Genomic DNA, 61,470 nt, shown 5'->3' with positions numbered 1-61,470 from the left:
GAATACTGAAAAACCATATCTGCATTGTACCACAGCATATTCTACATTGTCAGAGAGCTTGGTGGCTGGTACAGAGAGCACCACAGAGCTTTTGAGCTCAGCCCAGTATCCACAAGAATATTCACTCTGTGAACTCCTTGATACTTATCCATTGGTTGGCTATGAGATTGGATCAGTCCACATTGTGACTTTAAAAAGGCATATAGAATTAAAAGGTGTTCATATAAGTGTAATAGCTTTAGTAGCATGTATTTCATTAAATAAATTCTTTTTTTATGTCTGATCTTTATAACTTTGAGTATTGGGTATGGATAGCTTTATGAAAACTAAACTGAAAGGATTCTTTCTGAATGTCTGATATGTAATTCTTTTTTGCCTACAGAGTCCTATCGTCCTAAAGACTATTTTGGCTGACGGAACCTGTCGAAGGCTCACTCTCTAATGGAGCGCCTGAATCAACTGAGGATCTCATTGTTGAAGTCAAGTCTTCAGGGCAGTTTCAGACTTCAGTTTATGGATTCCTTGTTTGGGAATGAGTTTTTTAACCTTACCTCAGTTTCAGAAGTAGCAGACAAAGGGACTCTTAAAGCTATTGACATGCCAAAGCCCACCACATGGACATAAAAAAGAGTAACAGAGTTGGTGAAACTCAAGATGGAAAAGATTTTTTCATACAGAAGACATGAAGTTGTTCGTGATGCACCAATGATGGAGGCTTTCATGGCAAGATGGCCTGCTCTAATTGATTTCCATGAGGTAAGGTTTGCCTCATATACGGTGTTCTTGTGGTATTAACCTAAAATGGTTAAGGCACAGTTGTTATTTGACAGCCCATTTCTTCAGCATGAGTGATTGCGGCCTTCTTCCAGGTATTAAACCTTTGAAGCTCATTCCTCTGTGCTCATGTTTTCAGATCAACGCTGAGTTTAAGAGAATTGCCACCATCCCCCCTCAGACAAAGTTCCTGGCTCAGCTGGCTCTCCACTTGGACAACCTGGTGAAGTTGGTCAACAGAAGAGGAGAGCTTGGACTAATACTGAAAAGAATTGTGGCATAAATGGATAATGTAAGTGATAAAGCCTCAACATTCACTTAACATGATCCTCTTTGGATGAAACTTTACAATTGTGGAAGATTTCAAATGTTTTCCCATGATAAATTCTCTCATTTTGTATTTTTACATCTGCTTGTTTTTTTAACCTTCACTTTGTCAACTTATTATTAATTGCCAGTAAACCTATTATTAATTTGTGTGCCTTTACTTTAAAAACATTCATGTAAAGTACACTAGTAAAACTTAAATGAAGGACAAGGGCTGAATGAAGATGCTATATACATACATTTCATTTCAGTGTGAAGATGTTGATGCTGAGTGTGTTAAGGGAGTGTGTATCTACATGGGTGAAGGCGCTGGCATGCTTATCCAGGAGTATGTGGTATGTACTTGTCTTTTTTTTCTTTTCTTTTTTTTGGATTTTCCACAGTGTGTCATATTACTTACTTGGCATGAAATGACTAACATGGCTTCTTTTTTACAGGGCATGGAAGAACGTGCCATCAGTGAGACTGTTGAAGACACCACTGTTTGAGCTTCAGCAGATAAACAAGAGTTGTCCTTGCAGGCATCAGGGTGGCGAAGAATTTGGATAATGTAGCATTTGCTGTGATAATGCTATTTGGACTCATGTATGCATTAAACCTTGCCTACCCTGCTGACCTTCGCTACAACTTTGATGTTTTCCAGAAGGTTTTCATGGAACTGGATGGAGCTAAACTCTCTAAAGTTCTTGCTTTAAAAAAACCATCTGTTTCATTGAGAAGTCAAAGACTGCACTTCTGCAATTCTTTGCAGTTTTTCATTTTGTGTTCAGTAACGTTATACTGCTTATGTTTTTATTGCTTTCCCCTCATGTGACTGCAATGCAGGATGATTTTTCCTTTTGGTATCATGTTGTAAGAAATTTTTACTGACGATTTTTAACAATATGTTCTAAATCAACCTTAATGTCCTGCTTACATGTTTAAAATGAATATTAAAATTCATGTAGGTGTTTGGTATTAGTTGTGTAACAATGTCATTTAAGGCTCAACTTAGTTGAAATCTTATACAGGTAAATACTTGTACAGAAGCTGAAACTGTTGTCAAATAATACACAAGTTATATTTGTGTAAATCTATTTATTCATAAAAGCATGTTGCTTTTTTTCAGGTAGTCTTAATTTAGTTTACATTTTCAATTGTGTAATTAATACAAATGTTATATGTAAGAGATGACAGGATCATCTATAAGCACTTTCTTTTATTTGCTGCTAAGGTCACTTTTTTGTGAAACATTTGCAAATATATTCTCAAACTAACTTTGTCTTCTAGCTATTTCTGCAGGCTATCTTTAAAAATGTGTTAACAAGTTTATGGATGCGATTTTGGACTTGTTCATGGCAGAATTGCTGCTTTCACTGCTGTTACAGTTTAATAAAGGTGTATTGTTCAGTAGCACTCACAGTCTTTGCCTTTTTTGTCAATAATGATCAGTTAATATTTCAATTGAAAAAATTAAGTAGGATTTAAAGCCATAATTTGTCTTGCAAGAACATAATTGCAATGTGTTTACATTACATAATATCATTGCGTACCACTGGCAAATAAAAATAAGTTGGTGTTAAATATTAAAATATATTGACATTATGCAATATATTGATATTATGATAATAGATTAATTTTAGTACATCAAACATGATTTTTTAAAGTAATCTGATGTAAATAAAATACTTTGATGTGACAAGCATTAATTACTTGAGGGAAAGTGGAAAATTAAGTCAGTCATACTTATTCATATTATGTGGGACCGATGTACACAATAAAATCAAGTAAATTGAAAGAACTTTTTTTTTCAGTGCAGGCTAACTTCCCATTACGTTAAATTTCATGAGTTCTGTTTTCACGGATGCCTGGATTTTGAACTTAATTGGTACACCTGGTAGAGCAGCCACACTGACCATTTTATTAAAGATGAAATAATTTAGACAGTTTGTAATGCTAAGTGATACCGCAGTGTTTGGACCCGGAATCGGCTAATGTCGTCAGACTTAAAGACCGGGTTACTATAAGCTATGCAGAGCGAGTCCTCTTATTAATAAACAATCTTTGGTCAACCATGGAGGCACGCATGCCGCGTCATTCCCTGGTTACAGGAAATGACTACGTGAGATCAGGGTTTCACTCAATTTTCACCATCTGGAAAGGTCCTGGGGAAAAAAATGATTTCTTCAGCTATTGGTTATGAGTTTTAGCTTCTTGTGTTTTATGCGTAAAGGAGGAACAGGTGCGCAACATGGCTAACAAAATTAAGCCAGAGGAAAATCCCAAATCTGAGTACGGTGAGCTGATGTCAACCATTGGTGTTCTCAGAGATCTGCTTTCAGCCTTTAAAGTTTCCAATGGCAGCTGAGAGAACAATGAAATAAATGAGTTTAGAGTTAAATGCTTTGTAAGAACTGTGTTCATTTGTTGTTAGAGATTTAAATCAGTTTCTAAATTTTTTTAAATAAAATTATTATTAGCATAAACCCATTGTTTCTAAAGTGGATTATATTTTTATGAGTGTTAGGTTGTTAAGTTCAGTGTTATCTTAATTATCTTCCTGTTTAACAGTAGGCAGTGTATTTTTATCCCACGTGCCAATATTAGCCTAATGAAACTGTTTTATTGTTTTACAGATAACTTAGTTGTAATATGTTTTGACAGTTTTTTTGCTGACAAATCAGGACACCTCAGAAATCTGACTGTAAGGAGAACGACAAAATATCCAAATGGGAGAAAAGAGGCTAAAATAGCTTTAAACAAGTGCATCCTATCCTTTAAATTGTATTCCATTATTAATGTCATGCTTAGAATTAACCACAGTGCCAGCTGAGCATGGCCTGATCAGTTAACATTGTTTCATATCAGTCCTTCAGTATTGCAGCATCTTTGAGGCCAAACATCTCCACTTTGGTCATGTCTGTCCAAGGGACACTGTCCCAGAACTCTCGTGATTTGTTCACATAAAACTTTGCAAAATCCTGCTGCCATGTTGTTTTGGGGGAGAATAAACTTCTTATTCCTTTTTCATTATTTTGCAAATTGGTGTTCGAATAAAACAACCGTGTTTTATTGTAGCCACTGGAATTTCTGTCATAGTAATTATACTGCAGCACATCTATGAACAATCAGCCCATAAAATATGAATACAAGTCTGTGAAAGTTTTCCTTATTCACTTACAAGTAATTCATTAACTTTAAAAATAGGGCCCCTGCTTTTAAAGTTAAACAAATATCACTGTAAGAAATATTTCAGGAACTGGCTAAATAACCCATATGGAAAAAATATATATAAACCTTATAAAGTTTGTATCCGTCTTGTGTGAAACTTGTATGAAAAGCATACAAGAGTGAAAACAGAAAAATTATATAAATGAAACTTGTATGTTCTGGATACTTACTAAAACAATAAATGAAAGGGGCCACTTTCATGAGTAAATCATATAAGCCTTATATGATTCACTATATGAAGTAGGCCACATCTGATGCAAGTCTTTTATAAGTTTTTCTATTTCTTTTCCATATGGGAAACCTCCAGTATAAGCAGGTTAAAAGACGACAATGGTCAAAATATGTCTTTATACAAAAGGGCCTGTTATTCATAACAGCACCTTCTCCATTGTTGCACTGTTATATACACAGAGAAATCAGCAGTTCAAAAATGTGTAAGAAACTGTGTGTCCTTGATCATCTTTTCATAAATAAGGAAGCTGTTGTTTAATGATGAATGTTTGCCTTTATCTTGGCAACCAGTGCAGTTTGATCCTAATTTCACAGGACCTGTAATGAATAGGTAAGTCTCACTCAAAGCTCACTGGATAGGTGGTGAAATCCTTACATTTTAGCCCCCCTGTCCTCTGTCTAGCTGTGTGGTTTCTGGTGTAATGTGTAGAGCAGGGCGATATGGCCAAAAATATTTATCACGATATATATTTGAAAATTTGCGATAACGATATAACTGACGATATAATTGATGCGAGACAAAATACAACTCCACAACATTACTAGCGCAAAAAGACAACCTTCCATTTATTTTCACTTAAATAAGAAGCTGGTTTTTATGTACATTAAAGCTTTATAAAAATGTAACAGTGCAAATGCAAATTCCTTGCTGAAAGTTTAACCAAAAGGCATTTCCAGTAGAAATGTGCTGACACATCCTGAGCATAACCATGTATAATATCCACTGAAGTTAAAAAGAGGTGCTTTGCAACATTAAACTGCAGTGTGCAGTACGTATTTTTCGGACCATAAGGTGCACGGGATTATAAGGCACATTAAGCGAAACAAAGCAGTCAGATAAATCAAACTTTATTAAACTCATTCTTCTTGCTTCCTCCACTTCTGTACCATTGATTCATTAATGTTGAATTCTCTGGCAGCTGCTCTATTCCCATGTTGTTGCAGTATATTAATGACTAACCTCGTATTGTGGATGGATTATCTCAGTTGTTCTCCTGACTGAAGTTTGGTCCGTTTACAGCATCCTGCCATGCGATTGCATTTGTCTCTAACCATGAAGAACCTTCACGTTAACTTTTATAAGTGGAAAAATGTTAGTGTTCGTCCTCCAGCTTCACTGTTTATGTTATGCTAACATAGCTGTGTCACTAGTGATCACGTAGCACATCATTATATACCAGCTAGCCCAACTTCAGTAACCCTACAAACGTGCTGTTTAGTTTCCCGTCTTCATTTATGTTGGACGTGATAGCAGAGCTGTACGTTTGAATTTTTCCAGAAATCTCTGTCAGAACATGCTATATCATGCTTAGGTAACTAGCGAAGCTAGCAAGCTAACTTCTGCTAGCTTCCTGCTAACTCCGTTAAATGTAATAAATTTTGTTTTCATGGATGCCTGGAAGTTAAACTTCATAGTTACACCTGGTAAAGCAGCAATGCTGATCGTTTTATTAAAGATGAAAGAATTTAGACAGTTTTTAACTCTCAGTGATGCTGCAGTGTTCGTTTGACCTGAAGTATACGGAGTTTAGGACCCAGATTACTCCCAGATTTAAGAGCATCTTAGTCCGACAAATACGACAATAACGACAGCCGCTTGCATGTTCTGCAAAAAAATGTGCTTTGTCGTGTATCTGACGGACAAACACCAAACCAGTTCCACATCACTGAAGTTGCACCATTTTTACAAACCAATTGTGGTTCATCTGTTTCACTCAACAATCGGCCATGTGCGTATGAAAACAAAGGCACTGCGCATGCGCGTTTTACTCATATTCTATCGCGATATTTCATTTTCCTATCGTTACCTAACATTATACCGGTATTACCGTGAACGGTATAATATGGCCCAGCCTTAGTAATGTGTGTGTTTTTGTTGACCCCTGGAAGACACATTTATCACCACAAAATTAAACACCCATGCAAGACTTACCCTGTCCATGTTACTTAGTTATCTCACTTCTTTTTAAAAAGAAAACAGACGGTGTACTGATATAATGCGCGATATTCTCTTCCTGCTGTTCATCATCAGCTCTATAGTAGTCAAAGTTTTAGTTTTAATAGAAACCTAACCCTGTCACCCAAACTTTATCTGCCCCACTGTTTTCATATGTCCTTGTTTTTCACTCCACACTCACTGCTGCACTTTAGCAAACAAAGTCTCAATAAAGAGTCAATTATTAGTGTAGTATTAATGTGCTGTGCAACCAGTCAATTATGCTCATAAACCATTTGTTTTATTACAAGTGCATGTTTGAAACAATGTAAGACAGGCCATCAATTTACTTGTCCTTACCGCTGGCTGTGAACACTTCTGATTGTGAGAGTTCCTGTTCTCCCCCATTGTCTGCATCATGAAATGCCCACCCCTTGTGTGACCTCGAAAAAAAGTAGAAAAGTTTTGATCTGAGTCAGTGAGAGTAACAATCTGAATATAACTACTGTCCGATGCAGAATTTTTTGGCATACTGTATTTGTTAAATGCCTCTTACCGGACTCGTGATGGTATGACATATAGTCTGATTGCTGACAAAAAACCATCAAAAACTGTTGTAGCTTTGTTGTTGGTGGCAGCTTTAAGGTAGACAATTAACCTAGAAGAACCATCTATCCCACCATGGACAACAAATCTCCTTCTGACAAGGCAGAAATATAAAAAGAAATGTACTGACGACGGCTTGCAGTCTGAATATGCCTCGTCCCTGTACCAAAGACGCCTCGTCCCAGTGGCCCCCAAGATTACAGGCCCGTGGCACTGACCTCCCACATCATGAAGACCCTGGAAAGGCTCATCCTGGACCAGCTGCGACTCATAGTAAGACCACATCTGGATCCCCTTCAGTTCGCTTATCAGCCTCGTCTCGGAACAGAGGACGCCATCATCTACCTGCTCAATCGTGTCTACACCCATCTGGATCAGCCGGCGAGCACTGTGAGGGTCATGTTTTTTGACTTTTCCAGTGCTTTCAACACCATCAGGCCGACCCTCCTGGGTGATAAGTTAGCAGCGATGCAGGTGGATGCTTCTCTGGTGTCCTGGATTGTTGATTACCTGACAGGAAGACCACAATATGTACGTCTCCCACAGTGTGTGTCTGACAAGGTGATTAGCAACACAGGGGCACCACAGGGGACTGTCCTCTCCCCCTTCCTCTTCACCCTCTACACCACAGACTTCAGCCACTGCACAGAGACCTGCCATCTTCAGAAGTTTTCTGATGACTCTGCGGTGGTTGGATGCATCAGCAGGGATGATGAGACAGAGTACCGGGCTGTGGTCGACTCCTTTGTCACGTGGTGTGAGCAGAATCATCTGCAGCTCAACGTGGCAAAGACCAAGGAACTGATCGTGGACTTCAGGAAGACCAGGAAACACTTGACCCCTGTTTCAATCCAGGGGGTCAGTGTTGACATTGTGGAGGACTATAAATACCTTGGAGTACACATTGACAATAAACTGGACTGGGCTAAAAACACCACAGCACTTTACAGGAAGGGCCAGAGTCGTCTCTATTTTTTGAGGCGACTGAGGTCCTTCAACATCTGCCAGAAAATGCTGAGGATTTTCTATGAGTCTGTTGTGGCCAGTGCGATCCTCTATGCTGTTGCATGCTGGGGGAGCAGGCTGAGGGTCGCAGATGCCAACAGACTTAATAAACTGATCCGTAAGGCCAGCAATGTTGTGGGGATGGAGCTGGACTCCCTCAAGGTGGTGTCGGAGAGGCGGATGCTGTCCAAGATAAAGACAATGTTGGATAACACCTCCCACCCACTCCATGACATGTTGGTCAGCCACAGGAGCTCGTTCAGTGAGAGACTGAGATTACCGAAAAGCACCACTGAACGACACAGGAAATCATTCCTGCCTGTGGCCATCTCCCTGTACAACGCATCCACTTAACACACTGTTTGCTGCTACAGCTACACATGTTTCTTTTCCAAATATTTATTTATAAGTGACTTATGTATGTATATATATGTATATATTGTACTATTCTTAGTTAGCGTATTGTCTGTCTTGTCTTAATGTTGGTTTAAAATGGAGCACTGTAACAAAAAATAATTTCCCCCAGGGATCAATAAAGTATTCTGATTCTGAATAGATAACCTTCGCATCATGACCCCTTCTGGATTGACTCGTCTCATTGAATCCATCAGTCGAAATGCTGATTAACAAACAGATCATATCTACAAACAACTACAACTACACAAAGACTGTATTGTAAACACTGTGATGCATATATGACAGATCATCCTTGCTTGGTACCTGCTTTTTAACACTAGCATCCCCCAGGCTTCTACCTTTCTACCTATAAAACCCGAGAGCAGCCAAATGGCTGGTAGGCTTTTAGCTAGGCTTTAGCTTCAGCCAAGTGAAAGCTAAATTGGCTAGTCATTCATATGTAAATTGGGTCGTTATCTGGGAATTCTGGAGGGAGGGGAGTGGGGGTGTGTGATTGAGGGCGTGGGGGAGCTGCTAAAAGCTGTGCACTTCCTTTTGTGTTTCATCTTGATGCATTCTCAATCATCCAGGGAAATAAATCTCCAAAAGTCACCAACTTGGAGTGTTTCAGTTTGCCATCTTAGGGAGAAATCAACACACATGGGTGTATGTCCTTTGTTGCTGAGATTTATTGATAAAAACAGTACAAAAAACCAACCATTTGTACACATATTTACAAATGGCCTGCTGAGTGGTGCATGGAGCATGTTCATTGGTTCATGGACCTCCCTGAACTAATGGCATTTATTGCAATTGTCATCTTGCGGGGGATTAACAGGGTTCCATCTCTAAATGACTGCTGGTGGGCAAACCTGGGAAACCCACAGATAATTGGAACTATGGCACGAATCATGTTATGTTATATCATGGTACCATTTGTGCTACACTTCTGATGAAGAGGAAGAATATGTGGAAGAGGACCCAGCTGAGACAGAAGAATATATCCAGTCAAATATATAAATATCCAGTCAAAGGATGAAAAATTGATCTGGTCTTTAGTTCCTCCCAGCGACAGATTATGCAAGTTGACAATAAAGAGAGACAAAAGCCACCATGGTCCAACTGCATTAATGCAGGTCTCGTATTAATGACATAAATTCCACTTTTTCCCAAGTTTATTGAAGAGGTGGTGCTGAACATGACAAACAAGGAGGGCCGACATGTGTATGGCATCAAGTGGAGAAAGATGGATTGAATCGACCTGCAGGCATATGTGGGTATGCAGATTTTCGCTGGTGTGTACCACTCCAGTAAAGAAGCTACGGCTAATTTATGGCATGCTGAGTCTGGTAGGACAATTTTCCGTGCTAGCATGACACTCAAGATGTTTCATAAAATCTAAAGAGTGATTTGATTCAATGATAAAGACACAAGAGAAGATTGTCATGCACAAGGCAATGTTGCTCCCATACGAGATGTATGGGATAAGTAGGTGTCTCTTCTGCCAATGATGTACAATTCAGTCACTGATGTGACTGTGGATGAGCACCTAGTGTCATTCAAACAGCTGTCCATTGTCGTTGTGCATTCAAACAGCACATCCCAAGCAAACCAGGGAAATATGGAATAAAAATATGGGCAGCATGCGATGCCAAGTATAGTTATGCATGGAATATGCAAGTATACACTGACAAACCTGCTGTGTAATTGCACTATGATTTGTTATAATAAAGTTTGACACCAGCAGCTGGCAGACTGGTTATGGAGAACCAGCACTTCTGCTCCAGCTCTACCTCTGCAGCAGTTCTTCCTCAACCAGCTGTCCCTACTGGCCCATCACCCAAGGGGGTGCAAATTCTGCCCTTGTAAGACTGATCTCAAAACATCAAAAATGGGCCAAAAATGCAATCCATACATCTGCAAAAATCAACCTATTGATTTGAAAAAAAAAAAAAAAAGTGCTTTAAAACTAACATGCCATCTTAACTTTTACATATTACAAAAAGAGTATGGTAATTTGGAAGACATTACAAGGGTTAAACTAATGGATTCAGATATTTGAGTACTTCCAGAATTCCCACCCACAAAGTGGTGGCTAGTAGTAGTGTAGTAGTATCAATGGTACCAGGAACTGTAACCCTCTGGTGAGTCTACAGAGATACATTTTCAAACTTGTCTAAGAGATAATTAACTTACAGTCAATTCAGGGTCAACTGATCCAGCCCGAACTATGATCTTTATAACAAAAAACAAAAATTTCCAGCATTATCTTAAAAATAGAGAGGTCTGTTTTGTGAATTCAAACGGGGAACTGACTTTATAGCAAAGGGGCCTGGTAGCTGAGGGCTCTACCTCACAGTCTCAGAGCAAAGTGTTGTGATATGATGATTGATGAAGTCTTATCATTCAGGATTAAAGTGGATTTAAAATTAATGTTTACTAATTGGTTAACAATGTCATGGTCTGGGTGCCCATATGGAAAAGATATATATAAATCTTATAAAGTTTGTATCTGTCTTGTGTGAAACTTGTATGAAAAGCATATAAGTGTCATGATCCTGGGCCATGTTGGCCCAGTATTCTTAGTTCTCATGTGTCTTTGTATTCAGTTCCCTGTTTAGGCTCTGTTTCCTGAGTTGCCCTGTTGTGTTGTTCCCTGAGTGCTTTCCCTTTGTGACTCTCACCCCCTGTGTGCCCCTCTATGTATTCATGAGCCCTTGTCCCCTTTCGTGTGTTATTCCATGTTTTCCCCAGCCTGTTATGTCTGTGTTCTCCCCGTGCTCTCTCCTCCTGTCTGAACCTCTGTGTACTTCCTGTTTGACTCTGCCCGTCTCCCGTCAGTGTTATGTTACCCCGCCCTGTCTCGTTATGGTTATCTGTGTCAGCTGTGTTCCCCGTGTGTTCCCACTTTCCTCGTTAACCCTCTGTGTATTTCTGTCTGCGTCTCCCTCTGTTCGGCGTCGCGTTCTTCCTCATGCTGTGTGTGATTCCCCCTGTGTTTCCTGGTGAACTTTATGTTAGTTTTTCCCAGTTTAGTTTTCCTATTATCTTTTGTCAGCAATAAAGCTGCATTTTGAGTTTATCCCTTGAGTCCGTGAGTTTTTGCGATTGGGTCCTCATCCTGCCTGCCACACAGCCGTATCATGACAATAAGTGTGAAAACAGATATAAGATCCCTTGAAAAATTATATAATGAAACTTGTATGTTTTGGATACTTACTAAAACAATGTATGAAAGTAATGCGAAAGTGGCCACTTTCATCAGTAAATCATGTAAGCCTTATATGATTTACTCATGAAAGTGGCCACTTTCATGAGTAATCACATATAAGTTTTTACTATTTCTTTTCCGTATGGGTGAGTAGATGTATTTTTCCCCTAAACCCTTAACGGTCTGCACCTGTTTGCAATTTGGACTACCTGCATAAAAGACCAGCGCTCTCAATGAGTCCTTGCCAGATCTTCTGCTAGCCTGCGTTAGTGTGAGGCCTCCAAGTTGTGCTATGCTTTTATTGTAAATATTTCTTGACTTGCCTCTCCTTTCACCGCCCCCCCCCTCCTGATCACTAATGCGCATGTTAAAAAACACAGCAAAGCAGCAGGCAGAGTTAAGAGCTCTGCCTATCCGGGGTAAATCCTGATCAATTTCGTTTTAAGAAGAAACTCCGGTGAAATAAAAGAATAGTGACTGCCACTGCTCCTCTCTCCTTTAGTTGGCACCAGACAGGCAGAAAGGACAGGTGAGGACGGATTTTAATTTTGTGGCTGAGGCCATTGGACTTTTTGGCTGTATTGTTTTTATGCTTTTAACTTTATGTTCTCCCTGGAAGGCGTGTTTTAACTGTTTTTGTCTTTTTCTGAAATTATTTACATAAAACAAATCTTTTATATTTTTCTATTGCCTTGGCTCCCCAACTGCTCTGTCCGCTTTTGAAGGGTTTCCCATACCTGTTGTCCACACGCTCACTCAGGTCGGTTCCTGCAACAATAAATGAGTAAAGATTGTATTAGTGATGTGTCGGTTGCGAACGAAATGCCTCTTAGAGCTGCCTCTTAGAGCCGGATCTTTGACGTGAACGACGTGAGCCGGCTCCTTATCGCGAGCCGTGGGGTTTAAATAGTTTTAATTTCAATAGTTGAAAGTTGAAACGTGAATAGTTTTGTATTATATGATTTCTTTATTACATTTTACGTGGAGTGAATAAATAAAAGTATATTTACGGTGGCCCCTAGAGACAAAGCACGTACAAACTTCAAAACACGTCCGAACTCTGAAGCACGTACAAACCGTGAAGCCCGTACAAACTCAAAAACACGTAAAAACTCCAAAACACGTAAAAACTCCAAAACACGTACAGCTCTTTCGGCTCGGCTCACTAAAAAGAGCCGGCTTTTTCGGCTCCGAACCGGCTCTTCAGATTGTTTTGTTGCTTTAATTTATTATTAACAATGATATAAAATTATGCACAAAAGGAATTACTAATGTTTTAAAAAAGTGGTTTTATTTATATATGTTTACATATAAATATATGCGGTGGCCCCTAGAGACAAAACACGTACAAACTCCAAAAAGCACGTACAAACTCCAAAACACATTTCTAGCGTTAACTGAACTTCCAAAGCAGAGCTACCTGGATCACTTAAATTACACAATTGAAAGCATATGTGTATTGTTTGTGTATTTATACACAAGCACTCATATATATTCAAATAATTTAAAAAAAAATGTTCATTTACCTGTTACTACCACACACCAAATCCGGTCGTTGGTACTTGCTGGGTTGTGTAGCCACTAGGTAACAAAAGCTCAACACTGCGCCTAGCATCCTGGAGCACTTCTGTTGTGTTTTGTACTGTTTTGAGTTTTTATGTGCTTCTGAGTTTTTACATGCTTCGAAGTTTGTACGTGTTTTGGAGTTTTTACGTGTTTTGGAGTTTGTACGTGTTTTGTCTCTAGGGGCCACCGCATATATTTATATGTAAACATATATAAATAAAACCACTTTTTTTTAACATTAGTAATTATCATCCCAGTCATGGTGTGGGTGCTTATCTTTTAGTGTTGGCTGTAAAACCATTATTTTATTCATATGTTAACCATATTAGGATATTTTTCTATCTTATATAGAGGTTCATATAATAAACTCTTGTTGTTTGGTTTTTACATGTTTCATTTTATTTAAAAATCTTAAAAGTCACATTTTAACATTTATTTTTCACGTTTATTTTTGTGAACTTTGAACATTATATGTTTACACAAAAAACCCAAATAATTCAAAATTGTTCATCTTTCTTTTTTTAAGTTTATGTTTTTGCAATTTATATATGTTTTACAATTTTTCAATTTTAAAGGAAATAGCAGGCAGACTAACGTGATTTTTTTGGAAGAAAAAAAAGGTAATTTCGGCTGTTTGCAGTCTTTCATTGGACAAGGCCTTGTATCCAGCATGATCAAACAGTACCCATGATAAATGGATCTATCACAAATGCTGATAAGAATAATGTTCAGATATGTATATCATAAAAGACCCTTTAGAATATAACATTTAATAATACAAAAGTATTTATATATTTTTGAAAATATAATTTATATTTTAGATATTAATAAAATGTTATACATTTTTTTCAATCATCTGCAGTATCGACCTGTCAAGTCTGTGTCAAAGAAATATTATATATGTGGGAGAGTCTGACGGAGACATAAAATAACTAGCATGAATGAGTACCTTGAATAGTACCATATAGTGATGGGTCGTTCGCGAACGAAATGGCTCTTAGAGCCGGCTCCTTATCGCGAGCCGTCACGTGGGTTGTTTTTTTTTTTTTTTTTTCCTTTCTCTCAGCCTCTCTCTCGCACTTTTTTTCCGCTTCACTCTGCACGCGAGCCTTGTGCTTTATGCTGGGCAGAGGGGGGAGGGGCGGTAGTTACACTCAGTAGCACAGGAACAGAGCCAGAGAGAGAGAAAGAGAGGCAGGGACAACAACATTAGAAAGGTATAGTAATCATCCACAACTATTTTCAGTTGCAGATGATAAAGGATTGAGAAAGTTTATTCATGCAGGTCCATATGACAGAGAATATGCATGTTCTTTTAGTTTTCATATTATAATTTATATTTAATTGTGTTGTGGTTTGCAGTGTTTTGTGTTCTTTTCACTTTAAATTTGTGAAAGGAAAAAGCTGAAAATTTAAATAGTTAAAACTTGAAATGTGAATAGTTGATTTTTGTATTATATGATTTATTTATTACATTTTATGTGGAGTGAATAAATAAAAGTATATTTACGGTGGCCCCTAGAGACAAAGCACATACAAACTTCAAATCACGTACGAACTCTGAAGCATGTACAAACTCCAAAACACGTAAAAACACGTACAAACTCCAAAACACGTAAAAACTCCAAAACACGTAAAAACACGTACAAACTCCGAAGCACGTAGAAACTCAGAAGCACGTAAAAACTCAAAACACGTACAAAAGACAACAGAAGTGCTCCAGGATGCTGGGTGCAGTGTTGAGCCTTTGTTATCTTGTGGCTACACAAGCCAGCAAGTACCAACGACCGGATTTGGTGTGTGGTAATAACAGGTAAATGAACTTTTTTTTTAAATTATTTGAATATATATATGAGTGCCTGTGTATAAATACACAAACAATACACACATGCTTTCAATTGTGTAATTTAAGTGATCTAGTAGCTCGGCTTTGGAAGTTCAGTTCATGCTAGAAATGTGTTTTGGAGTTTGTACGTGTTTTGTCTCTAGGGGCCACCGCATATATTTATATATAAACATATATAAATAAAACCACTTGTTTTTATGTTAGTAATTCCTTTTGTGCATAATTTTATATTATTGTTAATAATAAATTAATTAAAGCAACAAAACAACCTGAAGAGCCGGTTCGGAGCCGAAAGAGCCGGCTCTTTTTAGTGAGCCGAACCGAAAGAGCCGGATCTCTAAAAAGAGCCGGAAATCCCATCACTAGTACCATATAGTAGTGCTGTTTGTGCTATAACTGTCAATATTAAAGGAGGGGGAGGGGGCAAACTGACAAGTTTTCTGTCTTCATTTATTTCACAAGTGATAGCAGAGCTGTATGTTTTAATTTTTTCAGAAATCCCTCAGGCAGAACATGGTATATGTTTAGCTGGAAACTATTTGTGCTTTATTTTATTGTTCTTATTCTGCCATTGTTTTACTAAGTGTTTTATCCTATTGTAAAGTGTCCTTGGGTGACTTGAAAGGCGCTCATAAATAAAATTTATTATTATTATTATTATTAGTAAGCTAACTGCATGCTAACTTCTAACTACATTAAATTTGATAAGTTCTGTTTTCACGGATGCCTGGATTTTAAACTTAATTATTATGCCTGGTAGAGCAGCTACTGCATACATTTTAATTTAAAAAAATTAAATTTATCCATACGCAAAAACTGAGTTTTCGAAAATCTCCACCGTGGCAGGAGTTCTTAAAAATCTCAGGTTTCAGTGATTGAAAACGCAGTTTACATGTGGATGAAAGGTGCAAATGCATAGAAAAAGCTGCGTTTTCAAAAATACGTGTGTACGTAGCCTTTGTTTCACTGCTGTTGAGCTGTTTTTTTTGTTTTCAGTGATTATTTTACACTTCTTAGGCTACGTCTACACTACTCTGTTTTCCTTGACCAAAAAAGCCATCTCACTGAGACACTAATTGTCTTACGCAGTTTCAAACAGCTAGAACAGATTCTGTTTGGCAGAAACTTGTGAGTTCAACTTTCTCAACAGTTTTCCACCTATTTAACTTCAAATCTCAAATATCTTACTGCAATGATAGATTACCAGAGTTTTGAATGAGAGTGTATAGGAGTCAATCACAGTGATCAACCCACAGGGCGTTCCCTCTCAAAAGACAAGCAAGGCACGTCAGAGAAAAACCATGCCATGAAAGAGCTCAGGTCTTAGGAGGTTGAAAATGTCTCTGCTGATGAGACCAGTGAATGTGGGGCGACGGTGGCAAGAAAAAACTCCCTCCTGGAGGAAGAAATCTTGGGAGGACCAGGCTCTCTGGGAGGACCCTTCCTCCTAAGGGCAATACTTACTAATATTTGTCCTCCAGTGAGCGATGGTGGACTGGGACGACTGCTTTTCCTTCTCAGCATGATGATGACCTTAACTTCCTTCCGTATCCTGTTTTAGAACTCAGAATGAAGACAAAACTGGTTAACAAGGAAATAGCACATTTAAAAATTTTCTCACTTCAGGATGAGATGCTGTGTCTTCTTACGTTTCTCTTGTAAAACAGCATGTAGGCCGAGTGCTGCTGTTCCTCACAAGCTGCAACTGATCGAGTGAATGTTTGTCTGAAAACTTAAACTGAACTCCAAGCGTACCATTGCTCCAGCTTACCATCTTTACCTGAGTGAATCAGTTTGTTGAACAATCTAAATGATTCAGAAACTTCTGTGACATCAACTTAACTAAGGCTCATTACAAATTTCACAAAACACTGCTGAATACTTTTAATATTTTTTTTATTAGTTGTTTTTGTTTTGTTGTTATTTTGATTTTAATAAAACAAAATAACATAAAGAATCAAATAATTTCTTTGTTTTTTTAAATGTAATTTATTTTACAAATAAATTAATAATAATATTAATAATAATAACAAACAAATTAGTGCTGTCAGCGTAAACGTCATTAGTTAAAATGACGTTAACGCTGACAGCACTAATTTGTTGTTCCAGAGAGCAAGCCAAACACTGGTCTAGAAAAGGACGATCTCTAGTAGTGCTGCACTACTAGTAGATTTTGTTTTAACCTCCTAGGACCTGGTGTCCACATATGTGGACATAACATTTATGAGACCAAAATACAAAATTTTGCTCTTCAAAAACCTGATATCCACTTATGAGGGAGGACATTACACTGCCCCTGTTCAATCGAACTTTAAAATGAATGTCCTCATATGTGGATCTCATTTTTTTGAGAAACAAAAAAAAGATAGTCCGAATCTGATGTCTTTGTTTTCACATTCATCAGGTCCCAATCAACCCAAATGGCACAGAGAAATTAAAAATGCATGCCATGAAAGAGTTCAGGTCTTAGGATGTTAAAAATGTCCCTGCTGATGAGACCAGTGAATGTGGGGCGACGGTGGCAAGAAAAAACTCCCTCCTGGAGGAAGAAATCTTGGGAGGACCAGGCTCTCTGGGAGGACCCTTCCTCCTGAGGGCAATACTTACCAGTACTTGTCCTCCAGTGTGCGATGGTGGGCTGGGACGAGTGTTGTTTCTTCTCAGCATGATGATGACCTTCCTTCCATTTCCTGTTTCAGAACTGAGAATGAAGACAAAACTGGTTAACAAGGTAACAGGACATTTAAAAATTCTCTCACTTCAGGATGAGATGCTGTGTCTTCTTACGTTTCTCTTGTAAAACAGCATGTAGGCCGAGTGCTGCTGTTCCTCACAAGCTGCCGATCCGGTTGTGTGGAGCACCTGTGCGTCATTATAGGTGAGCCAGCGATCTGATGTAGAGTGCTGACTCTCCTCAGGATGGACAGAACTACAGATGTAGTGTCCTGAAATCACATTAAGACAAATGAATCCAACTTCTGGAAGTCAGCTGATTCAAGCAAACAGTGATTTTGACTTAGTGCGTCTTAGAACATCAAAAGCTTTTGTGTGTGAGTCCTTCACTGAAAAGTAGAAAGTTTTCATTTTCTGTTTGTAACAAGTCTGTTGTTTTACCTGACTCTGTGCCTCCATAATGATTGATGATGCTGACAAGACTATAACAGCCACCACCCTGAGAAGGAACAAATCCAAAGAGTGTTAGTTTCACAAAGTCTCACATCAGAGCCATAATTAAGCTGATTTGCTGAGGCTACGTCCACACTAATGCGTTTTTGTTTGAAAACACATCGTTTTCTCTCCGCTTTGACCTCCCGTCCACACTGAGACGGCGTTTTCCTCAAGGAAAAACACAGCATCTTGAAAACGCTCTCGAAAACGCACACATTTCAAAACGGAGTTGTCCCGTCGCAGTGTGGACACTCGAAAACGCAGACTTTCTAAAACGATGACGCATTTTAGTCATGTGATGCAGTCATGTGAGCAATTAAACAAAGATAGCCGAGTGCATTATACAGCGGTTGTTTTGATTGCTCTCAACTTTGACAGCCCTAAAAAAGATTAATATCAGTTTGTACATGCTCCGGATAACTTTTCTTCAAATTCTGTAATCCTCACTCACTTTTGCGCATGCGCAGGACTGGAACGTAAGCGTTTTCGGCCGTTTCAATGCAGACGCACAACTATTTGAAAATGACTGAAAACACTAGTGTGGACACGGAGTTTTCAAATCTATCAGGGCTAGTGTGGACGTAGCCTGAGACGTTCTGCAGTCTGTTTTTACCTGATTGGATGGCACCACCAAGTCCCTCTGCAGCCTGACGGGGTCATCCACCTTCTTAATGTTGTAGGTTTGTGTAAAGCCAAACCTCTTCAGATGCAAGATCAGGACTCTGGCAGAAAAGAAAAAAAAACACAAACAAGGTAGAAAATAAGAAGAATGAGTGTCAAACACAAACAGAAGATGGGAGAAAACGACTGCTCAAGTATTGTCTCGAAAAACTCTGATATTTGATGCGCCACAGTTTGGAAACCTGGTCAGTCGATCACTTCTGATGTGACCTTACTCACCTTGGCAGTGTATCAAAAGACGACTTCAGTTCTGAGGCCGTCCCTCCACAATCACAGCGAAATTCTATTTCTTGTTCCTGAACAACAGCACAGAGAAAACAGGCTTTATGGTAGAAAGAAATCTCAACATATGCACACACACACACGCACAAACACTAACAAAAAAGGTGTGTTAAGATCGCTGACACTACAACTCTATTGGAATTTGTGATCTTACCTTCAAGTATGTCTCTAACATGTTTATAATAGACCCCTCTGGAACAAGGTCAAGAGACAAGCTGGTGAAGTCCTCGTGCTGTGATGATTGGTGACCACAGCTACACATTTCAGGAGTAACGTAGTTAAAGTAAAGATCAGGTAGGTGGAAAAGAGGTATATGAAAATATTGCAACCAGCTCTGCGTTTCTGAACGACAGGCTTACCTCTTGCATGTCCTCATGTTTTCCATTTTAAAAATGTGATGCTCTTCTACTGGGCAGGTATAACTTTGGCCCAGGAGAGCTGCGTTCCTCTCCAGGTGAGGTGCGAGCCTTTTGACCTCATTGAGGAACAATGTTAGGAATTCATGAGCGTCCTGAAAGAAAAGCAGAGAGATTTAAAACAGTACATCAAAATCAGAAGGTAAAGCAAAAAAACAAAATGTCCAAATAGCTGACGCACTTTCTGTGCACTGCCGGTGTATTCAGGAGCTTGACTGCTGAATGCCTTCTTAAAAGCTCTTAGGTGGTGATCTTTAAGGCCATAATCTGTTGACTCATGACAGTCCCTGACATCAATGAGCCTTCTGTAGAAAGGAAAGGGTAAACAGACATTTCTGCTGTTAGATCTCTTTGTTCTTCAGGTTTTTGAAGAAAGTAGAAGGTTGACGTAGCGCACCTTAAGAGCTGAGCTTCTGGATCTGTGCTCCACAAAACCTCCTGACGCCTGATGTCTCTTATGAACTCCTCAATGTTGAGGAGGCTCTGCAGGCAGGAGTTCATGTAGCAGGTGTTTCCGATGTTTGGAAACCTGACACACACGCACAACGTTTACAGTATCAGTGTAAAAGAATTCATTTTCTCCACTTTGACAAAGTGAGCTTTGGTCTTTGTGCACCACGTGTACTCACCCGAAGCAGTCTATAGTCCCAGTTTGACTTTCTATTATTTCTCCACCGCATGCTACACTGCTCCAAAAAGGTAAAAACACAAACACAAAATTAGGAAAGATGTCAGGATGCTGAGCAGTGTATGTGCATGGATGCATGAGCTTTGAAGTTGAAACATTTTGGAGGACGTCTTTCTCTTACCTGTTAAACACATGCTCCCATCCACTCTCTTGGTCCAGAAGCTCCATAATCCAAGTGTCCCAACTCAGGTCTGCTGGGATCGTTTCCGTGGTGCTTCTTACCTGATATAAATATATAGGACATAGCTGTGTGCCTCATTGCTCTTAATTGCTCTCATTTAACTGTGATGAGTAAATGCTTGATGACAGTGACTCTTTCCATAAAACATACCTTCCCGGATTTAAAAAGAGTCTTCACAGTGTTGCTCTCTGCCTCTGCATCGCTGTCAGTTTGCTGCAGAGGACGAACAAACATAAGTTTATTAAAAAGTACATTTTAAAGAGAATGTGTATTTCATATGTTTTGTGTAAAAGCAAACCGAGGAACAGCAGAAGATGTGTCTCCATTTTCTCTTCTTTTGGCCATTTTCAGGGTTAGCTGGTGTGGCAGCAACAGAAGCATCCGGGATGCTGATGAGGACAAAAGTGTAAATGTTGTGGAAATTTATAAGAAGGAGTACATTTTGCTAATACAGATTGCTAATAAAAGTGAATAACTGTAATGGAATACCAACATGAACAAAATCATGTATTTTATACATTTACACTCTACATTTTCAAACGCTAATCTCTGCATCCATATAAATAATAGACAAGACTAGAAGGAGTAAAAAAGATGTAAATACACAAGGTGGAAGAAAAATGCCAATAAAAGGGAAATAAAAGAGCTCCAACCAAACCACTGCTATAAATATCTCCAGCAGCATTAAAGAGTGGCGCATTTCTTTACCTCTGATGAGACGTAGAAGGAATTTCCTTCTCTGCCACGTTTTGTTTGTGTAATTTCTGTTTAGAAACAAGAAAAGCAACATCAGTAATGGCATAAAACAAACATACCAAGTGGGTCTCTCCATGAAAAGTGTCCAGTTAGAGAATTTGGTATTATTTCATATTATTTATCACTTTAGTGAGCTGTCAGCTCATGAAGCAGATATAGGAATATCTTTAAATAAAATAAAAAGAATTTATTCATGCCTTAAATTGAGTTTTAAAGTTTGTCCTATGAAATACAAAAACCTTCATTTGGTTCTGATCAAAATTCAGTTTTTACAGAAATCATCCATGAAGCTTCAAAAATGCTTATTCACCATAAAAAATATTTAGAGAAACATCCTGCAAGTCTCTTCGAACTTACCTTTCTGTGAAAAAAAAACGTTTAAACATCTTTGAACTTAATTTGAGGACATGGCTGTGTGCTAAATTGCTCTTAATTCTTCTCATTTAACTGTGATGAGTAAATGCTTGATGACAGTGACTCTTTCCATAAAACATACCTTCCAGAATTTAAAAAGAAACCAGCGACACTTTTTTTGTGTCTTCACAGTGTTGCTCTCTGCCTCTGCATCGCTGTCAGTTTGCTGCAGAGGACGAACAAACATACGTTTATTAAAAAAGTAAAGTCACTTTAAATTAACAAGTGCAATTTAAAGAGAATGTGCATTTCATATGTTTTGTGTAAAAGCAAACCGAGGAACAGCAGAGGTGTCTCCATTTTCTCTTCTTCTTTTGACCATTTTCAGTAACAGGAGCATCCGGGATGCTGATGAGGACAAAAGTGTAAATGTTATTTTTCAAAGTGCAAATTTTTAACAAGGAGTACATGCTGGAGATTGCAGATAAAAATTAATAACTGTAATGGAACAAAATCATGTATTTTGTACATTTACACTCTACATTTTCAAACGCTAATCTCTGAATCAATATAAATTATAGACAAGACTAGAAGGAGTAAAAAAGATGTAAATACACAAGGTGGAAGAAAAATGCCAATAAAAGGGAAATAAAAGAGCTCCAACTCAACCACTGCTATAAATATCTCCAGCAGCATTAAAGACTGGCGCATTTCTTTACCTCTGATGAGACGTAGAAGGAATTTCCTTCTCTGCCACGTTTTGTTTGTGTGATTTCTGTTTAGAAACAAGAAAAGCAACATCAGTAATGGCATAAAACAAAGTATATGGTATGAAAATACAAAATCCTTCATTTGGATTCAAAATTCAGTTTTTACAGAAATCATCCAAGAAGCTTCCTTAAAAGTTTCAAAAATGCTTGTTTACCATAAGAAAATATTCATAGAAATGTGCTGCGAGTCTCTTCAAACTTACCTTTCTGTGAAAAAGAAGTTTAAACATCTTTGGACTTGATGTGATCGCAGCCAAAATCTCCTCAGCTTTGCAAAAGTTCAACTGAAAACAAGCAGTCAAAGGTTGTATATTTATAAACTTTCAGCATAGAATGTTCATACCCTGAACAGCAAACATCATCATTATGACGTATGGGGCAAATTTGCATATTTTGGAATGTATGCTCATTTGAACTGTATGGTGCTCGTCTCCAAGCAACTGCTACACAAAACAGGTCAAGTCAAGTGGCTTTTATTGTCATTTTAACCACGTGCAGAGGTGCTGTACAGAGTGAAACGAGACAGCGTTCCTCCGAGACCCTGGTGCTATATATGACATATACGGACAAACCCAGGACTACATAAAGTGCAGTGTGCATAAATTGCAAAAATAAACAAGACAAAACAGTGCAAAATGTGACAGAACAGGACGAAACAGACACAAGACAATGGAAATGTGCAAAATGCTGAGTATTGTGCAAAAGTAACTTGGTGTCTGTATGTATGTATATGAGTGTGAGATACTGCAGATAAGTGCTTGGTAGTGACATGTGTGAAGGTGTGCGTGTGCCAGTGCAGTCACTGAGTGTTCAGGGGTCTGACGGCTTGTGGGAAGAAACTTTTCCGTAGTTTGGTAGCGAGGGCCCGGATGTTGTGGGACCTCTTTCCAGAAGGCAGCAGGGTGAAGAGTGTGTTTGAAGGCTGTGTGGGGTCCTCCAGCAAGCGGGTGTTATAAGGAGGGGAGAGGGGCTCCAATGACCTTCTTAGCTGCTCTCACAATCCGTTGTAGGGTACTGCGATCCAATACGCTGCAGTTACCATACCAGACAGTGATGCAGCTACTTAGGATGCTCTCATTAGTCCCACTGTAAAAGGTGGTGAGAATGGATGGTGGGAGATGGGCTTTCCTCAGCTTCTGCATGAAGTAGAGACGCTGCTGGGCCTTCTTGGTTATGGAGCTGGTGTTGAGGGAGCAGGAGTGGTTCTCCGCCAGGTGGACACCAAGAAATCTGGTGCTCTTGACGACCTCCACAGAGGATCCATTCATGTTAAGTGGGCAGTGATCCCACTGTGCTCTCCTGAAGTCAACGATCTCTTTTGTTTTGTTTTGGTGTGCTGGGGGAGCAGCACAGCAAAGAAGGACTCATCCAGGCTGGAGAAACTGATCAGGAGGGCTAGCTCTGTGGTCGGCATGAAGCTGGACACTCTGGTGACAGTGGCAGAGAAAAGGACATTAAAGAAACTGATGGACATTATGAACAATGCTGGGCATCCTCTGCACATGGCCATTAACAACCAGAAGAGTCTGTTCAGTGACAGGTTGCTTCTCCCAAAGACAAGAACTAACAGACTTAAAAACTCCTTTGTCCCACACGCCATCAGACTGTTTAACTCCTCTCTGGAGGGGAGAGGGAGGGGAAACAGGAGGACAAAGGAGGGGGGAACAACTAAGCTGTAGTGCCTCTTCACCTCACTGTGCAATACCTTTTGTGCAATACTTTTGTAAATAGTCAACAGTGCAATAGACTCAATACTTGAAATGTGCAATTCACTTGTATTTTTATTTTTTATTCCTATTTATTCTATTTATCCCCTTCGTATATGCTGCTGTTCCTCACAAGCTGCAGATCCAGTTGTGTGCAGCACCTGTGCATCATTATAGGTGAGCCAAGGATCTGATGTAGAGTGTGGACTCTCCTCAGGATGGACAGAATTACAGATGCAGCAGCTGTTTCCGATGTATGGAAACCTGACACACAAACAAAAGTTTACAGTATCAGTGTAAAATAATTCATTTTGTCCAGGTTGAGAAGGTGAGCTTTGGTCCTTGTGCACCACGTGTACTCACCTGAAGCCGTCTCTAGTCTGAATTTTATTTTCCATTATTTATCCACCGCCCAAATGTTTCACTACGCTACTGCAAAAAGGTAAAAACACAAACACACAATTAGACGCTGAGCACTAGATGTGCATGTATGCTAGTGATGTGTCGAGTAATGGAGGGGGCGTTTCCGCGATGCACGTATCGAGGCTTGCTTCATTTATGGGAGGAGCTGAAAATGATGACGTCCGAAGCCTCGCTGCCCGGCTGTACCACGTGACTGGTTCATGAAGTGGTTCGAACTTTGCCGCGAGATGTGACAGCGATACAAACCCCTCAGACTTCAATCAAAATGTGGGTGTTTGATGGAGAGCTGCGGTTAGTGAGAGTTGGAGACAGCTGGGAGGCAGTTTGGAGGTTTATGAGAGTGAGGAGAGAAACTCAGGAGAGAATGGAGCCAGCTAAGAAGAGGAGGATGTCCTCCCCTGTGTGGGAACATTTTGATCTTATTCCTCCCAACAAGGTATTTCTACAGAAGATGTATTTTCATAATACTGATGGTGCAATACAATTTATGTTAAGCTGTATTTACTTTTGTACAAGGTGAAGTGTTTGCTATGTGCCAGGGAGCTGGGATATAACAACAACACCTCATCCATGCTTAGGCACTACAGAGCTTTGCATGAGAATAAGGGGAACAGCGATTGTTGAGCAAGACCAGGTGAGCCATCAAATGCCATGATAATAATAGCATGCCGTAATGTTACTAAATGATATAACAATATTATACAACTGTAATAAGTTACGTGTGTGATATTTATATTTGTGCTTTGTTTTTATTGTCTTTCCTCAGGAGAACAATCTCAAATAGATGAAAACCTGGTTAGCATGGTGATTGAGGACTCCCAGCCATTTAGCATTGTGGAGGACAAAGGATTTATAAGATTTGTTAAATCATTAAATCCTAGCTATGTTCTCCCCACTAAAAAGGTCATAAAAGCAGTGAAAATTTAGTTTTTACTGAATAAAATATGGGCAGGACTGACGCCTCAGTGTGTAGCTGTCCATACCTCAACGTTACAAAAGCACAACCACTGTCCACACCCCAACCACACCTCACCTCACAGTAAATGATCATTTCCATTTTAAGCATTTCCAAATAATCATTTTCCATACTGCCAGTATAAATATACACAGTATACTGCATCACTACAATATACATGTTTTACACACTCCTTTTGTTGTTGACATTTACAGGCTGTGTGCAAAAGGCCACACTCTTCAAATTCATGCCAACTAATATTTTTACGTCCAGTAGGTGTCCTACTAGAGCAAATGAAGCTTCAAGAAGCTTTGCGCTGGGGTGAACCAATTGGATGAAAAGCTTCAGTGCTTCATCTGCCCATCACTAATGTATGCATGAGCTTTGAAATTTAAACATTTTGGGGGACGTTATTCTCTTACTTATTAAACACATGCTCCCATCCACTCTCTTGGTCCAGAAGCTCCATAATCCAAGTGTCCCAACTCAGGTCTGATGGCATTTTTTCAGTGGTGTTTTTAACCTCTTGGGAACTTTCACTACATTCCTTACTTGATGCAGAAAGAAGAAACGAGTCCATATCCAACCTTCAGAGCAGAGGCGATTAAGATCGGTATGGGTGTCACAGGTGTACCAGTCCGCCTTTTCTTCCAGGGCGAGAGGGGTTGCCATTCTTGTTCGCAGAACTATTCCTTTTATATTCAAAACTCAGATATGTGATCCAGGTGGGAGGTTCATACTTGTTACAGGTACAGTCAACTCCACCCCTGTAGTCCTCTTGAACATCTATGCCCCTAATTTTGACAACCCTGACTTCTTTAGTAAAATATTCAATCTTGTCTCACAATACAATGACCATAATATCATTATCGGTGGTGATTTTAATTGTTATTTCGATCCATTGTTGGATAGGTCTTCTGCGTCCCTGGCCCCAACCTTGAGAGCTGTTTCTGTACTCAATACTCTTACTAAATCTTTGGACTTGGTTGACATTTGGAGGCACCAGCATCCGTTAGAAAAGCAATACTCTTTCTTCTCCCCTGTCCATGGCAGCTTCAGTAGAATTGACTATTTTCTTATTGATTCCAGGCTTATTTCGAAAGTGGTTAGTTCCACTTATCACAGTATTTTAGTTTCGGACCACGCACCTCTCTCAACGGTAATTGACTTCAACCTATATACCCCCCAATACAATTGGAAATTTAACCCCTCTTTGTATCTAAATGACTCTTTTACAGTTTACCTATCTACTAAAATCGCAGAATTTTTACAATTTAATGATAATGGTGTAGTTTCAGACTCTGTTTTGTGGGAGTCCTTTAAAGTCGTTATTAGAGGCCATATTATTGCTTATCAAGCTTCTCAGAAGAGGGACAAACTCAGGCTGCGTACTAATATTGAGGCAGAGCTGTCTGTGTTGGAGGAGAAGTATCGCGATACCGGGGCTGCTGACACACTTAATACCATTCTCAAATTGAAATATGACTACAACCACATGTTGGGGGAGCAGGTCATGAATTGTATTCGTCGATTAAAAGAGAAGCATTTTGAGCTTGGTGAAAAGGCTGACAAGGTGCTTTCCAGACAGCTGAAGGGCATTCAAGCTGAAAGGGCGATACACAGAATTCTCTCTGCAACTGGCCAGTTGCTGTCCGATCACAAGCAGATAAATGACAGATTTCGCAGTTTTTATTGTCAGTTATACACATCTAGTACTACGGCCACAGTTGCTGAAATCACTAATTTTCTTAATGCTTTAGACATCCCGACTCTTCCTGAGGCTGCACGGGGCTTACTCGATGCAGACTTTACGCTGGAGGAAATTAGAAATGCAATCTGCTCCTTTCCTAATGGAAAAGCATGTGGTCCGGACGGTTTCGGGATAGAGCTTTATAAGACACATATTGACGTTATCGCTCCCCTGCTACTTCGGATGGTAAATTGCGCAGTGTTAAACGGCTCATTCCCTCATTCTTTCTACGATGCCCATATATGTCTCCTCCTGAAAAAAGACAGAGACGAAACTAATGTTTCTTCCTATCGTCCCCTAAGTCTTCTCAACTCAGACCAAAAGATAATTGCTAAAGTCCTAACCAACCGGTTAAATAAGCACATAGGCTCTATAATTCATCCTGACCAATCGGGTTTTATCCCCAATAGATTCTCTTTTTCTAATACTAGATGTCTCTTAAATGCAATGTACTCAACGACACTGCCCAATTCTGCGGTGATTTCACTCGATGCCCAGCAGGCTTTCGACCAAGTGGAATGGAGTTATTTGTTTGCTACTCTTGAAAAATTTGGTTTTGGGTCGAATTTTTTGAATATGATTAAGTTGCTTTACGCTTGCCCTCGTTCCTCGGTCCTTACCAACCATGAGAGGTCGCTCCCGTTCCTCTTACACCGTGGGACAAGGCAGGGTTGTTGCCTCTCTCCAATGCTTTTTGCTTTAGCTCTTGAGCCGTTGGCCATTGCCATCAGAGCCAATTCCCATATCTCTGGTATAAATTGTGGCACGTCAGAGTACACCATCGGTCTGTATGCAGATGATATCATATTGGCTCTTTCAGATTTAAAGATCTCCCTTCCTCCACTTCTTAAGCTGATTGACAGCTTTGGCCACCTATCAGGGTTCACCATAAATTGGAAGAAGTCTGTTCTTATGCCGCTGTCGTCTGGTCTGGGCCCTGATTTCCTGTCTAGTTTGCCCTTTAAGGTCTCCCAGGATTACTTTTCATACCTGGGTATTAACATCCCTAGGAACTCAAAACTCCTCTTCAGGCTTAATTATTCGGTTCTAACTGATGAGCTCAAGTGTATGATAGATAGGTGGAAACTTCTCCCACTTTCAATGACTGGCCGTATCAATATAATCAAAATGGTTGTGCTCCCTAAATTCATGTACCTATTCCAGAACGTTCCTATTTTTCTCAGGTCTTCCTTTTTCAAAGCGTTGGATGCCATTATCATGCCTTTCGTTTGGGCCTACAAGCCCCCCCGCATCTCGAAGTCTCACTTGCAAAAGCCCTCGGACGAGGGTGGTCTGGGCCTTCCAGTTTTCAGACATTATTACTGGGCCTGTAATGCCAGAGCCTGGGTCTTCTGGAATCTGCCTATAGTTGGTGATGCTGTGGGATGCAGGTCCAGCCCTAAATGGCTCGAATTGGAGCTTAGCACTGCTATCGAGCACACTGGAGCATCCTTGCCAGCTATCTTATTTTCAAAATCGGTTATTAAAAGTGCATGTGATGACTTTATTCTTTGCAACTCCGTAAAAATATTGAATCAAATTAAGAGAATCTTGAACCTCCCGGTAGTGTCAACTTTTGCCCCGATCTGCCACAATCCTAGCTTTACGCCTAGTACAATGGATGCTGCTTTCAAACAATGGCCTGTCAAAGGGTTAATTGCTATAAAGGATCTTTATATTGACAATCATTTTGCCTCTTTTGCTCAGCTTCAGACAAAGTACAATCTCCCTACAAGTCATTTTTTTCGGTACTTACAAATTAGGAATTATGTCAAGCAAGCATTCTCAAATTTAGATACCATCCCCATACAGCATGTCTTTTACAATATGATGAACGAACCTCACACCTCAAAACACTTAATTTCTCGGCTTGTCAACCTTTTTTCTTCGGCAGCCCCCTCTTGCCATATTAAAGAGGCTTGGACAAGGGACACTGGTTTGGTTATCTCTGACGATCTATGGGCTGAAGTGTTAAGTCGGATAAAACTATGCTCTGTTAATGCCCGGCTTCAGTTAATTCAATTTAAGGTTGTCCATAGACTGCACTATTCCAAAACCAAATTGAACAAGATTTTTCCTAACGTTTCCCCCAAATGTGATAAATGTAAACTTGTGGACGGTACTCTTGGGCATCTTTTTTGGTCCTGTTCTACGCTTACAGCCTTTTGGACTAGTATTTTTAGTTTCTATAGCACTGTTTATGATAGGCAACTGTATCCTGACTGTCTTATGGTGATCCTGGGCTGCTCCGGCGACTCCTTGGCACTTCCCTTTGCTGTTCAACAGGCCCTCATGTTTGGTATGGTGATTGCCAAACGTTTGATTCTGGGGGAGTGGAAATCTGCCTCCCCTCCCTGCTTCAAGAGGTGGCTCGAGGAGATGGTCTCCTGTCTATACCTGGAAGAAATTCGGTTCTCTACGTCTGATTCCATGGAGAAGTTCAGGAAGATATGGGGGCCCTTTATAGACCACATTAAGAAGGACAGTCCACGCCCTGGGTCCTGACCACATTGTTTTAACTGCTTTCATTCTGAGCTGTTGCCCATAACTGTTTTTGCATGATTGTTATCAGCTCCTCCTAGCGATCTTTGGATTTGATCTTGTGAATTGGACTCACTAGATTGTGAGTTGTTTGACATGTATACCAGTTGCTTTGTTTGCTTCTCTGCTGTTTTTAATAAGTGCTGGCCTTGTACCCTGTTGTGTGGTTTGTTGCTCTGTTTTTTTTGTTTGTTTGTTTGTTTTTTTTGGTTGTTATTGTCTTTATTGTCTGTGTTCTTCTGTCCCGCTGTTTGTGAATGTGTAAAAAATTTTTGAAACTTGCATAAATAAATACATTAAAAAAAAAGAAAAAAAAAGAAAGAAGAAACGAGTCAGGGATGCATAGCAAGCACAACAAGACACCAGCAGCCCAGACCTTTCACCAACTGAAGACATTTGCAGCACCATAAAACATGACAGAGAAGAGCTGGGACTATGTGAAAGGGTGAAGTGCTGCAGTAAAGTTGCAATGGTCCTATCTTTTATACAGTCTATAGTTCACTCTATTCGATTACCCTTTTCTCATGTTTTTGTTAGTTAGGGAGATAAGACATTGTTATTTGGTTTTATTCTTTTCATAAATAAGTTTTGTACATCCTTTAGATACGGTCCCTTTTGTTTGTTGTTTTGGGGTCCACCCCGAAGCTGTAGTTCGCTCCTTTCCTTTGTTAGAATTCAATCACTGTGAAAAAAAATCACCATCAAAATTGTACTGGTTGTGTGATGTGCTGCTTGGGGTCAGACAGGGGTGGATCACCCTTATATTATGGTCTGGCCACCCTTAGACAGGCCATAACACTAACTAAAATGAAAATTAAAACTAGACTTATAACTGGCTGGCTGGTGTCCTTACCAGTGTCCTTGGGTCTGAACTGTGGGCTCCTCTTTCCAGGTGTTCGTACTGCCTGAGTGGCACCAAGGTGTGCTGTCTTGCCTCTTTTGGGTTTTCTGCATGTTTCTGGCTCAACATGCAAGTATCCACTTCTTGACGTTCGCTGTTGGTTGCAGCCACTTGAGGTTTTTGGGCTCATTTGGGTTCTCAACACTGGGCGACTTTGATGGGAGTGAAAGCATCCTCACAACATAAATCACCACACTACCTGCTTTTGTTTCAGGTTTTTTCTTTATCCTTGTTAACATGTTTGGGTACTGGGTTTACCTGTAATGCATTTTGTGCTCCAAAAGCTGTTATTTTGTGCAGCTGTGCTCCAAAAGCTGTAAGCATGACCTTTCTTATCATTAGATTGTGCCACACCAGCACCTGAGAGAAAAGCTTTGAGTTTGATTTTGTGTTTGTGTTTTGCAGGCACTCAGGAGAATAAGTCATGATGTTTCTTGTGTTTGTCATGTTAGTATCTCAGTGCTTGTCAATCACCAGTCAACAGTGTCACCACTGTGAACAACATCCTGCGACTGTTTGAGCCAAAACCTTCGAGAAGTCCCTGCAGCTGCTTCAAAACTCATCACTGAGCTCGATCTCTCTTTTAACACGCTGGAGACAACAATGAAAGATGACTTTCTTTCATATGCTGCTTTGAGGGCTTTGCTGATGAAGTTCAGCCAAAACAGGAAACATGCAGCAGGAGACAGTAACTTGTTAAAATGTTATAAAAGGTACAATTAAAGATTTTCACCCTACAGGGTTGTCAATGATCCAAGGATAAATGTCTAATTTGGTCAAAAGTTTATAAGCCATTTCTGGAGAGACTGCAGTGGAAATGTTGTCACTTTTGGACTTTGCTACCTGCAGCTAAACATTTGCAGCTAAATCATTTATTTAAAAGCAGAAGCTGCAACTGATCGAGTGAATGTTTGTCTGAAAACTTAAACTGAACTCCAAGCGTACCATTGCTCCAGCTTACCATCTTTACCTGAGTGAATCAGTTTGTTGAACAATCTAAATGATTCAGAAACTTCTGTGACATCAACTTAACTAAGGCTCATTACAAATTTCACAAAACACTGCTGAATACTTTTAATATTTTTTTTATTAGTTATTTTTGTTTTGTTGTTATTTTGATTTTAATAAAACAAAATAACATAAAGAATCAAATAATTTCTTTGTTTTTTTAAATTTAATTTATTTTACAAATAAATTAATAATAATATTAATAATAATAACAACAAATTAGTGCTGTCAGCGTAAACGTCATTAGTTAAAATGACGTTAACGCTGACAGCACTAATTTGTTGTTCCAGAGAGCAAGCCAAACACTGGTCTAGAAAAGGACGATCTCTAGTAGTGCTGCACTACTAGTAGATTTTGTTTTAACCTCCTAGGACCTGGTGTCCACATATGTGGACATAACATTTATGAGACCAAAATACAAAATTTTGCTCTTCAAAAACCTGATATCCACTTATGAGGGAGGACATTACACTGCCCCTGTTCAATCGAACTTTAAAATGAATGTCCTCATATGTGGATCTCATTTTTTTGAGAAACAAAAAAAAGATAGTCCGAATCTGATGTCTTTGTTTTCACATTCATCAGGTCCCAATCAACCCAAATGGCACAGAGAAATTAAAAATGCATGCCATGAAAGAGTTCAGGTCTTAGGATGTTAAAAATGTCCCTGCTGATGAGACCAGTGAATGTGGGGCGACAGTGGCAAGAAAAAACTCCCTCCTGGAGGAAGAAATCTTGGGAGGACCAGGCTCTCTGGGAGGACCCTTCCTCCTGAGGGCAATACTTACCAGTACTTGTCCTCCAGTGTGCGATGGTGGGCTGGGACGAGTGTTGTTTCTTCTCAGCATGATGATGACCTTCCTTCCATTTCCTGTTTCAGAACTGAGAATGAAGACAAAACTGGTTAACAAGGTAACAGGACATTTAAAAATTCTCTCACTTCAGGATGAGATGCTGTGTCTTCTTACGTTTCTCTTGTAAAACAGCATGTAGGCCGAGTGCTGCTGTTCCTCACAAGCTGCCGATCCGGTTGTGTGGAGCACCTGTGCGTCATTATAGGTGAGCCAGCGATCTGATGTAGAGTGCTGACTCTCCTCAGGATGGACAGAACTACAGATGTAGTGTCCTGAAATCACATTAAGACAAATGAATCCAACTTCTGGAAGTCAGCTGATTCAAGCAAACAGTGATTTTGACTTAGTGCGTCTTAGAACATCAAAAGCTTTTGTGTGTGAGTCCTTCACTGAAAAGTAGAAAGTTTTCATTTTCTGTTTGTAACAAGTCTGTTGTTTTACCTGATTCTGTGCCTCCATAATGACTGATGATGCTGACAAGACTATAACAGCCACCACCCTGAGAAGGAACAAATCCAAAGAGTGTTAGTTTCACAAAGTCTCACATCAGAGCCATAATTAAGCTGATTTGCTGAGGCTACGTCCACACTAATGCGTTTTCGTTTGAAAACACATCGTTTTCTCTCCGCTTTGACCTCCCGTCCACACTGAGATGGCGTTTTCCTCAAGGAAAAACACAGCATCTTGAAAACGCTCTCGAAAACGCACACATTTCAAAACGGAGTTGTCCCGTCGCAGTGTGGACACTCGAAAACGCAGACTTTCTAAAACGATGACGCATTTTAGTCATGTGATGCAGTCATGTGAGCAATTAAACAAAGATAGCCGAGTGCATTATACAGCGGTTGTTTTGATTGCTCTCAACTTTGACAGCCCTAAAAAAGATTAATATCAGTTTGTACATGCTCCGGATAGCTTTTCTTCAAATTCTGTAATCCTCACTCACTTTTGCGCATGCGCAGGACTGGAACGTAAGCGTTTTCGGCCGTTTCAATGCAGACGCACAACTATTTGAAAATGACTGAAAACACTAGTGTGGACACGGAGTTTTCAAATCTATCAGGGCTAGTGTGGACGTAGCCTGAGACGTTCTGCAGTCTGTTTTTACCTGATTGGATGGCACCACCAAGTCCCTCTGCAGCCTGACGGGGTCATCCACCTTCTTAATGTTGTAGGTTTGTGTAAAGCCAAACCTCTTCAGATGCAAGATCAGGACTCTGGCAGAAAAGAAAAAAAAAACACAAACAAGGTAGAAAATAAGAAGAATGAGTGTCAAACACAAACAGAAGATGGGAGAAAACGACTGCTCAAGTATTGTCTCGAAAAACTCTGATATTTGATGCGCCACAGTTTGGAAACCTGGTCAGTCGATCACTTCTGATGTGACCTTACTCACCTTGGCAGTGTATCAAAAGACGACTTCAGTTCTGAGGCCGTCCCTCCACAATCACAGCGAAATTCTATTTCTTGTTCCTGAACAACAGCACAGAGAAAACAGGCTTTATGGTAGAAAGAAATCTCAACATATGCACACACACATACGCACAAACACTAACAAAAAAGGTGTGTTAAGATCGCTGACACTACAACTCTATTGGAATTTGTGATCTTACCTTCAAGTATGTCTCTAACATGTTTATAATAGACCCCTCTGGAACAAGGTCAAGAGACAAGCTGGTGAAGTCCTCGTGCTGTGATGATTGGTGACCACAGCTACACATTTCAGGAGTAACGTAGTTAAAGTAAAGATCAGGTAGGTGGAAAAGAGGTATATGAAAATATTGCAACCAGCTCTGCGTTTCTGAACGACAGGCTTACCTCTTGCATGTCCTCATGTTTTCCATTTTAAAAATGTGATGCTCTTCTACTGGGCAGGTATAACTTTGGCCCAGGAGAGCTGCGTTCCTCTCCAGGTGAGGTGCGAGCCTTTTGACCTCATTGAGGAACAATGTTAGGAATTCATGAGCGTCCTGAAAGAAAAGCAGAGAGATTTAAAACAGTACATCAAAATCAGAAGGTAAAGCAAAAAAACAAAATGTCCAAATAGCTGACGCACTTTCTGTGCACTGCCGGTGTATTCAGGAGCTTGACTGCTGAATGCCTTCTTAAAAGCTCTTAGGTGGTGATCTTTAAGGCCATAATCTGTTGACTCATGACAGTCCCTGACATCAATGAGCCTTCTGTAGAAAGGAAAGGGTAAACAGACATTTCTGCTGTTAGATCTCTTTGTTCTTCAGGTTTTTGAAGAAAGTAGAAGGTTGACGTAGCGCACCTTAAGAGCTGAGCTTCTGGATCTGTGCTCCACAAAACCTCCTGACGCCTGATGTCTCTTATGAACTCCTCAATGTTGAGGAGGCTCTGCAGGCAGGAGTTCATGTAGCAGCTGTTTCCGATGTTTGGAAACCTGACACACACGCACAACGTTTACAGTATCAGTGTAAAAGAATTCATTTTCTCCACTTTGACAAAGTGAGCTTTGGTCTTTGTGCACCACGTGTACTCACCCGAAGCAGTCTATAGTCCCAGTTTGACTTTCTATTATTTCTCCACCGCATGCTACACTGCTCCAAAAAGGTAAAAACACAAACACAAAATTAGGAAAGATGTCAGGATGCTGAGCAGTGTATGTGCATGGATGCATGAGCTTTGAAGTTGAAACATTTTGGAGGACGTCTTTCTCTTACCTGTTAAACACATGCTCCCATCCACTCTCTTGGTCCAGAAGCTCCATAATCCAAGTGTCCCAACTCAGGTCTGCTGGGATCGTTTCCGTGGTGCTTCTTACCTGATATAAATATATAGGACATAGCTGTGTGCCTCATTGCTCTTAATTGCTCTCATTTAACTGTGATGAGTAAATGCTTGATGACAGTGACTCTTTCCATAAAACATACCTTCCCGGATTTAAAAAGAGTCTTCACAGTGTTGCTCTCTGCCTCTGCATCGCTGTCAGTTTGCTGCAGAGGACGAACAAACATAAGTTTATTAAAAAGTACATTTTAAAGAGAATGTGTATTTCATATGTTTTGTGTAAAAGCAAACCGAGGAACAGCAGAAGATGTGTCTCCATTTTCTCTTCTTTTGGCCATTTTCAGGGTTAGCTGGTGTGGCAGCAACAGAAGCATCCGGGATGCTGATGAGGACAAAAGTGTAAATGTTGTGGAAATTTATAAGAAGGAGTACATTTTGCTAATACAGATTGCTAATAAAAGTGAATAACTGTAATGGAATACCAACATGAACAAAATCATGTATTTTATACATTTACACTCTACATTTTCAAACGCTAATCTCTGCATCCATATAAATAATAGACAAGACTAGAAGGAGTAAAAAAGATGTAAATACACAAGGTGGAAGAAAAATGCCAATAAAAGGGAAATAAAAGAGCTCCAACTCAACCACTGCTATAAATATCTCCAGCAGCATTAAAGAGTGGCGCATTTCTTTACCTCTGATGAGACGTAGAAGGAATTTCCTTCTCTGCCACGTTTTGTTTGTGTAATTTCTGTTTAGAAACAAGAAAAGCAACATCAGTAATGGCATAAAACAAACATACCAAGTGGGTCTCTCCATGAAAAGTGTCCAGTTAGAGAATTTGGTATTATTTCATATTATTTATCACTTTAGTGAGCTGTCAGCTCATGAAGCAGATATAGGAATATCTTTAAATAAAATAAAAACAATTTATTCATGCCTTAAATTGAGTTTTAAAGTTTGTCCTATGAAATACAAAATCCTTCATTTGGTTCTGATCAAAATTCAGTTTTTACAGAAATCATCCATGAAGCTTCAAAAATGCTTATTCACCATAAAAAATATTTAGAGAAACATCCTGCAAGTCTCTTCGAACTTACCTTTCTGTGAAAAAAAAACGTTTAAACATCTTTGAACTTAATTTGAGGACATGGCTGTGTGCTAAATTGCTCTTAATTCTTCTCATTTAACTGTGATGAGTAAATGCTTGATGACAGTGACTCTTTCCATAAAACATACCTTCCAGAATTTAAAAAGAAACCAGCGACACTTTTTTTGTGTCTTCACAGTGTTGCTCTCTGCCTCTGCATCGCTGTCAGTTTGCTGCAGAGGACGAACAAACATACGTTTATTAAAAAAGTAAAGTCACTTTAAATTAACAAGTGCAATTTAAAGAGAATGTGCATTTCATATGTTTTGTGTAAAAGCAAACCGAGGAACAGCAGAGGTGTCTCCATTTTCTCTTCTTCTTTTGACCATTTTCAGTAACAGGAGCATCCGGGATGCTGATGAGGACAAAAGTGTAAATGTTATTTTTCAAAGTGCAAATTTTTAACAAGGAGTACATGCTGGAGATTGCAGATAAAAATTAATAACTGTAATGGAACAAAATCATGTATTTTGTACATTTACACTCTACATTTTCAAACGCTAATCTCTGACTCAATATAAATTATAGACAAGACTAGAAGTAGTAAAAAAGATGTAAATACAAAACACCAATAAAAGGGAAATAAAAGAGCTCCAACTCAACCACTGCTATAAATATCTCCAGCAGCATTAAAGACTGGCGCATTTCTTTACCTCTGATGAGACGTAGAAGGAATTTCCTTCTCTGCCACGTTTTGTTTGTGTAATTTCTGTTTAGAAACAAGAAAAGCAACATCAGTAATGGCATAAAACAAAGTATATGGTATGAAAATACAAAATCCTTCATTTGGATTCAAAATTCAGTTTTTACAGAAATCATCCAAGAAGCTTCCTTAAAAGTTTCAAAAATGCTTGTTTACCATAAGAAAATATTCATAGAAATGTGCTGCGAGTCTCTTCAAACTTACCTTTCTGTGAAAAAGAAGTTTAAACATCTTTGGACTTGATGTGATCGCAGCCAAAATCTCCTCAGCTTTGCAAAAGTTCAACTGAAAACAAGCAGTCAAAGGTTGTATATTTATAAACTTTCAGCATAGAACGTTCATACCCTGAACAGCAAACATCAGCATTATGATGTATGGGGCAAATTTGCATATTTTGGAATGTATGCTCATTTGAACTGTATGGTGCTCGTCTCCAAGCAACTGCTACACAAAACAGGTCAAGTCAAGTGGCTTTTATTGTCATTTTAACCACGTGCAGAGGTGCTGTACAGAGTGAAACGAGACAGCGTTCCTCCGAGACCCTGGTGCTATATATGACATATACGGACAAACCCAGGACTACATAAAGTGCAGTGTGCATAAATTGCAAAAATAAACAAGACAAAACAGTGCAAAACGTGACAGAACAGGACGAAACAGACACAAGACAATGGAAATGTGCAAAATGCTGAGTATTGTGCAAAAGTAACTTGGTGTCTGTATGTATGTATATGAGTGTGAGATACTGCAGATAAGTGCTTGGTAGTGACATGTGTGAAGGTGTGCGTGTGCCAGTGCAGTCACTGAGTGTTCAGGGGTCTGACGGCTTGTGGGAAGAAACTTTTCCGTAGTTTGGTAGCGAGGGCCCGGATGTTGTGGGACCTCTTTCCAGAAGGCAGCAGGGTGAAGAGTGTGTTTGAAGGCTGTGTGGGGTCCTCCAGCAAGCGGGTGTTATAAGGAGGGGAGAGGGGCTCCAATGACCTTCTTAGCTGCTCTCACAATCCGTTGTAGGGTACTGCGATCCAATACGCTGCAGTTACCATACCAGACAGTGATGCAGCTACTTAGGATGCTCTCATTAGTCCCACTGTAAAAGGTGGTGAGAATGGATGGTGGGAGATGGGCTTTCCTCAGCTTCTGCATGAAGTAGAGACGCTGCTGGGCCTTCTTGGTTATGGAGCTGGTGTTGAGGGAGCAGGAGTGGTTCTCCGCCAGGTGGACACCAAGAAATCTGGTGCTCTTGACGACCTCCACAGAGGATCCATTCATGTTAAGTGGGCAGTGATCCCACTGTGCTCTCCTGAAGTCAACGATCTCTTTTGTTTTGTTTTGGTGTGCTGGGGGAGCAGCACAGCAAAGAAGGACTCATCCAGGCTGGAGAAACTGATCAGGAGGGCTAGCTCTGTGGTCGGCATGAAGCTGGACACTCTGGTGACAGTGGCAGAGAAAAGGACATTAAAGAAACTGATGGACATTATGAACAATGCTGGGCATCCTCTGCACATGGCCATTAACAACCAGAAGAGTCTGTTCAGTGACAGGTTGCTTCTCCCAAAGACAAGAACTAACAGACTTAAAAACTCCTTTGTCCCACACGCCATCAGACTGTTTAACTCCTCTCTGGAGGGGAGAGGGAGGGGAAACAGGAGGACAAAGGAGGGGGAACAACTAAGCTGTAGTGCCTCTTCACCTCACTGTGCAATACCTTTTGTGCAATACTTTTGTAAATAGTCAACAGTGCAATAGACTCAATACTTGAAATGTGCAATTCACTTGTATTTTTATTTTTTATTCCTATTTATTCTATTTATCCCCTTCGTATATGCTGCTGTTCCTCACAAGCTGCAGATCCAGTTGTGTGCAGCACCTGTGCATCATTATAGGTGAGCCAAGGATCTGATGTAGAGTGTGGACTCTCCTCAGGATGGACAGAATTACAGATGCAGCAGCTGTTTCCGATGTATGGAAACCTGACACACAAACAAAAGTTTACAGTATCAGTGTAAAATAATTCATTTTGTCCAGGTTGAGAAGGTGAGCTTTGGTCCTTGTGCACCACGTGTACTCACCTGAAGCCGTCTCTAGTCTGAATTTTATTTTCCATTATTTATCCACCGCCCAAATGTTTCACTACGCTACTGCAAAAAGGTAAAAACACAAACACACAATTAGACGCTGAGCACTAGATGTGCATGTATGCTAGTGATGTGTCGAGTAATGGAGGGGGCGTTTCCGCGATGCACGTATCGAGGCTTGCTTCATTTATGGGAGGAGCTGAAAATGATGACGTCCGAAGCCTCGCTGCCCGGCTGTACCACGTGACTGGTTCATGAAGTGGTTCGAACTTTGCCGCGAGATGTGACAGCGATACAAACCCCTCAGACTTCAATCAAAATGTGGGTGTTTGATGGAGAGCTGTGGTTAGTGAGAGTTGGAGACAGCTGGGAGGCAGTTTGGAGGTTTATGAGAGTGAGGAGAGAAACTCAGGAGAGAATGGAGCCAGCTAAGAAGAGGAGGATGTCCTCCCCTGTGTGGGAACATTTTGATCTTATTCCTCCCAACAAGGTATTTCTACAGAAGATGTATTTTCATAATACTGATGGTGCAATACAATTTATGTTAAGCTGTATTTACTTTTGTACAAGGTGAAGTGTTTGCTATGTGCCAGGGAGCTGGGATATAACAACAACACCTCATCCATGCTTAGGCACTACAGAGCTTTGCATGAGAATAAGGGGAACAGCGATTGTTGAGCAAGACCAGGTGAGCCATCAAATGCCATGATAATAATAGCATGCCGTAATGTTACTAAATGATATAACAATATTATACAACTGTTATAAGTTACGTGTGTGATATTTATATTTGTGCTTTGTTTTTATTGTCTTTCCTCAGGAGAACAATCTCAAATAGATGAAAACCTGGTTAGCATGGTGATTGAGGACTCCCAGCCATTTAGCATTGTGGAGGACAAAGGATTTATAAGATTTGTTAAATCATTAAATCCTAGCTATGTTCTCCCCACTAAAAAGGTCATAAAAGCAGTGAAAATTTAGTTTTTACTGAATAAAATATGGGCAGGACTGACGCCTCAGTGTGTAGCTGTCCATACCTCAACGTTACAAAAGCACAACCACTGTCCACACCCCAACCACACCTCACCTCACAGTAAATGATCATTTCCATTTTAAGCATTTCCAAATAATCATTTTCCATACTGCCAGTATAAATATACACAGTATACTGCATCACTACAATATACATGTTTTACACACTCCTTTTGTTGTTGACATTTACAGGCTGTGTGCAAAAGGCCACACTCTTCAAATTCATGCCAACTAATATTTTTACGTCCAGTAGGTGTCCTACTAGAGCAAATAAAGCTTCAAGAAGCTTTGCGCTGGGGTGAACCAATTGGATGAAAAGCTTCAGTGCTTCATCTGCCCATCACTAATGTATGCATGAGCTTTGAAATTTAAACATTTTGGGGGACGTTATTCTCTTACTTATTAAACACATGCTCCCATCCACTCTCTTGGTCCAGAAGCTCCATAATCCAAGTGTCCCAACTCAGGTCTGATGGCATTTTTTCAGTGGTGTTTTTAACCTCTTGGGAACTTTCACTACATTCCTTACTTGATGCAGAAAGAAGAAACGAGTCCATATCCAACCTTCAGAGCAGAGGCGATTAAGATCGGTATGGGTGTCACAGGTGTACCAGTCCGCCTTTTCTTCCAGGGCGAGAGGGGTTGCCATTCTTGTTCGCAGAACTATTCCTTTTATATTCAAAACTCAGATATGTGATCCAGGTGGGAGGTTCATACTTGTTACAGGTACAGTCAACTCCACCCCTGTAGTCCTCTTGAACATCTATGCCCCTAATTTTGACAACCCTGACTTCTTTAGTAAAATATTCAATCTTGTCTCACAATACAATGACCATAATATCATTATCGGTGGTGATTTTAATTGTTATTTCGATCCATTGTTGGATAGGTCTTCTGCGTCCCTGGCCCCAACCTTGAGAGCTGTTTCTGTACTCAATACTCTTACTAAATCTTTGGACTTGGTTGACATTTGGAGGCACCAGCATCCGTTAGAAAAGCAATACTCTTTCTTCTCCCCTGTCCATGGCAGCTTCAGTAGAATTGACTATTTTCTTATTGATTCCAGGCTTATTTCGAAAGTGGTTAGTTCCACTTATCACAGTATTTTAGTTTCGGACCACGCACCTCTCTCAACGGTAATTGACTTCAACCTATATACCCCCCAATACAATTGGAAATTTAACCCCTCTTTATATCTAAATGACTCTTTTACGGTTTACCTATCTACTAAAATCGCAGAATTTTTACAATTTAATGATAATGGTGTAGTTTCAGACTCTGTTTTGTGGGAGTCCTTTAAAGTCGTTATTAGAGGCCATATTATTGCTTATCAAGCTTCTCAGAAGAGGGACAAACTCAGGCTGCGTACTAATATTGAGGCAGAGCTGTCTGTGTTGGAGGAGAAGTATCGCGATACCGGGGCTGCTGACACACTTAATACCATTCTCAAATTGAAATATGACTACAACCACATGTTGGGGGAGCAGGTCATGAATTGTATTCGTCGATTAAAACAGAAGCATTTTGAGCTTGGTGAAAAGGCTGACAAGGTGCTTTCCAGACAGCTGAAGGGCATTCAAGCTGAAAGGGCGATACACAGAATTCTCTCTGCAACTGGCCAGTTGCTGTCCGATCACAAGCAGATAAATGACAGATTTCGCAGTTTTTATTGTCAGTTATACACATCTAGTACTACGGCCACAGTTGCTGAAATCACTAATTTTCTTAATGCTTTAGACATCCCGACTCTTCCTGAGGCTGCACGGGGCTTACTCGATGCAGACTTTACGCTGGAGGAAATTAGAAATGCAATCTGCTCCTTTCCTAATGGAAAAGCATGTGGTCCGGACGGTTTCGGGATAGAGCTTTATAAGACACATATTGACGTTATCGCTCCCCTGCTACTTCGGATGGTAAATTGCGCAGTGTTAAACGGCTCATTCCCTCATTCTTTCTACGATGCCCATATATGTCTCCTCCTGAAAAAAGACAGAGACGAAACTAATGTTTCTTCCTATCGTCCCCTAAGTCTTCTCAACTCAGACCAAAAGATAATTGCTAAAGTCCTAACCAGCCGGTTAAATAAGCACATAGGCTCTATAATTCATCCTGACCAATCGGGTTTTATCCCCAATAGATTCTCTTTTTCTAATACTAGATGTCTCTTAAATGCGATGTACTCAACGACACTGCCCAATTCTGCGGTGATTTCACTCGATGCCCAGCAGGCTTTCGACCAAGTGGAATGGAGTTATTTGTTTGCTACTCTTGAAAAATTTGGTTTTGGGTCGAATTTTTTGAATATGATTAAGTTGCTTTACGCTTGCCCTCGTTCCTCGGTCCTTACCAACCATGAGAGGTCGCTCCCGTTCCTCTTACACCGTGGGACAAGGCAGGGTTGTTGCCTCTCTCCAATGCTTTTTGCTTTAGCTCTTGAGCCGTTGGCCATTGCCATCAGAGCCAATTCCCATATCTCTGGTATAAATTGTGGCACGTCAGAGTACACCATCGGTCTGTATGCAGATGATATCATATTGGCTCTTTCAGATTTAAAGATCTCCCTTCCTCCACTTCTTAAGCTGATTGACAGCTTTGGCCACCTATCAGGGTTCACCATAAATTGGAAGAAGTCTGTTCTTATGCCGCTGTCGTCTGGTCTGGGCCCTGATTTCCTGTCTAGTTTGCCCTTTAAGGTCTCCCAGGATTACTTTTCATACCTGGGTATTAACATCCCTAGGAACTCAAAACTCCTCTTCAGGCTTAATTATTCGGTTCTAACTGATGAGCTCAAGTGTATGATAGATAGGTGGAAACTTCTCCCACTTTCAATGATTGGCCGTATCAATATAATCAAAATGGTTGTGCTCCCTAAATTCATGTACCTATTCCAGAACGTTCCTATTTTTCTCAGGTCTTCCTTTTTCAAAGCGTTGGATGCCATTATCATGCCTTTCGTTTGGGCCTACAAGCCCCCCCGCATCTCGAAGTCTCACTTGCAAAAGCCCTCGGACGAGGGTGGTCTGGGCCTTCCAGTTTTCAGACATTATTACTGGGCCTGTAATGCCAGAGCCTGGGTCTTCTGGAATCTGCCTATAGTTGGTGATGCTGTGGGATGCAGGTCCAGCCCTAAATGGCTCGAATTGGAGCTTAGCACTGCTATCGAGCACACTGGAGCATCCTTGCCAGCTATCTTATTTTCAAAATCGGTTATTAAAAGTGCATGTGATGACTTTATTCTTTGCAACTCCGTAAAAATATTGAATCAAATTAAGAGAATCTTGAACCTCCCGGTAGTGTCAACTTTTGCCCCGATCTGCCACAATCCTAGCTTTACGCCTAGTACAATGGATGCTGCTTTCAAACAATGGCCTGTCAAAGGGTTAATTGCTATAAAGGATCTTTATATTGACAATCATTTTGCCTCTTTTGCTCAGCTTCAGACAAAGTACAATCTCCCTACAAGTCATTTTTTTCGGTACTTACAAATTAGGAATTATGTCAAGCAAGCATTCTCAAATTTAGATACCATCCCCATACAGCATGTCTTTTACAATATGATGAACGAACCTCCCACCTCAAAACACTTAATTTCTCGGCTTGTCAACCTTTTTTCTTCGGCAGCCCCCTCTTGCCATATTAAAGAGGCTTGGACAAGGGACACTGGTTTGGTTATCTCTGACGATCTATGGGCTGAAGTGTTAAGTCGGATAAAACTATGCTCTGTTAACGCCCGGCTTCAGTTAATTCAATTTAAGGTTGTCCATAGACTGCACTATTCCAAAACCAAATTGAACAAGATTTTTCCTAACGTTTCCCCCAAATGTGATAAATGTAAACTTGTGGACGGTACTCTTGGGCATCTTTTTTGGTCCTGTTCTACGCTTACAGCCTTTTGGACTAGTATTTTTAGTTTCTATAGCACTGTTTATGATAGGCAACTGTATCCTGACTGTCTTATGGTGATCCTGGGCTGCTCCGGCGACTCCTTGGCACTTCCCTTTGCTGTTCAACAGGCCCTCATGTTTGGTATGGTGATTGCCAAACGTTTGATTCTGGGGGAGTGGAAATCTGCCTCCCCTCCCTGCTTCAAGAGGTGGCTCGAGGAGATGGTCTCCTGTCTATACCTGGAAGAAATTCGGTTCTCTACGTCTGATTCCATGGAGAAGTTCAGGAAGATATGGGGGCCCTTTATAGACCACATTAAGAAGGACAGTCCACGCCCTGGGTCCTGACCACATTGTTTTAACTGCTTTCATTCTGAGCTGTTGCCCATAACTGTTTTTGCATGATTGTTATCAGCTCCTCCTAGCGATCTTTGGATTTGATCTTGTGGATTGGACTCACTAGATTGTGAGTTGTTTGACATGTATACCAGTTGCTTTGTTTGCTTCTCTGCTGTTTTTAATAAGTGCTGGCCTTGTACCCTGTTGTGTGGTTTGTTGCTCTGTTTTTTTTGTTTGTTTGTTTGTTTTTTTTGGTTGTTATTGTCTTTATTGTCTGTGTTCTTCTGTCCCGCTGTTTGTGAATGTGTAAAAAAATTTTGAAACTTGCATAAATAAATACATTAAAAAAAAAAGAAAAAAAAAAGAAAGAAGAAACGAGTCAGGGATGCATAGCAAGCACAACAAGACACCAGCAGCCCAGACCTTTCACCAACTGAAGACATTTGCAGCACCATAAAACATGACAGAGAAGAGCTGGGACTATGTGAAAGGGTGAAGTGCTGCAGTAAAGTTGCAATGGTCCTATCTTTTATACAGTCTATAGTTCACTCTATTCGATTACCCTTTTCTCATGTTTTTGTTAGTTAGGGAGATAAGACATTGTTATTTGGTTTTATTCTTTTCATAAATAAGTTTTGTACATCCTTTAGATACGGTCCCTTTTGTTTGTTGTTTTGGGGTCCACCCCGAAGCTGTAGTTCGCTCCTTTCCTTTGTTAGAATTCAATCACTGTGAAAAAAAATCACCATCAAAATTGTACTGGTTGTGTGATGTGCTGCTTGGGGTCAGACAGGGGTGGATCACCCTTATATTATGGTCTGGCCACCCTTAGACAGGCCATAACACTAACTAAAATGAAAATTAAAACTAGACTTATAACTGGCTGGCTGGTGTCCTTACCAGTGTCCTTGGGTCTGAACTGTGGGCTCCTCTTTCCAGGTGTTCGTACTGCCTGAGTGGCACCAAGGTGTGCTGTCTTGCCTCTTTTGGGTTTTCTGCATGTTTCTGGCTCAACATGCAAGTATCCACTTCTTGACGTTCGCTGTTGGTTGCAGCCACTTGAGGTTTTTGGGCTCATTTGGGTTCTCAACACTGGGCGACTTTGATGGGAGTGAAAGCATCCTCACAACATAAATCACCACACTACCTGCTTTTGTTTCAGGTTTTTTCTTTATCCTTGTTAACATGTTTGGGTACTGGGTTTACCTGTAATGCATTTTGTGCTCCAAAAGCTGTTATTTTGTGCAGCTGTGCTCCAAAAGCTGTAAGCATGACCTTTCTTATCATTAGATTGTGCCACACCAGCACCTGAGAGAAAAGCTTTGAGTTTGATTTTGTGTTTGTGTTTTGCAGGCACTCAGGAGAATAAGTCATGATGTTTCTTGTGTTTGTCATGTTAGTATCTCAGTGCTTGTCAATCACCAGTCAACAGTGTCACCACTGTGAACAACATCCTGCGACTGTTTGAGCCAAAACCTTCGAGAAGTCCCTGCAGCTGCTTCAAAACTCATCACTGAGCTCGATCTCTCTTTTAACACGCTGGAGACAACAATGAAAGATGACTTTCTTTCATATGCTGCTTTGAGGGCTTTGCTGATGAAGTTCAGCCAAAACAGGAAACATGCAGCAGGAGACAGTAACTTGTTAAAATGTTATAAAAGGTACAATTAAAGATTTTCACCCTACAGGGTTGTCAATGATCCAAGGATAAATGTCTAATTTGGTCAAAAGTTTATAAGCCATTTCTGGAGAGACTGCAGTGGAAATGTTGTCACTTTTGGACTTTGCTACCTGCAGCTAAACATTTGCAGCTAAATCATTTATTTAAAAGCAGAAGCTGCAACTGATCGAGTGAATGTTTGTCTGAAAACTTAAACTGAACTCCAAGCGTACCATTGCTCCAGCTTACCATCTTTACCTGAGTGAATCAGTTTGTTGAACAATCTAAATGATTCAGAAACTTCTGTGACATCAACTTAACTAAGGCTCATTACAAATTTCACAAAACACTGCTGAATACTTTTAATATTTTTTTTATTAGTTATTTTTGTTTTGTTGTTATTTTGATTTTAATAAAACAAAATAACATAAAGAATCAAATAATTTCTTTGTTTTTTTAAATTTAATTTATTTTACAAATAAATTAATAATAATATTAATAATAATAACAACAAATTAGTGCTGTCAGCGTAAACGTCATTAGTTAAAATGACGTTAACGCTGACAGCACTAATTTGTTGTTCCAGAGAGCAAGCCAAACACTGGTCTAGAAAAGGACGATCTCTAGTAGTGCTGCACTACTAGTAGATTTTGTTTTAACCTCCTAGGACCTGGTGTCCACATATGTGGACATAACATTTATGAGACCAAAATACAAAATTTTGCTCTTCAAAAACCTGATATCCACTTATGAGGGAGGACATTACACTGCCCCTGTTCAATCGAACTTTAAAATGAATGTCCTCATATGTGGATCTCATTTTTTTGAGAAACAAAAAAAAGATAGTCCGAATCTGATGTCTTTGTTTTCACATTCATCAGGTCCCAATCAACCCAAATGGCACAGAGAAATTAAAAATGCATGCCATGAAAGAGTTCAGGTCTTAGGATGTTAAAAATGTCCCTGCTGATGAGACCAGTGAATGTGGGGCGACGGTGGCAAGAAAAAACTCCCTCCTGGAGGAAGAAATCTTGGGAGGACCAGGCTCTCTGGGAGGACCCTTCCTCCTGAGGGCAATACTTACCAGTACTTGTCCTCCAGTGTGCGATGGTGGGCTGGGACGAGTGTTGTTTCTTCTCAGCATGATGATGACCTTCCTTCCATTTCCTGTTTCAGAACTGAGAATGAAGACAAAACTGGTTAACAAGGTAACAGGACATTTAAAAATTCTCTCACTTCAGGATGAGATGCTGTGTCTTCTTACGTTTCTCTTGTAAAACAGCATGTAGGCCGAGTGCTGCTGTTCCTCACAAGCTGCCGATCCGGTTGTGTGGAGCACCTGTGCGTCATTATAGGTGAGCCAGCGATCTGATGTAGAGTGCTGACTCTCCTCAGGATGGACAGAACTACAGATGTAGTGTCCTGAAATCACATTAAGACAAATGAATCCAACTTCTGGAAGTCAGCTGATTCAAGCAAACAGTGATTTTGACTTAGTGCGTCTTAGAACATCAAAAGCTTTTGTGTGTGAGTCCTTCACTGAAAAGTAGAAAGTTTTCATTTTCTGTTTGTAACAAGTCTGTTGTTTTACCTGACTCTGTGCCTCCATAATGATTGATGATGCTGACAAGACTATAACAGCCACCACCCTGAGAAGGAACAAATCCAAAGAGTGTTAGTTTCACAAAGTCTCACATCAGAGCCATAATTAAGCTGATTTGCTGAGGCTACGTCCACACTAATGCGTTTTCGTTTGAAAACACATCGTTTTCTCTCCGCTTTGACCTCCCGTCCACACTGAGACGGCGTTTTCCTCAAGGAAAAACACAGCATCTTGAAAACGCTCTCGAAAACGCACACATTTCAAAACGGAGTTGTCCCGTCGCAGTGTGGACACTCGAAAACGCAGACTTTCTAAAACGATGACGCATTTTAGTCATGTGATGCAGTCATGTGAGCAATTAAACAAAGATAGCCGAGTGCATTATACAGCGGTTGTTTTGATTGCTCTCAACTTTGACAGCCCTAAAAAAGATTAATATCAGTTTGTACATGCTCCGGATAGCTTTTCTTCAAATTCTGTAATCCTCACTCACTTTTGCGCATGCGCAGGACTGGAACGTAAGCGTTTTCGGCCGTTTCAATGCAGACGCACAACTATTTGAAAATGACTGAAAACACTAGTGTGGACACGGAGTTTTCAAATCTATCAGGGCTAGTGTGGACGTAGCCTGAGACGTTCTGCAGTCTGTTTTTACCTGATTGGATGGCACCACCAAGTCCCTCTGCAGCCTGACGGGGTCATCCACCTTCTTAATGTTGTAGGTTTGTGTAAAGCCAAACCTCTTCAGATGCAAGATCAGGACTCTGGCAGAAAAGAAAAAAAAAACACAAACAAGGTAGAAAATAAGAAGAATGAGTGTCAAACACAAACAGAAGATGGGAGAAAACGACTGCTCAAGTATTGTCTCGAAAAACTCTGATATTTGATGCGCCACAGTTTGGAAACCTGGTCAGTCGATCACTTCTGATGTGACCTTACTCACCTTGGCAGTGTATCAAAAGACGACTTCAGTTCTGAGGCCGTCCCTCCACAATCACAGCGAAATTCTATTTCTTGTTCCTGAACAACAGCACAGAGAAAACAGGCTTTATGGTAGAAAGAAATCTCAACATATGCACACACACATACGCACAAACACTAACAAAAAAGGTGTGTTAAGATCGCTGACACTACAACTCTATTGGAATTTGTGATCTTACCTTCAAGTATGTCTCTAACATGTTTATAATAGACCCCTCTGGAACAAGGTCAAGAGACAAGCTGGTGAAGTCCTCGTGCTGTGATGATTGGTGACCACAGCTACACATTTCAGGAGTAACGTAGTTAAAGTAAAGATCAGGTAGGTGGAAAAGAGGTATATGAAAATATTGCAACCAGCTCTGCGTTTCTGAAAGACAGGCTTACCTCTTGCATGTCCTCATGTTTTCCATTTTAAAAATGTGATGCTCTTCTACTGGGCAGGTATAACTTTGGCCCAGGAGAGCTGCGTTCCTCTCCAGGTGAGGTGCGAGCCTTTTGACCTCATTGAGGAACAATGTTAGGAATTCATGAGCGTCCTGAAAGAAAAGCAGAGAGATTTAAAACAGTACATCAAAATCAGAAGGTAAAGCAAAAAAACGAAATGTCCAAATAGCTGACGCACTTTCTGTGCACTGCCGGTGTATTCAGGAGCTTGACTGCTGAATGCCTTCTTAAAAGCTCTTAGGTGGTGATCTTTAAGGCCATAATCTGTTGACTCATGACAGTCCCTGACATCAATGAGCCTTCTGTAGAAAGGAAAGGGTAAACAGACATTTCTGCTGTTAGATCTCTTTGTTCTTCAGGTTTTTGAAGAAAGTAGAAGGTTGACGTAGCGCACCTTAAGAGCTGAGCTTCTGGATCTGTGCTCCACAAAACCTCCTGACGCCTGATGTCTCTTATGAACTCCTCAATGTTGAGGAGGCTCTGCAGGCAGGAGTTCATGTAGCAGGTGTTTCCGATGTTTGGAAACCTGACACACACGCACAACGTTTACAGTATCAGTGTAAAAGAATTCATTTTCTCCACTTTGACAAAGTGAGCTTTGGTCTTTGTGCACCACGTGTACTCACCCGAAGCAGTCTATAGTCCCAGTTTGACTTTCTATTATTTCTCCACCGCATGCTACACTGCTCCAAAAAGGTAAAAACACAAACACAAAATTAGGAAAGATGTCAGGATGCTGAGCAGTGTATGTGCATGGATGCATGAGCTTTGAAGTTGAAACATTTTGGAGGACGTCTTTCTCTTACCTGTTAAACACATGCTCCCATCCACTCTCTTGGTCCAGAAGCTCCATAATCCAAGTGTCCCAACTCAGGTCTGCTGGGATCGTTTCCGTGGTGCTTCTTACCTGATATAAATATATAGGACATAGCTGTGTGCCTCATTGCTCTTAATTGCTCTCATTTAACTGTGATGAGTAAATGCTTGATGACAGTGACTCTTTCCATAAAACATACCTTCCCGGATTTAAAAAGAGTCTTCACAGTGTTGCTCTCTGCCTCTGCATCGCTGTCAGTTTGCTGCAGAGGACGAACAAACATAAGTTTATTAAAAAGTACATTTTAAAGAGAATGTGTATTTCATATGTTTTGTGTAAAAGCAAACCGAGGAACAGCAGAAGATGTGTCTCCATTTTCTCTTCTTTTGGCCATTTTCAGGGTTAGCTGGTGTGGCAGCAACAGAAGCATCCGGGATGCTGATGAGGACAAAAGTGTAAATGTTGTGGAAATTTATAAGAAGGAGTACATTTTGCTAATACAGATTGCTAATAAAAGTGAATAACTGTAATGGAATACCAACATGAACAAAATCATGTATTTTATACATTTACACTCTACATTTTCAAACGCTAATCTCTGCATCCATATAAATAATAGACAAGACTAGAAGGAGTAAAAAAGATGTAAATACACAAGGTGGAAGAAAAATGCCAATAAAAGGGAAATAAAAGAGCTCCAACTCAACCACTGCTATAAATATCTCCAGCAGCATTAAAGACTGGCGCATTTCTTTACCTCTGATGAGACGTAGAAGGAATTTCCTTCTCTGCCACGTTTTGTTTGTGTAATTTCTGTTTAGAAACAAGAAAAGCAACATCAGTAATGGCATAAAACAAACATACCAAGTGGGTCTCTCCATGAAAAGTGTCCAGTTAGAGAATTTGGTATTATTTCATATTATTTATCACTTTAGTGAGCTGTCAGCTCATGAAGCAGATATAGGAATATCTTTAAATAAAATAAAAATAATTTATTCATGCCTTAAATTGAGTTTTAAAGTTTGTCCTATGAAATACAAAATCCTTCATTTGGTTCTGATCAAAATTCAGTTTTACAGAAATCATCCATGAAGCTTCAAAAATGCTTATTCACCATAAAAAATATTTAGAGAAACATCCTGCAAGTCTCTTCGAACTTACCTTTCTGTGAAAAAAAAACGTTTAAACATCTTTGAACTTAATTTGAGGACATGGCTGTGTGCTAAATTGCTCTTAATTCTTCTCATTTAACTGTGATGAGTAAATGCTTGATGACAGTGACTCTTTCCATAAAACATACCTTCCAGAATTTAAAAAGAAACCAGCGACACTTTTTTTGTGTCTTCACAGTGTTGCTCTCTGCCTCTGCATTGCTGTCAGTTTGCTGCAGAGGACGAACAAACATACGTTTATTAAAAAAGTAAAGTCACTTTAAATTAACAAGTGCAATTTAAAGAGAATGTGCATTTCATATGTTTTGTGTAAAAGCAAACCGAGGAACAGCAGAGGTGTCTCCATTTTCTCTTCTTTTGACCATTTTCAGTAACAGGAGCATCCGGGATGCTGATGAGGACAAAAGTGTAAATGTTATTTTTCAAAGTGCAAATTTTTAACAAGGAGTACATGCTGGAGATTGCAGATAAAAATTAATAACTGTAATGGAACAAAATCATGTATTTTGTACATTTACACTCTACATTTTCAAACGCTAATCTCTGAATCAATATAAATTATAGACAAGACTAGAAGTAGTAAAAAAGATGTAAATACAAAACACCAATAAAAGGGAAATAAAAGAGCTCCAACTCAACCACTGCTATAAATATCTCCAGCAGCATTAAAGACTGGCGCATTTCTTTACCTCTGATGAGACGTAGAAGGAATTTCCTTCTCTGCCACGTTTTGTTTGTGTGATTTCTGTTTAGAAACAAGAAAAGCAACATCAGTAATGGCATAAAACAAAGTATATGGTATGAAAATACAAAATCCTTCATTTGGATTCAAAATTCAGTTTTTACAGAAATCATCCAAGAAGCTTCCTTAAAAGTTTCAAAAATGCTTGTTTACCATAAGAAAATATTCATAGAAATGTGCTGCGAGTCTCTTCAAACTTACCTTTCTGTGAAAAAGAAGTTTAAACATCTTTGGACTTGATGTGATCGCAGCCAAAATCTCCTCAGCTTTGCAAAAGTTCAACTGAAAACAAGCAGTCAAAGGTTGTATATTTATAAACTTTCAGCATAGAACGTTCATACCCTGAACAGCAAACATCATCATTATGATGTATGGGGCAAATTTGCATATTTTGGAATGTATGCTCATTTGAACTGTATGGTGCTCGTCTCCAAGCAACTGCTACACAAAACAGGTCAAGTCAAGTGGCTTTTATTGTCATTTTAACCACGTGCAGAGGTGCTGTACAGAGTGAAACGAGACAGCGTTCCTCCGAGACCCTGGTGCTATATATGACATATACGGACAAACCCAGGACTACATAAAGTGCAGTGTGCATAAATTGCAAAAATAAACAAGACAAAACAGTGCAAAACTAGACAGAACAGGACGAAACAGACACAAGACAATGGAAATGTGCAAAATGCTGAGTATTGTGCAAAAGTAACTTGGTGTCTGTATGTATGTATATGAGTGTGAGATACTGCAGATAAGTGCTTGGTAGTGACATGTGTGAAGGTGTGCGTGTGCCAGTGCAGTCGCTGAGTGTTCAGGGGTCTGACGGCTTGTGGGAAGAAACTTTTCCGTAGTTTGGTAGCGAGGGCCCGGATGTTGTGGGACCTCTTTCCAGAAGGCAGCAGGGTGAAGAGTGTGTTTGAAGGCTGTGTGGGGTCCTCCAGCAAGCGGGTGTTATAAGGAGGGGAGAGGGGCTCCAATGACCTTCTTAGCTGCTCTCACAATCCGTTGTAGGGTACTGCGATCCAATACGCTGCAGTTACCATACCAGACAGTGATGCAGCTACTTAGGATGCTCTCATTAGTCCCACTGTAAAAGGTGGTGAGAATGGATGGTGGGAGATGGGCTTTCCTCAGCTTCTGCATGAAGTAGAGACGCTGCTGGGCCTTCTTGGTTATGGAGCTGGTGTTGAGGGAGCAGGAGTGGTTCTCTGCCAGGTGGACACCAAGAAATCTGGTGCTCTTGACGACCTCCACAGAGGATCCATTCATGTTAAGTGGGCAGTGATCCCACTGTGCTCTCCTGAAGTCAACGATCTCTTTTGTTTTGTTTTGGTGTGCTGGGGGAGCAGCACAGCAAAGAAGGACTCATCCAGGCTGGAGAAACTGATCAGGAGGGCTAGCTCTGTGGTCGGCATGAAGCTGGACACTCTGGTGACAGTGGCAGAGAAAAGGACATTAAAGAAACTGCTGGACATTATGAACAATGCTGGGCATCCTCTGCACATGGCCATTAACAACCAGAAGAGTCTGTTCAGTGACAGGTTGCTTCTCCCAAAGACAAGAACTAACAGACTTAAAAACTCCTTTGTCCCACACGCCATCAGACTGTTTAACTCCTCTCTGGAGGGGAGAGGGAGGGGAAACAGGAGGACAAAGGAGGGGGAACAACTAAGCTGTAGTGCCTCTTCACCTCACTGTGCAATACCTTTTGTGCAATACTTTTGTAAATAGTCAACAGTGCAATAGACTCAATACTTGAAATGTGCAATTCACTTGTATTTTTATTTTTTATTCCTATTTATTCTATTTATCCCCTTCGTATATGCTGCTGTTCCTCACAAGCTGCAGATCCAGTTGTGTGCAGCACCTGTGCATCATTATAGGTGAGCCAAGGATCTGATGTAGAGTGTGGACTCTCCTCAGGATGGACAGAATTACAGATGCAGCAGCTGTTTCCGATGTATGGAAACCTGACACACAAACAAAAGTTTACAGTATCAGTGTAAAATAATTCATTTTGTCCAGGTTGAGAAGGTGAGCTTTGGTCCTTGTGCACCACGTGTACTCACCTGAAGCCGTCTCTAGTCTGAATTTTATTTTCCATTATTTATCCACCGCCCAAATGTTTCACTACGCTACTGCAAAAAGGTAAAAACACAAACACACAATTAGATGCTGAGCACTAGATGTGCATGTATGCTAGTGATGTGTCGAGTAATGGAGGGGGCGTTTCCGCGATGCACGTATCGAGGCTTGCTTCATTTATGGGAGGAGCTGAAAATGATGACGTCCGAAGCCTCGCTGCCCGGCTGTACCACGTGACTGGTTCATGAAGTGGTTCGAACTTTGCCGCGAGATGTGACAGCGATACAAACCCCTCAGACTTCAATCAAAATGTGGGTGTTTGATGGAGAGCTGCGGTTAGTGAGAGTTGGAGACAGCTGGGAGGCAGTTTGGAGGTTTATGAGAGTGAGGAGAGAAACTCAGGAGAGAATGGAGCCAGCTAAGAAGAGGAGGATGTCCTCCCCTGTGTGGGAACATTTTGATCTTATTCCTCCCAACAAGGTATTTCTACAGAAGATGTATTTTCATAATACTGATGGTGCAATACAATTTATGTTAAGCTGTATTTACTTTTGTACAAGGTGAAGTGTTTGCTATGTGCCAGGGAGCTGGGATATAACAACAACACCTCATCCATGCTTAGGCACTACAGAGCTTTGCATGAGAATAAGGGGAACAGCGATTGTTGAGCAAGACCAGGTGAGCCATCAAATGCCATGATAATAATAGCATGCCGTAATGTTACTAAATGATATAACAATATTATACAACTGTAATAAGTTACGTGTGTGATATTTATATTTGTGCTTTGTTTTTATTGTCTTTCCTCAGGAGAACAATCTCAAATAGATGAAGACCTGGTTAGCATGGTGATTGAGGACTCCCAGCCATTTAGCATTGTGGAGGACAAAGGATTTATAAGATTTGTTAAATCATTAAATCCTAGCTATGTTCTCCCCACTAAAAAGGTCATAAAAGCAGTGAAAATTTAGTTTTTACTGAATAAAATATGGGCAGGACTGACGCCTCAGTGTGTAGCTGTCCATACCTCAACGTTACAAAAGCACAACCACTGTCCACACCCCAACCACACCTCACCTCACAGTAAATGATCATTTCCATTTTAAGCATTTCCAAATAATCATTTTCCATACTGCCAGTATAAATATACACAGTATACTGCATCACTACAATATACATGTTTTACACACTCCTTTTGTTGTTGACATTTACAGGCTGTGTGCAAAAGGCCACACTCTTCAAATTCATGCCAACTAATATTTTTACGTCCAGTAGGTGTCCTACTAGAGCAAATGAAGCTTCAAGAAGCTTTGCGCTGGGGTGAACCAATTGGATGAAAAGCTTCAGTGCTTCATCTGCCCATCACTAATGTATGCATGAGGTTTGAAGTTTAAACATTTTGGGGGACGTTATTCTCTTACTTATTAAACACATGCTCCCATCCACTCTCTTGGTCCAGAAGCTCCATAATCCAAGTGTCCCAACTCAGGTCTGATGGCATTTTTTCAGTGGTGTTTTTAACCTCTTGGGAACTTTCACTACATTCCTTACTTGATGCAGAAAGAAGAAACGAGTCCATATCCAACCTTCAGAGCAGAGGCGATTAAGATCGGTATGGGTGTCACAGGTGTACCAGTCCGCCTTTTCTTCCAGGGCGAGAGGGGTTGCCATTCTTGTTCGCAGAACTATTCCTTTTATATTCAAAACTCAGATATGTGATCCAGGTGGGAGGTTCATACTTGTTACAGGTACAGTCAACTCCACCCCTGTAGTCCTCTTGAACATCTATGCCCCTAATTTTGACAACCCTGACTTCTTTAGTAAAATATTCAATCTTGTCTCACAATACAATGACCATAATATCATTATCGGTGGTGATTTTAATTGTTATTTCGATCCATTGTTGGATAGGTCTTCTGCGTCCCTGGCCCCAACCTTGAGAGCTGTTTCTGTACTCAATACTCTTACTAAATCTTTGGACTTGGTTGACATTTGGAGGCACCAGCATCCGTTAGAAAAGCAATACTCTTTCTTCTCCCCTGTCCATGGCAGCTTCAGTAGAATTGACTATTTTCTTATTGATTCCAGGCTTATTTCGAAAGTGGTTAGTTCCACTTATCACAGTATTTTAGTTTCGGACCACGCACCTCTCTCAACGGTAATTGACTTCAACCTATATACCCCCCAATACAATTGGAAATTTAACCCCTCTTTATATCTAAATGACTCTTTTACGGTTTACCTATCTACTAAAATCGCAGAATTTTTACAATTTAATGATAATGGTGTAGTTTCAGACTCTGTTTTGTGGGAGTCCTTTAAAGTCGTTATTAGAGGCCATATTATTGCTTATCAAGCTTCTCAGAAGAGGGACAAACTCAGGCTGCGTACTAATATTGAGGCAGAGCTGTCTGTGTTGGAGGAGAAGTATCGCGATACCGGGGCTGCTGACACACTTAATACCATTCTCAAATTGAAATATGACTACAACCACATGTTGGGGGAGCAGGTCATGAATTGTATTCGTCGATTAAAACAGAAGCATTTTGAGCTTGGTGAAAAGGCTGACAAGGTGCTTTCCAGACAGCTGAAGGGCATTCAAGCTGAAAGGGCGATACACAGAATTCTCTCTGCAACTGGCCAGTTGCTGTCCGATCACAAGCAGATAAATGACAGATTTCGCAGTTTTTATTGTCAGTTATACACATCTAGTACTACGGCCACAGTTGCTGAAATCACTAATTTTCTTAATGCTTTAGACATCCCGACTCTTCCTGAGGCTGCACGGGGCTTACTCGATGCAGACTTTACGCTGGAGGAAATTAGAAATGCAATCTGCTCCTTTCCTAATGGAAAAGCATGTGGTCCGGACGGTTTCGGGATAGAGCTTTATAAGACACATATTGACGTTATCGCTCCCCTGCTACTTCGGATGGTAAATTGCGCAGTGTTAAACGGCTCATTCCCTCATTCTTTCTACGATGCCCATATATGTCTCCTCCTGAAAAAAGACAGAGACGAAACTAATGTTTCTTCCTATCGTCCCCTAAGTCTTCTCAACTCAGACCAAAAGATAATTGCTAAAGTCCTAACCAACCGGTTAAATAAGCACATAGGCTCTATAATTCATCCTGACCAATCGGGTTTTATCCCCAATAGATTCTCTTTTTCTAATACTAGATGTCTCTTAAATGCGATGTACTCAACGACACTGCCCAATTCTGCGGTGATTTCACTCGATGCCCAGCAGGCTTTCGACCAAGTGGAATGGAGTTATTTGTTTGCTACTCTTGAAAAATTTGGTTTTGGGTCGAATTTTTTGAATATGATTAAGTTGCTTTACGCTTGCCCTCGTTCCTCGGTCCTTACCAACCATGAGAGGTCGCTCCCGTTCCTCTTACACCGTGGGACAAGGCAGGGTTGTTGCCTCTCTCCAATGCTTTTTGCTTTAGCTCTTGAGCCGTTGGCCATTGCCATCAGAGCCAATTCCCATATCTCTGGTATAAATTGTGGCACGTCAGAGTACACCATCGGTCTGTATGCAGATGATATCATATTGGCTCTTTCAGATTTAAAGATCTCCCTTCCTCCACTTCTTAAGCTGATTGACAGCTTTGGCCACCTATCAGGGTTCACCATAAATTGGAAGAAGTCTGTTCTTATGCCGCTGTCGTCTGGTCTGGGCCCTGATTTCCTGTCTAGTTTGCCCTTTAAGGTCTCCCAGGATTACTTTTCATACCTGGGTATTAACATCCCTAGGAACTCAAAACTCCTCTTCAGGCTTAATTATTCGGTTCTAACTGATGAGCTCAAGTGTATGATAGATAGGTGGAAACTTCTCCCACTTTCAATGATTGGCCGTATCAATATAATCAAAATGGTTGTGCTCCCTAAATTCATGTACCTATTCCAGAACGTTCCTATTTTTCTCAGGTCTTCCTTTTTCAAAGCGTTGGATGCCATTATCATGCCTTTCGTTTGGGCCTACAAGCCCCCCCCGCATCTCGAAGTCTCACTTGCAAAAGCCCTCGGACGAGGGTGGTCTGGGCCTTCCAGTTTTCAGACATTATTACTGGGCCTGTAATGCCAGAGCCTGGGTCTTCTGGAATCTGCCTATAGTTGGTGATGCTGTGGGATGCAGGTCCAGCCCTAAATGGCTCGAATTGGAGCTTAGCACTGCTATCGAGCACACTGGAGCATCCTTGCCAGCTATCTTATTTTCAAAATCGCTTATTAAAAGTGCATGTGATGACTTTATTCTTTGCAACTCCGTAAAAATATTGAATCAAATTAAGAGAATCTTGAACCTCCCGGTAGTGTCAACTTTTGCCCCGATCTGCCACAATCCTAGCTTTACGCCTAGTACAATGGATGCTGCTTTCAAACAATGGCCTGTCAAAGGGTTAATTGCTATAAAGGATCTTTATATTGACAATCATTTTGCCTCTTTTGCTCAGCTTCAGACAAAGTACAATCTCCCTACAAGTCATTTTTTTCGGTACTTACAAATTAGGAATTATGTCAAGCAAGCATTCTCAAATTTAGATACCATCCCCATACAGCATGTCTTTTACAATATGATGAACGAACCTCCCACCTCAAAACACTTAATTTCTCGGCTTGTCAACCTTTTTTCTTCGGCAGCCCCCTCTTGCCATATTAAAGAGGCTTGGACAAGGGACACTGGTTTGGTTATCTCTGACGATCTATGGGCTGAAGTGTTAAGTCGGATAAAACTATGCTCTGTTAACGCCCGGCTTCAGTTAATTCAATTTAAGGTTGTCCATAGACTGCACTATTCCAAAACCAAATTGAACAAGATTTTTCCTAACGTTTCCCCCAAATGTGATAAATGTAAACTTGTGGACGGTACTCTTGGGCATCTTTTTTGGTCCTGTTCTACGCTTACAGCCTTTTGGACTAGTATTTTTAGTTTCTATAGCACTGTTTATGATAGGCAACTGTATCCTGACTGTCTTATGGTGATCCTGGGCTGCTCCGGCGACTCCTTGGCACTTCCCTTTGCTGTTCAACAGGCCCTCATGTTTGGTATGGTGATTGCCAAACGTTTGATTCTGGGGGAGTGGAAATCTGCCTCCCCTCCCTGCTTCAAGAGGTGGCTCGAGGAGATGGTCTCCTGTCTATACCTGGAAGAAATTCGGTTCTCTACGTCTGATTCCATGGAGAAGTTCAGGAAGATATGGGGGCCCTTTATAGACCACATTAAGAAGGACAGTCCACGCCCTGGGTCCTGACCACATTGTTTTAACTGCTTTCATTCTGAGCTGTTGCCCATAACTGTTTTTGCATGATTGTTATCAGCTCCTCCTAGCGATCTTTGGATTTGATCTTGTGGATTGGACTCACTAGATTGTGAGTTGTTTGACATGTATACCGGTTGCTTTGTTTGCTTCTCTGCTGTTTTTAATAAGTGCTGGCCTTGTACCCTGTTGTGTGGTTTGTTGCTCTGTTTTTTTTGTTTGTTTGTTTGTTTTTTTTGGTTGTTATTGTCTTTATTGTCTGTGTTCTTCTGTCCCGCTGTTTGTGAATGTGTAAAAAATTTTTGAAACTTGCATAAATAAATACATTAAAAAAAAGAAAAAAAAAAGAAAGAAGAAACGAGTCAGGGATGCATAGCAAGCACAACAAGACACCAGCAGCCCAGACCTTTCACCAACTGAAGACATTTGCAGCACCATAAAACATGACAGAGAAGAGCTGGGACTATGTGAAAGGGTGAAGTGCTGCAGTAAAGTTGCAATGGTCCTATCTTTATACAGTCTATAGTTCACTCTATTCGATTACCCTTTTCTCATGTTTTTGTTAGTTAGGGAGATAAGACATTGTTATTTGGTTTTATTCTTTTCATAAATAAGTTTTGTACATCCTTTAGATACGGTCCCTTTTGTTTGTTGTTTTGGGGTCCACCCCGAAGCTGTAGTTCGCTCCTTTCCTTTGTTAGAATTCAATCACTGTGAAAAAAAATCACCATCAAAATTGTACTGGTTGTGTGATGTGCTGCTTGGGGTCAGACAGGGGTGGATCACCCTTATATTATGGTCTGGCCACCCTTAGACAGGCCATAACACTAACTAAAATGAAAATTAAAACTAGACTTATAACTGGCTGGCTGGTGTCCTTACCAGTGTCCTTGGGTCTGAACTGTGGGCTCCTCTTTCCAGGTGTTCGTACTGCCTGAGTGGCACCAAGGTGTGCTGTCTTGCCTCTTTTGGGTTTTCTGCATGTTTCTGGCTCAACATGCAAGTATCCACTTCTTGACGTTCGCTGTTGGTTGCAGCCACTTGAGGTTTTTGGGCTCATTTGGGTTCTCAACACTGGGCGACTTTGATGGGAGTGAAAGCATCCTCACAACATAAATCACCACACTACCTGCTTTTGTTTCAGGTTTTTTCTTTATCCTTGTTAACATGTTTGGGTACTGGGTTTACCTGTAATGCATTTTGTGCTCCAAAAGCTGTTATTTTGTGCAGCTGTGCTCCAAAAGCTGTTAGCATGACCTTTCTTATCATTAGATTGTGCCACACCAGCACCTGAGAGAAAAGCTTTGAGTTTGATTTTGTGTTTGTGTTTTGCAGGCACTCAGGAGAATAAGTCATGATGTTTCTTGTGTTTGTCATGTTAGTATCTCAGTGCTTGTCAATCACCAGTCAACAGTGTCACCACTGTGAACAACATCCTGCGACTGTTTGAGCCAAAACCTTCGAGAAGTCCCTGCAGCTGCTTCAAAACTCATCACTGAGCTCGATCTCTCTTTTAACACGCTGGAGACAACAATGAAAGATGACTTTCTTTCATATGCTGCTTTGAGGGCTTTGCTGATGAAGTTCAGCCAAAACAGGAAACATGCAGCAGGAGACAGTAACTTGTTAAAATGTTATAAAAGGTACAATTAAAGATTTTCACCCTACAGGGTTGTCAATGATCCAAGGATAAATGTCTAATTTGGTCAAAAGTTTATAAGCCATTTCTGGAGAGACTGCAGTGGAAATGTTGTCACTTTTGGACTTTGCTACCTGCAGCTAAACATTTGCAGCTAAATCATTTATTTAAAAGCAGAAGCTGCAACTGATCGAGTGAATGTTTGTCTGAAAACTTAAACTGAACTCCAAGCGTACCATTGCTCCAGCTTACCATCTTTACCTGAGTGAATCAGTTTGTTGAACAATCTAAATGATTCAGAAACTTCTGTGACATCAACTTAACTAAGGCTCATTACAAATTTCACAAAACACTGCTGAATACTTTTAATATTTTTTTTATTAGTTATTTTTGTTTTGTTGTTATTTTGATTTTAATAAAACAAAATAACATAAAGAATCAAATAATTTCTTTGTTTTTTTAAATTTAATTTATTTTACAAATAAATTAATAATAATATTAATAATAATAACAACAAATTAGTGCTGTCAGCGTAAACGTCATTAGTTAAAATGACGTTAACGCTGACAGCACTAATTTGTTGTTCC

General features: G+C 40.2%; 4 protein-coding genes and 1 pseudogene across 4 annotated transcripts in view; 1 reads left to right on the top strand and 4 right to left on the bottom strand.

Moving 5' to 3' along the window:
- Window positions 1-614: 614 nt before the first annotated feature.
- On the top strand, window positions 615-3,448 carry LOC146668298 (uncharacterized; annotated as a pseudogene).
- Window positions 3,449-17,202: 13,754 nt separating this feature from the next.
- Window positions 17,203-22,634, bottom strand: LOC146668297 (ubiquitin carboxyl-terminal hydrolase 12-like). The gene is made up of 18 exons (XM_085408644.1): window positions 22,608-22,634; window positions 22,354-22,409; window positions 21,970-22,042; window positions 21,777-21,860; window positions 21,233-21,288; window positions 20,823-20,913; window positions 20,675-20,737; window positions 20,465-20,565; window positions 20,285-20,341; window positions 20,053-20,184; window positions 19,837-19,960; window positions 19,599-19,750; window positions 19,394-19,493; window positions 19,177-19,253; window positions 18,890-18,998; window positions 18,223-18,280; window positions 17,896-18,053; window positions 17,203-17,809 (listed from the first exon to the last, which is right to left on the bottom strand). The coding sequence occupies exons 1-18, from the start codon at window positions 22,632-22,634 to the stop codon at window positions 17,804-17,806; spliced, it is 1,524 nt and encodes a 507-aa protein (XP_085264770.1). The 3' UTR covers window positions 17,203-17,803.
- A 9,815-nt stretch (window positions 22,635-32,449) lies between these two features.
- LOC146668296 (ubiquitin carboxyl-terminal hydrolase 12-like) lies at window positions 32,450-37,383 on the bottom strand. Its single transcript, XM_085408643.1, has 18 exons — window positions 37,357-37,383; window positions 37,103-37,158; window positions 36,732-36,804; window positions 36,539-36,622; window positions 35,995-36,050; window positions 35,585-35,675; window positions 35,437-35,499; window positions 35,227-35,327; window positions 35,047-35,103; window positions 34,815-34,946; window positions 34,599-34,722; window positions 34,361-34,512; window positions 34,156-34,255; window positions 33,939-34,015; window positions 33,651-33,759; window positions 32,984-33,041; window positions 32,657-32,814; window positions 32,450-32,570 (listed from the first exon to the last, which is right to left on the bottom strand). Exons 1-18 carry the CDS (start codon window positions 37,381-37,383, stop codon window positions 32,565-32,567), a joined length of 1,524 nt encoding a protein of 507 aa, XP_085264769.1. The 3' UTR covers window positions 32,450-32,564.
- Window positions 37,384-46,713: 9,330 nt separating this feature from the next.
- On the bottom strand, window positions 46,714-52,129 carry LOC146668295 (ubiquitin carboxyl-terminal hydrolase 12-like). The gene is made up of 18 exons (XM_085408642.1): window positions 52,103-52,129; window positions 51,849-51,904; window positions 51,481-51,550; window positions 51,288-51,371; window positions 50,745-50,800; window positions 50,335-50,425; window positions 50,187-50,249; window positions 49,977-50,077; window positions 49,797-49,853; window positions 49,565-49,696; window positions 49,349-49,472; window positions 49,111-49,262; window positions 48,906-49,005; window positions 48,689-48,765; window positions 48,401-48,509; window positions 47,734-47,791; window positions 47,407-47,564; window positions 46,714-47,320 (listed from the first exon to the last, which is right to left on the bottom strand). The coding sequence occupies exons 1-18, from the start codon at window positions 52,127-52,129 to the stop codon at window positions 47,315-47,317; spliced, it is 1,521 nt and encodes a 506-aa protein (XP_085264768.1). The 3' UTR covers window positions 46,714-47,314.
- A 9,328-nt stretch (window positions 52,130-61,457) lies between these two features.
- Window positions 61,458-61,470, bottom strand: part of LOC146668294 (ubiquitin carboxyl-terminal hydrolase 12-like) — a 5,422-nt gene continuing 5,409 nt past the window's right edge. Inside the window, exon 18 of the mRNA XM_085408641.1 lies at window positions 61,458-61,470. This exon is cut by the window's right edge and continues 594 nt beyond it. The gene's annotated coding sequence lies outside the window, so the exon portion shown is untranslated.

Source organism: Rhamphochromis longiceps, linkage group LG6, assembly GCF_057381845.1.
Source record: "Rhamphochromis longiceps isolate RC_006_pf linkage group LG6, R_longiceps_female_GT1.1, whole genome shotgun sequence".
NCBI lineage: Eukaryota > Metazoa > Chordata > Actinopteri > Cichliformes > Cichlidae > Rhamphochromis > Rhamphochromis longiceps.
The sequence above is the reverse complement of the archived record's forward strand: the minus strand, read 5'-3'. Positions and strand labels throughout refer to the sequence as shown.

Coding starts and splice junctions, on each gene's coding strand:
- LOC146668295 (XM_085408642.1), bottom strand. CDS start 52,129: ATGTTTAAACTTCTTTTTCACAGAAAG. Junction 49,263..49,348: donor ACACCGGCAGTGCACAGAAA/GTGCGTCAGCTA, acceptor CTTTTCTTTCAG/GACGCTCATGAATTCCTAAC. Junction 48,766..48,905: donor TGTTAGAGACATACTTGAAG/GTAAGATCACAA, acceptor GCTGTTGTTCAG/GAACAAGAAATAGAATTTCG.
- LOC146668297 (XM_085408644.1), bottom strand. CDS start 22,634: ATGTTTAAACTTCTTTTTCACAGAAAG. Junction 21,289..21,776: donor TTCTTTTTAAATTCTGGAAG/GTATGTTTTATG, acceptor GTTTCTAAACAG/AAATTACACAAACAAAACGT. Junction 19,961..20,052: donor CCAGAAGCTCAGCTCTTAAG/GTGCGCTACGTC, acceptor TCCTTTCTACAG/AAGGCTCATTGATGTCAGGG.
- LOC146668296 (XM_085408643.1), bottom strand. CDS start 37,383: ATGTTTAAACTTCTTTTTCACAGAAAG. Junction 35,500..35,584: donor ACATCTTCTGCTGTTCCTCG/GTTTGCTTTTAC, acceptor CGTCCTCTGCAG/CAAACTGACAGCGATGCAGA. Junction 34,016..34,155: donor TGTTAGAGACATACTTGAAG/GTAAGATCACAA, acceptor GCTGTTGTTCAG/GAACAAGAAATAGAATTTCG.